Raw genomic sequence first — 72,089 nt, forward strand, 5'->3', positions numbered from 1 at the left:
AAATATAACTTTACATTTCTGTTTTAAAGTAATTTTAGTGCCTATTAGCTATAAAGTAACAGTTATATATAATTTAGAGTATGTAGTCACTCGAAACAACTTGACATTTTCACACAAACACAGAACCGTAATCATAGTCTTGGGATTTCATTGGAAGTATGCACCACTACAGGATATTAAAATAACTTATGGGGCACTGTAATTCTTGTTTTGTATTTGTCCAAGTAGTTGTGAAGCAGGCTATAAAGTAGTAAAATAAAAACCTAAGCTCCAACTCCAGCTAAGCTGCGTTCTTAAAGTTATAGTCGTCTTTTGAAATTAAGTGTGATTAACCTAGCTGACATTTCTTGGTGTCATCTTTGACTTTTTCTTTCTTAATGATATTTTCTGTTTTGGTGACATATTCTATTTATCGTAGCTTATTATCTGAGGCAGTATAATTGCTTCCCTAAGATAAAAACTCTGATTGCGTGTAGTTGCAATTCTGCTCTTTAATGGACAAAGGGTACATTACTTGTTGCTTTTAAGGGGGTGTGGACATGAAAGAAATTTTTGCTTTGGCTAAAACAAACAAAAGCTGAATTCTTAAGGGTGGTTTTGTCTACTGTTTTAATTTGAGTATAAAGAGTCACTAGTCGACCAGTGTGAGGCTGAAAATGTTTAGCAAATGGCAGTGCATATACAGGGTGTGCGTGGAAATGAAACTGAGTATTCAATCATATTCCGCTGGTTTAAAGGACAGATAATTTGGAAACAGGCTGGTTTCAAGTGTATCTTTGAGGGATCTATGAGAGGAGTATTTTGCGAATATTGTAAACCGGATGTAACGACAATATTTAACATATTTAAGAGAAAAAACCATTTACTGCCTCATTTAAAGAGCTGACACATAATTACGCTTGCCTCATTAAAGCAGGCCCAACGTTACCCTCTTTCTGGCAGCGCATATCACTGTATGCCCTTGAATAGAATGAAAAGGCATTTCTTTAAAATATTCCTTAATTGTACTCTTGCATTAATTTTGATTGGCCTTTTGCCCATTGGTGAGGTCTCCCAGTATCACGCGAAGCAGTAACACAATAAATGAAAATTCATCCATAATAACGAGCTCTATAGTTAAATATTATTCCTGAGAGAAAGGCCAAGGAAAAAATAATTTTTGTGTGGTTGAAGATGGGCACCATTTATAATCTACATATTGCAATTAAAACCACTCAAGGATTTGACTTCCGTTAATTTTAATTGAAGTGGTATGCGGGTAGGGATTAGGTGAGTGCGCAGATGTGCACAAAAATTAATATGAACCCGGAGAAATGTCTTTTCTCCATAAAAGGACTGACCAAATGTTCACAGATGGAATTTGAGAGGATCCTTATTGAATAAACCAGTAGGGCTCAGTTGGGTCATTTTGGTAGCAATTCCATATATTTTATGTTGGAAAAGACATACTCCTTTCTTTTTCTTTATAAATTATTCTCAGGCCTGATTAGTTAATGTCTTTAATTTGCATCAGTGCACCTAAATGAAAGTAAAAACAAATTACCCCAATAAATGTACTTTATAGATGATGGTTTAAGGAGGTCAACAATTCTCAGCTAACAGATATTAATTAGGAATATTAACCACTGACGTCTCTGGGGTCAGCTGAGATGTTGGGGACAAAAGTAAAATGGAAAAGAAGGGGACACAGTGTGAGGAGGTGCTTAGAACTTTTCAAATGGAAGAACTAATGAGGAATTTGGAACTGCGAGATAAGAAAGCTCTAGAAAAACACCTCCGTGTAGTTTCTTCTGGTATTTCTGAAGACAAGTACAGTGAGGCTCACAGCAGGTGTGCAATAAAACATTCTGAATAAGCAAAAAGATGAATTGATAGATTGCATTTTAAATTTTAACACAGATTTCTCAATACATTTAGATAAAGAATACAGGAAAATTCAAAAGCACACCACCTTAGATTTCAGTAATTTGTGATTTTACAGCACAGTATCTCATTCTCTGCAGAATTTCACACACTAGAGGCAAAAACTGAAAATGAAAATAAAACCCCACAGTAGCCAACACAAAATGATTTTAATTCTTAAAGTGGATCTGATAAAATGTCGAAGATAGGGAAAAACGTTATCAAAAGCAAGCCTAACAAAGATTCTTATTAATCACTTTCTCTAGGGAGACACATGTTACATCTCCCCTTCCTTATTTCTATGATTCATTCATAAAGCCAATAGAACACTGACCACAGAGGCAGGCCGTTTGTCTTGAGGAGCTTTCTGGGCCAGTACGTGGAATGATACCCATGTTTGGTGGAGAGTTTGAGGTCTGCCCTTTCCTTTTGCCATGGGACCACCCTGCCTTTGACACTGGAAGAGTCCATTCGGCCCTCCAGCAGGTAGCCTTAACTTAAAGAGATAATCTATGTTGTGCCAATAATTTTTTAAAACGTGATTTTTTTTTCTATGTTTTTAGACCACTTAAAACCCAACTGTTACCTCACTCAGGGTGACATTCATATTCAAGAAGAACAATACTGTCTCATAATAAAATTAAGCCCAAAACTTCTCTGGTTGCTGAGTTCCTCTTGCAGGCCTGGGGAAAGGGAAAAGGCTGTGGTTACATTTCAGTAACCTAAGACTCTGGGATAAGCTTTCTCACTTCCTGGCCAATGCTCTGGCTGTTGGGATAATTAATTTATCTGTTAAGGATTACATTTTCTCTTCCCAAAATATAGGCAGTTCTGGTAAATCTAGATATACTTGTCATAATTATAAAGAGTTTCAAATATCTCTTTTATGAATTTCACAATTCTCCCAAATTCTCAAGTTGAAATATTATTAACTTCGACATTGGGGTCTCAGTTGTTAGATTTGACATTGGCAAAGAGGATGAATTAAATTCCAAAGGGATCATGGAAGTCAGAAAAAATCCAAAAATGATGCATAATTTCTACCTATATATTTTACTAATTGGATGAATGTTTTAATTTGATTTTCCCCATGAAATTCTATTATATAAAAATGACCTGATGGAGACTCTTGACTTTTCTGCCATCTGCCAGGACTTATGCAGCCTTCATTTCAAAACTCTGGGAAACGAACAAACCAACTTCTTCCAAGCAAATCAGTAAATTCCAGTTCTGGATTAGGTAAATGTGGGAGATTTATAGGCAACTCAGGTCACTAGTATAGCGGGCTCAACCATCTCTTAAAAGCTGTAGTCCTTGGCACTTCCTTCTGAAGGGGATGCACCTGGCTGGTGACGTCACGTCTTTGTTCTTCATAACTCTAGATTTGTAACAATACCCCTTAATGTCAAGATTACAAATCAGATTGTGAATGAGAGTAATATTAGTGACAACTTTTCATCTGCTCTTATTTTTATAAACAATCATCTTTTGCACACTTCTGTCATTGTATAATTGATAATTTATGTGCAGCTGCCCTCCCCATCCAACATGACAGGTTCCTTTGTCACCAGATAGAACCCAGAAACATGTAATCAAGGGTCAGCTAAGCCCAGCCATAGTGCTAGGAAATTTACCCACATCATCTCTGGTCTTCACCTCAATTCTGCAAGGGAGGCAATATCATTTTTACTTTTTGATTAGAATATTGAAGAACAGAAGGAGTCTCGTTTATGTGAATAATTTGTTTCTTACTGTCTCTGGTCTAAAGATCCAGGCAAAACAATTATTCTGAAATTTAGTACCAGCTCCTAAGAGACTTGTGCATTTTCTTTTCTCAGGAAAGAGGAGAATCACGTAAGTACATGCTATTCTACTCTCCTCTTTTACTGTTGGAAATTCAGTTAAGTATATTGTTCAATGTCAATGTCACAGTTAAGATAAGCTAGGTTGTGCTGCAAAAACAAACAGCCCCCGAATCTCAGAGTTGTAAAGCAACAAAGGCATATTTTTTGCTTACGCTAAATGCCCATCTGAGGTTGGCCAGGACCTAAGCTGGCAAAGAAGCTCCTTTCTGGAACATTGTCAGCTCTTGTGGCACAGGGGAAAAGAGGGCGGGGTGAGGCACAGATTCACTCTTAAAGCTTTCATTGGGAGTAACACGTCACTTCTGCCAACATCCCATTGGTCAAAGCAAGTTATGTGACCACACCTAACTTAAAAGGATAACTCTTCTCCGCAGGGATGTGCACATTGAGTCAAGATGACAGTGTGTTGGGGGACGGAAAGCAGCCCACGGGTGTGAGCTGGGATCCCAGCTCCTCCACCTGCAAGCTGTGTGATGTGGGACAAATTTCTTCATGTCTCTGTGCTTCAGTTCCCTCACTTTTAAAATGGAAACCATCCTAGGATGTTCCTCCCAGCGTCCAGCCCAGAGTGCACACTCACTCAGTGGGAGCTTTGGGTCTTCACTGTGCAGGAAACCCAAGATGGAGGTGATGAATTCCCCTGCAAATGGGCTTCAGCAACCAGGGGGATGCTGAGCATTGACCTGACAGGCACGCAGGCCACACAAACTGTGGTTTTCTGAAAAGCTTCCAATTGGCTTACAATTCCGAGAATTTTGTTGAGGTTGAGAATATTTGGAAACTTGATGATAAAAATTTGCCACAAAAATAACATGTCATGTTTCTTTTCCCTGTGTATAAAAGTAAACCATGTTTATTGTAAAACTTTTGAAAGTCAAAGAGAGGATAATAATGCCACTTAGAAATCTATTCTGAATGGTTTGGGCATATCCCCCCAGCCTCTTTTTAGCGCAGGCTGTAGTCATTGCTTTACTATATTGAAATGATATTTGTTCTGTTTTGTAACCTGCCTTTTGTACTTGACAGTAGATTTGGACTATTTAACCATGTGAATGGATATTCTCAACATGAATCTAAAAGGCAGAATAGATTCTAGTCTATTAGAGCAAAGTAACAAAATTCATTTAACTAGCCCCAATTGGACATTTAGGTCATGTAAAAATTTTCGCCATTACAAATATCGTTGTGATGAACGTGAAGGTGCATAATTATTTGCAATTGCTTTTGCCTGTTCCCTTAGGAAGAATTCTTAGAAGTAGAATTCCCTGTTTAAAGGTTGTGCCCAATTTGAAACATTGTAGAAAATTGCATTTCTGAAAGATTACACATAAAATAATGCTCCTATCAGCAGTGCATGAAAGTGCCCATTTCCCCAGTTCCTCACCCACACTGGGTATTTTGTGTTCGTTAAGTTTTGTAGATTTGGTGTCATAGAAACGATGCTTTGTTGTTATTTTAATTTGCATTTCTTCGATTACTACGAGGTAAAATTTTTATTACCACATGTTGTTGGCTATTTGGCTTTCTTCTCTCGTGAATCATTTGTTTCTGGCCTTGGACTCTTTATCAATGGAGGTATTTATTTTTCTTGTATTAATTTTTTAAGAGTCTTTTATAGATTAGTGATATATTCTTATATACTTTGTGTTTGCTCTTATTATTTACTTTATCTCTTATATAACATGTGCATGTGTTTAAAGTGATTGCTGTCTCTATCTTTTCCTTTTGCTTCTGTGTTCCTACCTCTATCTTCTCCCAAGTTCAAATATTTATCTATATTTTCTTCTTCTTTTGTGTGTGTGTTTTTTTGTATTTTACCTTTAAAAGAATCCATTATGACTTAATTTTAATTTTTTCTGAGAAGGGGAATTTGACTTAATTTTTTCTAATTAACCACTTGAACTTGAGCCATTTATTGAATTAGACTTTAACCTTTGCTTTGAAATATGACCTTTAACATGCTAAATTTTTTGAAATGTTGTAGCAATTATTTATTTATTTATTTATTTTATTATACTTTAAGTTCTGGGATACACGTGCAGAATGTGCAGGTTTGTTACATAGGTATAAACATGTGCCATGGTGGTTTGCTGCATCCATCAACCCGTCATCTACATTATGTATTTCTCCTAATGCTATCCCTCCCCTAGCTCCCCACCTTCTGACATGCCCTGGTGTGTGATGTCCCCCTCCCTGTGTCCCTGTATTCTCAATCAACAACATGTTAAATTCTTATACACACTCCCAGTAAGATTTTTAGTTTCTCCCATTCTTTTTTTAATTCTCCCATTCTTCCTCTTAGGTAATCAGATACTCAGTATCAGTTAATAATTTTGTTTGCATCTGTATCTATCCATCTAGTCATTCATCCATTCACATATCTAGAATATAGATATTTTGATATTGATCTTGTTTTGTTTTATAAAAATTGGATCACAATGCAATTTGATATCTTTTAAAAGTCACTTGCCCATAGATCAAGTGACTCTTGCCAGTGCCTCGCTGTCTTCCCCATCTAGAAACACAAGTCCCTCTCATTTCATTTCAGACACTTTCTGATTGTTCTTCTTCACTTATTTCCAAGGTTAATTTTAGAATCATTTTTATGAGAAAAAATATCCCTTTTGGGGTACAAATGGAATTAACTGTATAAATTAGATTGGGAAGATTTGACATATTGTATTTCTGCTGTTATTGTTTCCTATTAATGGACATAATATGACTGCTGATCTTGTTTAACTATCCCTCTTTGGCTCTCAATAGATTTTGCAGTTAAATGTAAATATTTTTGTTAAAATCATTTTTTGATATTCTAACTTTTTCCTTTCTATTGTGAGTGCGATTTTTATTATATTTTCTATCTTTTTATTCTTCTATAGGAAAAAATATGAATTTTTAAAACTTATTTTTATCTCATGATCTCTAACCTATATAGTTGGTTGTAATAGTTCTTCAGTTCATTACTTTCTCTCCTATGACAATCCATGAATAATGATTCTTTTGTCTCATATTTTCCAATATATATTCCTGTTTTTTTCTGAACTAATTGAATTGAAAGACATCAGTGTTTCTGATTTTGTTGGAAATTTCTTTGGAAATCTTGTTGGAAATGTTTATTATGTACACTAATAATTTTATTATGTACATGTTTATTACACATAATAATGCACTTAATGATAAAATCCCAAAGAAATTTATATCCTTTTGTTTTTGCATATGCAGTGCATTTTAAGGCCATTTCTTGAAATAAATACATTATTTTTCTCTTTTGAGCTACAAATATAATTGATTATATTACCAGATTTTCTGGAATTAAACCATCCTTGCCTTCCTGGAATAACTTTTATTTGATCATCTCTAAAATGTGTTCATTATTCATCTTGTTTAGATTTTCAAAGGTATTATGATAGGTGTTTACATAGAATGGTCTCTTACTGTTCCTTACATAGCCTTGTTTGTAACTGTCTCCTTTCTCCTTCCAAAAGTCATGCATTGCTTTTTCTTTATTTTACTGGTACTTCATATTTTCAATTTTTGTTATTAAATTAGAACAAATAAAATAATCTAAAATTATCTGAATAAAGAGTTTATTTTTCCCTACTCCCTCTCCATTCTCCCATTCTTCTTTTTAGGCAATCAGATAATCAATGTTATTTAACACTTTGATTTGCATATCTATCTATCTACCTACTCATTCATCCATTCATATATCCAGAATATACACATTTTGATATTGATCTTGTTTTGTCTTATAAAAATGGGATCACAATGCAACTTGATATTTTTTAAGTAATGGTACATAGTGAATATCTCCCTGGGCTGATAAATAATATAAAACAACTGCTTAATATTCCATAATGTTTTATTATAGGATATTTAATTTAAGCTCTACTGATGGTTGATTCCAGTATATTCTTTTTCAAATAATGTTTTATAATTATACAGATAAATATGCATGCTGAAATTTTTATTGTATAGGGTAAATTTCCAGAAGAAAACATGCCTGGTTAAGAGAAAATATGAATTTAACCTTTTATAGATAATGCTAGTTTATTTCATTTAAAGTTTGTAATGATTCATTCTCCTAACTGCACTGCATGAGATTGTCCTTTTCCTAATGTTCTTGCTAACACTGAATGTTACCGATATTCATAATTTGTGCTAGTGTGTAAAATGAGTGAGATCTCTTCACTGCTTCAATTTACATGTCCTTGACCACATATTTATTGATAATTATTTGAATTTTCTTTTCTTTGAATTTTCAGTCTAGATGTCTGTCCATTTTTTTTTTTTTTACTTTTTACTCTTCTACCTATACATTTGCAGAAGTTCTCAGTGATTTAAGGATACAGATATTTGTCTATTATATGGGTAGTCAAGAAGGTTATCATTTGTCGTTCTACATTGTTTGTGGCATCAGACGGCACACAGTTATTTAAAATACTTAAAGGTGAGCTAACTCCCTTTTCCTGTATTCCTTTTGGGTTTTACTTGGGAAAGTTTCTCCAGCCTCACTGCTATTCAAATATTATCTTAAAATTTAGTATAACATTTGATACATGGGTTTATTATCAAATGAAAGTGGCCAAATTGGTCTAGTCACCTCATATCATTTTATTTGTTTGTTTTTGAGATGGAGTCTAGCTCTGTTGCTCAGGCTGGAGTGCAGTGGTGTGATCTCAGCTCACTGCAACATCTGCCTCCTGGGTTCAAGTGATTCTCCTGCCTCAGCCTTCCGAGTAGCTGGGATTTTTTTATTTTTTAGTAGAAATGGGGTTTTGCCATGTTGGCCAGGCTGTTCTTGAACTCCTGACCTCAAGTGATCTGCCTGCCTGGGCCTCCCAAAGTGCTGGGATTACAGGTGTGAGCCACGGCACCTGGCCTCCTCATATAATTTTTATTTGAGTTTTAGGTGGATTAAAGTTAAAAAATAAAAATGGTCTTGACAACAAACTAGATTTGGACTTATATTGATTTTTCTGTTTTAATTTATTGGTATCTGATGTATTTAGCATACTAGGTATTTGCTCTGATTTCCTCTTGTTTCTAAGTGAAAGGATTAGTTCATCAGTTTTTATGTTTTGTTAATAAATAAGTTGATAGAATAATGAATTGCCCTCAGAATTGCTTCACCACCAACAACAAAAAAGCAACATAAGGCATAGCATTGTTTAGATTTGTTGCTTTAGAAAAGGCTGAAGAAGAGTGATCTGTAAATGTTTTTGCTTGTCGTGCATTTAGTCAACTCTGCTATATTTTGTCCTTGTATGTCTGTTACTCTCTTTTCTTCTTAATGTGAGTTCTTTTTGTCCTTATGGTCACATTGCGCCTTTTGATGGAAAAATTATTAATTAAATTCAATCCAGCTGAAAAAAATATTATTACTTCACCAACAACATATAACTTGGCTGGTCCTATTTGTAAGACACAACTTTTTTTCGCTCTGACATGTTAAGATTCTGCTCCCAGTCTGGCACTGCATGTTCTAAAGGATGACTGGGAGGCCATCTGTCATTGCTCTCTTATGTAGATAAACTCTGTTTTATCCAGAGAAAGGCAGGATGTGCTTTCTTCCTCCTCCTTGTAATTTTTCATCACTTGCTGGAGGATATATAAATATGCCTCTCACCTATGGCTTTTACATGAAACACTGTGAACTTTCTCAATCAGCAAGCCCACATCATTGTTGCTGTTTTAGTTAGAGAGGGTAACGTTTGATAACTTCTGTTCTTTGGAGGGACAAGAGATCCCTTCTAGACCACCAGTTAATTTATCATGCTCTTTTCTTTCATCATTTTCATTTCTTTGTCCTTTTCCTCTCTGTTCAAAAGAGAATCCCAAATACATATGCCATAGTCATGGTCACATGTTCTGTGGTTCACTGTCTACAACATGGCTTTAAATCCTGCTGCACTTTTAATCTTTTGTATCCCTTTCTTTACTCATTGCTCTCTCTTTGTTCATTCTCTCCTTTCATATTCTTATTTTTTATTACTATTTTTTTTTTGACACCAAGCCTCGCTCTGTTGCCCAGGCTGGAGTGCAGTGGTGTGGTCTCGGCTCACTGCAACCTCCACCTCCCGGGTTCAAGCAATTCTCCTGCCTCAGCTTCCTGAGTAGCTGGGACTATAGGTGTGCGCCACCACACCTGGCCAGTTTTTGTATTTTTAGTAGAGATGGGGTTTCACTATGTTGGCAAGGCTGGTTTTGAACTCCTGACCTCAGGTGATCCACCTGCCTCGGCCTCTCAAAGTACTGGGATTACAGGCATGAGCCACATGTCCAGCCATATTCTTATTTTTTTAATCTTGTTGGTTTTAATTTCCTGTGCTTTTTCACTGGAGTTGAGTTTTGAGCTCTTGAGCATGCTGAATGAATTCCAGGGGCTCACTTCTCATTTATGTTGTGGTTACTAGCCATAAGGATGCTCTTTCTCTAAGTTGAGAACAAGATTCATGATGTCTTATTGTGTTGTGCTTTTAGAGTTGCCTCGTGTTGTATTTTTTATTTATATTTCTGATTGAAACAAAAAGATGAAACAAAAGAAGAAAGAGCTCCCCAGTCTCAATGCTTCAGCTGCCCAGAAAAATGGGTGGAGACAGGGACGTTTCTCCACTGGTGGAGGGAAGGTGGCTGCACTCAGGGTCCCACTGAGTCCTTAGGTACTAGGGGGCATCACTGAGCGTGCATCTGTCTATGTTCACATACACCATCTTCTCACCTAGTATGTTAAGTGAGCAAGGTGCACAGAAACACTTCATCCCAGCTGGCATTACACTAAGCATTTTTCCTGCATCTGCTCCTGAGTTTGTAAACAAGGATACCGTGTGCACCACGCATCCCACACCTTGTTCTGTTATTTTCTGGGAATTTCTGACTTTTAACTCATATGAAACAGCACCAGACCTTCTCTTGATGTGCTCTGGTTGGAGTGATAGCAGATTCTTCCAATGTGCTCTCGGCTTTCTGCAGCCAGAATCTTTCTTGTGAACCACAGCCTGAGTTTTTCACGAGGCAAAACCTGTATAAGGGGGTGTTGATTGTCGATTTTAAAAGTAGAGTTCCATTTGCCTCATTTTTTGAGATTTACCCAGTGTCTGCCATTAAGCTCTTAATTCATCTTAATTTTTAGAAGTACCGTGGTGCTTTCAATATTTTTAAAGTTGCTTTGTAAGTATCTTCGCAGATATACATCATTTATTTAACAAATAGTTTTGAAAATTCCTCATGTGCTAGTTTATGGGAATATAATCTTCTGAAAACAGGGTCAAAGATAGGTACAGGCTGTATCAGGTCTGCTAGCCAGGGGCTGTTTCAAACCAGAAGAAAAAAACAGTTGTGTATTTAAAACACCTAGAACACTACCCAATATACCAGATGCAAAATAGATTTTTCTTCTCTCCTACCCCACGCCTTTTGGCTCCACTTGAGGAAGGCAGGCTTGGTGTTTTGGTGTTTTTTTCTTTGCATGCTCAAATCAGAGAGGCAGGAGGAAATGCAGTGTCTGTAGGGCCGTGTCAGCACTGGTGATGTGTAGGTGTCCAGGGCACACATTAGAATTCCAGTAACTGGTTATTCCACTGACTGTAGAAAATACCTACGTACCCATACTAGATCAATCAATAAATCTGAAATATTCATGAAAAACAGCAATAATCTTATGAATTTTTTTAGGAGGTAGAAAGGAGAATAAACCAAACAATTCTGAATTTTAACATTAAAAAGTTTCAAGACAACAAAACCCAGAGTTAGTTTTGTATGAATAACAGATGAGTGTACCAATCGAGTGGGTAAGTGCCGGGAACAGAAAAACACTCAGGCCCATTGTCAGCTGAAATATGATAAGAGCATCCGTGTTTTTAAAGATATGGTGTTGTAGTTCTTAAAGGCAGCAGTTAGATAAAGAAAAGGATGGAAGCAAGACCCAGTTCCCTTTGGGATTCCCGATGACAACGTAACAGATGACTCCAGATGACAATGTAAGAGGGGGAATGGAAAGAAATTATATTAACAAACTGTTGTTGATGGTTATAATAAGATTTAAGCAACCAAATAACCGAACCTGAAAGACCAACATATTTTTCAAGATGATTTAGAAGGATCCTAACATTGAGGATGTCAAAGGCTGCAATTACATCTGAACTCATTTTGGGAATGGCTTCCTGGCATCAGCTGCACTGAGAGTGTTATCTCATGTTTTGATGAGGGCATTTTAGCACGCCACCGAAATTGGACTAAACTCCTCAAAATGCATTATTGTTATTTAGATGCATTTCTCCACATTGTGATCACCAATTTGAATTAGATTTGCAATTTAAAAAAATAATGGAGATTGCCAGTTGTAAAAAATTCAGTGTGCTTAAAAGGAACCACATTTAGACAGCTTGCCATTGTCCATAGGACAGAAGCATCTATGCCATTTCAAATAACAAAGTAAAGAAGACTATTTAGAAAACTTAAAAATATATTCATCTTAGATTTTAAGATTCAAAGACATTAGAAAACAAGAATGTCCAATCACATTACTTTCTGGCTATTATTTTTCCTTCACAAAATGGCTATATCTATATATCTATATTAATATATAGATCTATATTAAATTCCTAAATTTAGGAAAAGCATATATCTCTTATTCCCTTCAATGATAGCTTGAAAAATTCTTTCATTCTTAAGTTAGAAACATTGCCTTGCCTTTTGATTAATATTTATTCTCATCAGCTTTAAAAATGGCAGGAATTATAAATTCCAAATATAGCGGGCCGTGGTGGCTCAGGCCTGTTGTCCTGGCACATAAGGAGCCGAGGCTAGGTGTTTGAGGCCAGCCTGGGCAACACAGAAACCTCTCATTTATATAACTGAAAAATTCTGAATATATTTCTAGGGTTTATTAAACTGTTCTAATTTATGAAATTAAATTTCTTTGAAATTCAATCTCTAACCATGTAGTTGTTGAAAATCAATTGTTTAGCTCAGGGTTTCTCATCTTTGGCATAACTGGCATTTTGGACTAGATATTCCTTGTTACAGGGGCTGTCCTGTGCATTGTAGAATATTGAGCAGCTTCTCTGGTCTCTACATACTAGATGCAAGTAGCATCACTCCCATCCCCAAGTGCATCAAAAGTGTAACAAAAATGTCACCAGGTATTGCCAAATGCACCCAGGAAGAATGAAACCACCACTGGTTGAGAACCACTGGGTTGACTCACTAATGCTTTCCATGGATTTCACTCCTCATGGAGTCAGTCTCCAGGACTTTCTTTTCCCCACTTCCTGGGTGTAAACAGTGTCTGAGGTTTGTGTCCTACTGTGTGGGGAGCCTTTTCGGACACTCTTCACTGGGCAAAATATTTAACGATGCCGCTAATTTGATCTATAAGTCTGTACTGATATAGATGAATTAATAAATAAATGAGGGGAAGAAGCACAGCTCTTCTTCACAGTTGATTGACAAGTAGAAGAAACGCTGGTGATTTTGCAATCATCATAGTAATGACTGGATTAGTCATGAATCCTCAAATGGATGCTAAATTTAAGTGCAAATTTTAAGACTTTTACTTGGTATAATTTCCAGTCTATACAGAAGTTGCAAAGAACTGCCGAATTTACCCAGGATTTTTGATTGCTAACATTTTGCCCTATTCAACTTTGTCTTTCTGTCATATATATCTATAGACATACATATATGCAAACACACATGTGCATATACATATATACTAATACACATGCACCATATTCATACTCATGCATATATACAAGCATACATGAATACACACACACATATTTTTTCTGAATGCATTGAGAATAAGTGATAGATATCATGTTGCATTTATTCCAAAAACACTTTAAAAGTGTATTTCTAAAAACAAGAAAATTCTGTTACACAGTCTCAGTATAATTATGAGAAAGAATAACTTTAACATTGATGCATAGTCCATTTTTAAATTTCATCAAATGCACTAATAATGGTCTTTAGAGCCATACATATTTTCCCATAAGTGGGTTCTAGTATCTCAATTCTAGCCCGGATAGTTCCTGAACTGTTTCATAGACTTTTTAAAAATCTTCTTGACCTTGATATTTTTGAAAAGTATAGACTAGTTATTTTGTAGAATGTTCTTCGATCTGCGTTTGTGTGATATTTTCTGAATGCTTGGGTTCAGATTTTGCATTTTCGGCAGGAATATCACAGAAGTGACACGTGCCCTTCCCAGTGTTTTGTATCAGGAGAAACCATGAGGTCACTTTGTTCCAATATAGATGACAGTAAATTTGGCTACTTGGCTAGGGTGGGGTCTGCCAGATTTCTCCATTGTAAATCTACTGTTTCTCTGATAGTAATAAGTAATTTGTGGGAACATACTTTAAGACGGTGTCAGTATTCTATTTCTCATCCAAGTTTCATCCATTAGTTTTAGCATCCATTTGAGGATTCATGCCTAATTCAATCATTACTATGACGATTGCAAAATCACTAGCATTTCTTCTACTTGTCAATCAACTGTGAAGTGGAGCTGTCCTTCTTCCCCTCATTTATTTACTAATTCATCTATATCAGTACAGACTTATAGATCAATGAGTTTTAGTCTATTGCTATCATTGTAATTCTGTGGTTCTAATTGCCTGGGTTTGGCCAAGAAGAGCCACTCCAAACTGGCTCTGTGTTGTATTGACATGTCTCCATCATTTTCTAAACACTTTCTGACTTTCTAGCACAAAAGCTCTTCCAGGATCATCTTTTCTGGCTTGAGCCTTGGAATCACCATGTATCCAAAGACCCCTGGCTCTTTTTAGTGAGGATGGGTATTTGAAAACCCCAGTCTGGGTGCTCAGTGCTGTAAGTGATCAATAAAATATATTCAAGCACAAGGTTGGGGATGCACCAGATACAAATCATCAGAAAGAAAATACAGGATTCAATGGACCAGGGAGGGAGGTAATTTGGAAATTGAGTATCCCTCGAATTTACCGGATGAATTGCCCGATGCAAATTCATTCACCTTCAGAGCTTCATTTGCAAGTGTACACAATCTGGAGAAACTGGTTGTGCCCTGTTTCTCACAAGAGTTGACTTGGAAATAGTTTGACCAGGGAGCTGTAGCCTTTCCAGTGGTGTTTGGAAAGCCATCACACCAGAGCCACCTTCTGTGCTGCTGAAAGGAGGAGTCGGTGGAGGCTGCAGAAATGACAAAGTGCAGGGCAGCCTGAGCCTCCCTTGCCCAGCTCGGAGCCCCTTGAAATTGGCACGGTGATTGACTTCTTTGGGGGCTCAGCGCGCGGAGGGGAGAGGCCCAGCAGGAGCGCGCGACTCACTAATTGCATTACGATTGCATGAGATATTGCAAGGTTTACTATGAACTGTTGGCTTCAGAACACAGGCTGGTGAGCTCCGGGAGCAGTTGGCAGCAGGAGAGGAAAAAACGACAATCATTTGAAGAGTCAGCGCGGAGCTGCCGCCAGAGCGTGCGCTCTTGGCCTGGCACTCCAACTTCTGGCTGAGGCGCGCGCTCAGCGGAAGAATCGCGCCGGTTAAAATGTTGGCAGGTTCCAGGAGGTATCTTCTCCTTCTTTTGTCTGGTTTTGATTGCAATAGTTTGGGAAGCTGGCAAACAGTTTGGTTTTGTTCTGAGTATACTGGCCGGGAGCCTAAGCCATTTCTTTCTTTTTAAGCTATTTGAACTTGGACCAATCAGCTAGTTCATCAAGATAATTTATCAAGCCAGAACCACAATTAAAAATATTAAGCTTACAAAGCTGGCTTTTGATCTGATTATTAAACCACCTATTACAAATGGCCAAACTAGCACACAGAGGTCTCTTTTGAATGCTCTAGTTACGACACCTTCTTAGTTATTTCAGACTACGCGGGTGCTGACCCTTTTAGACAGCAGCCCTAGAGTTTCTAAATAAGAATTTAATTCAAGTTGACTAGGGAGTTTCCTAATGATCCCAAAACTTTTATCTAAGCTGGAGAACTATTTTGTATTACATCTCTAATAAATATACAGACAAACCCTTGTGCACACCACTGGGAGAAATTTTCTCTCCTAGAAGACACACAGCATCGTGCTGGCTGTTCCTAAACCCAGTTGAACACCTGCATGATCCTTGGCCACACGCCACCGAAAAATTCAGAATAGCTGATTTTTCAGACCCAAATGAACGTCCCATCTCATTTGAACATTCACCTCAGACCTTTAGAAATTATTGGAAAGCTAACCAATGTTCATAGTGACTATAAATTTAATATTGAATCTAAGTTAGTCTAATATTTTAAATGTTTATTATAAGATGCAAAGCCAAGATTGACTCCATCTGTGCAAAAATGTGAAGAAACTTGTATGGGTCCACGATGACATTCTCTGATGACTTTGTGGATGGAAAAGTATCTTAAGGTCTTGCCAATAAGCCAGCTGCACTCTTGTTGGGTTTATGTACATTCTGGGAAAGAAAATAAAAATTCTGATTATTGCAAAAATGAGAAATAACAATTAAGTTGCTAAAACCTCAGATAAACATCATTTTGTTGTAATTTATTCATTTATTTAAAATATCTGATCAGAAAAAAAATAATTAACATCTCACATCTCTACAGCAATGGCCCAGGGATAAAGAAGTATAAAAATAGCACTGTGCTGGGATCTAAAATGTGTGCCGTTAATACAAATGCGATATTCACATAAGAGTTCTTGATTACCTTAGGTTGATATTACCACTTTAGCTATGTTACAACTGGCTCCAACTGAGTTAAAGAATTTTCTAGATGATCAATGCAGTAAACAGTTTGCCTCCAAAGAGACAAAATGCCAACAAAATAATTGCCTCATGGCACTCTATGTCAATTATTTCATTTGTATTTAATTAAAAGCAGTCAAAACAGTTGGCTGAGGCATAAAAATTCCCTTAGCTCTATAGTTTTTAAATTGCCATAAGAGTGTTTTGTTGCCAGGTCTATAGTTGGCCTTTTGAAATAATCTGGAATCTATTTTACTAGCAAACCATTGGCTCTAATATTTCTGTTGTTATTTCTTTGGGGAGACAACTTCCTACGGTTATTCACTATGATTCATTAACATGGTGATATGGCCAGCAGGGGAGGCAAGTTCTTATGTAGCCAGTGGCTACAGGTGGCCTCTGCAGAGGAGCAGTTTCAGGTGGATGGCCAATGGCAGACCCAGGTGAGCGTGTTGGCATTGCTAAGAAGACAGTATGGCAAACTGAGGCAATTGAAAATTGAAGAAGCGTTAGATGAGAGCTGAAGAGTTTCCTGTACTGACCACAGGAAAGGCGGCCACAGGCAAGGTGTGCTAGCTGCTTGAATAATTTTCACCAGTGTGAAAAACTGAATGTTTTCCTTGTTTATTAAAACGGATCTATTACAGTACTGAAAAGCTGAGGTCATTTGCAACATGCTCTTTTCCTTTCCTTCATGTATTCCTCTTATATAAGAGATCACATTTTGTGTCAGCATGAGTAATGCTGTCTGCTGTGATGAACATCACCAAACTGTCAGTGGCTTCATATAATGTGAGTTTCTTCGAAAGAGTTCTAGCATTTTAGTCCTGGTAGTCTGTTAAACGGACATTTGAAATTAACCCCACCCCTCAACTGCAGAAGAACCCCCAAAACAATAGGGGGAAGGGCAGGCATTCAGAGGACTCACCCTGAAGGGGTTGGAATGATAAACCCAGCCATGTTTAGGTGTCCACCAGGGGCTGGGTGGACAATTCTTGCTGTCTTGTAAGTGTTGTGATCCTTTGCCATTTAAAAAAGTCCATACTAGAAGAGGAAACGATTTTAGAGCCTACAAATATTGCACCTATTTCTCAGGTGCAATATTAAGTAATCTGAAGTCATTTCAGGACATGTCTCTCTTTTTGTCCCTCTTTACTTTGCCTGTTAAGAGTAGCTGCTTGAAATAGGCAAAGCATGTGTGTCACACACATGCTGCCCACAGAGCTTGACCCTATAAGAGACCCTGCTCCAAACCTGTCCCTTCCTATGTGCCCCTGTCTAGCCTCTGCCCTACTCCTCACTCCAGAAGGTCCAGTCTCCCTGAGGAAAAGGAACTGGAATTAAAATTTTGGTTTTATTAGACATGTATGCATGTTTGACAGTATATTATGTAGTTTCATTTAATCTTGGGTTTACAAAAATGGTATCATTCCACATGCAGCCTTCTAGGGCCAACTTTTTTTCACTCACGATTGTATTTCAAGATTCGTCTGTGTTGTAAGCAGTTGTGGTCCAGTCACGTAATTTCTGTGCACGTTCCATTCTGTGAATATGTATCTGTTTATAGGCCCCGTTTTCCCAGCCATGGACCGGAAGGCAGTCTGAGAGATAATTTCCAGTTTGTCCAACATGAGGGGTTCTGCTGTGGACATCCCTTCACGAGTCTCCTGTGTAGTGTGGGAGATTTTCCCTTGGCCCACATGTAGGCATGTGATGACTGGATCATGAGGTCTTTTATCCATCATCCCCTCACGCCTCCTCTGATTTTCCTTTGCACCCAGTTTCTTCTCTTTTCTCCTGCCTCTGGTCTTCTGCTCCCCAGAGGCACTCATAGGAGGGGCTCAGGTCCTCCTTGGAGTCCTCCCTGGGGCATGGCTTCTTCCCTGTCTCAGGCTAGGAAGACAGTGCTGACACCGGCCAGATCATGGGCACTTAGTTCACAAGTAGATGTGCTCGGGTCTGTTTTGTCTTCCAGGCTTACCCCAGACCCTCATGGGCTCCAGAGGCAGGGTGGAAAGGAGGGCTCTCTGCCTTCTGCCTCATGTTCGTGAGCAAGACTTTCAAGGCAGGAAATTAGCTGGAAATGAGAGTAGCAGACAGAGAGCACAGTTGTGTCACATTGGACACTCAGTGGAGCAGCCTGGGGAGAAGGGAGAGTTCTGATGGTAACAGGCTTCATGTGTCATCATTGCAGAACTGATGGCTTTCACAACCTTTCTTGTACAATTGAGAGAACTCTCAGTTCCACCAATGATGTGGGCATGCTCATAGTAGTAATAATAGTAGTAGCAGTGGTAGCAACAGCAAACTCTGATGGAGCCCTTACTAAAGGCCATTACTGTGCTGCTTGCACTTATACAGGTATGCCTTGTCAATTGCACATCACTTTGTTGAACTTCACAACTTCACAGACACCGTTTTTTTTTTTTAACAAATTGAAACTTGGTGGCAACCCTGAGTTCATCAAGTCTGTCGGTGCCAGTTTTCTAACATGTGCTCACTTTGTGTCTCTGTGTCGTATTTTGGTAATTCTTATAATATTTCAAACTTGTTATTATTATGATGTCTGTTATGGTGATCTGTGATCAGGGACCTTTGAGGTTACTATTGTAAATGTTTGGGGACATTGTGAACCATGCCTAAATAAGATTGCAAACTGTATTAGTCTCTTCTCACACTGCTAATAAAGACATACCTGAGAGTGGGTAACTTATAAAGAAAAAGAGGTTTAATGGACTCATGGCTTGACGTGGCTGGGGAGGCCTCACAGTCATGGCAGGGAGGTGGAAGGCACATATTAAGTGGCAGCAGCAGCAAGCAGGACAAATGCCAGCAGGGGAAATGCCAGACACTTATAAAACCATCAGATCTCACAAGAACTCACTCACTATCATGAGAACAGTATGAGGGAAACCACCCCCATGATTCAATCATCTCCACCTGGCCCCGCCCTTGACACCTGGGGATTATTACAAGTCAAGGTGAGATTTGGGTGGGGACACAGAGCCAAACCAAACCATATCATAAACATACTCATAACTGTGTTGTGTTCAGACTGTTCCACCAGTCAGCCACTCCCCATCCTTCTTCCTCTCCTTGTGCCTCCCTTTTTCCTGAGACAAAACAATATTGAAATTTGGCCAATTAATAACCCTGCAATGGTCTCTAAGTGTTCAAGTGAAAGGAAGAGTCACATATCTCTCACTTTAAATCAAAAGCTAGAAATGATTAAGCTGAGTAAGGAAGGGAAGGCATGTCCACTGCCAAGATAGGCTGAAAGCTGGGCCTCTTGTACCAAACAGCCAAGTTGTGAATGCAAAGGAAAAGTTCTTGAAGGAAATTAAAAATGATACTCTAGTGAATAAAAAACATGATAAGAAAGCAAAAAGAACCTTATTGTTAACATGGAAAATGTTTTAGTGGTCTGGATGGAAGATCAAACCAGCCACAACATTCCCATTGCCAAGGCTGAATCCAGAGGAAAGCACTAACTCTCTTCAATTCTATACTGGCTGAGAGAAGTGAGGAAGCTTCAGAAGAAAAGTTTGAAGCTAGCAGAGGTTGGTTCATGAGATTTAAGGAAAGAAGTCACCTCCATAGCATAAAAGAGCAAGGTGAAACAGCAAGTGCTGTTGGAGAAGCTGCAGCAAGTTATCCAGAAGATCCAGCTAAGAGCACTGATGAAGGTGGCTATACTGAACGAGAGATTTTCAAGGTAGATGAAACAGCTTATACTGGAAGAAGATGCCATGCAGGTCTTGTATAGATAGAGAGGAAACCTCAGAGCTCAGCTTCAAAGCTTCAAAGTCCATACTGATTCTCTTGTTATGAGCTAAGGTGGCTGGTGACTTGAAATTGAAGCCAAATCTCATTTGTCATTCTAAAAATCCTAGGGCCCTTAAGAACTATGCTACTTCTACTCTGCCTGTGCTCTATAATTGGAAGAGCAATGCCTGGATGACAGAACATCTCTTTGTAGCATGGTTTACTGAATATTTTAAGTCCATTATTGAGACCTACTGCTCAGAGAAAGATTCCTTTCAAAATATTACTGCTCATTGACAATGCACCGATCACCCAAGATCTCTGATGGAGATGTACGAGGAGATGAATGTTGTTTTCATGCCTGCTAACACAACATCCATTCCACAGTCCATAAATCAAGGAGTAATTTTAACTTTCAAATCTTATTATGTCAGAAATACATTTCATAAAGCTATAGCTTCCATAGCCTGGACATCATGATTGTCCTGATACAGCTGGGCAAAGTAAATTGAAAACCTTCTGCAAAGGATTCACTATTCTAGATGCCATTTAGGACATTCATGATTCATAGGAGGAGGTCAAAATATCAACATTAACAGGAGTTTGGAAGAAGTTGATTCCAACCCCTATGGATCACCATGAGGGGTTCAAGAATTCAGTGGAGGAAGTAGCTGCAGATGTGATGGAAACAGCAAGAGAAGTAGAATTAGAAATTAAAGCCTGCAGATGTGGCTGAATTGCTGCAATTTCATGATAAAACTGGAAGGGATGAGGAGTTGCCTCTTATGGATAGTTGAGCAAAGAAAGTGGTTTCTTAAGATAGAATGTATTTTTGGTGAAAATGCTGTGGACATTGTTGAAATGACAACAGAGGATTTACAATATTGCATAAACTTAGTCGATAAAGCAGTGGCAAGGTTTGAGAGGCTTGGCTCCAGTTTTGAAAGAAGTTCTACTGTGGGTAAAACGCTATCAAGCAGCACTGCATGCTTCAGAAAAATCTTTCAGGAAGGGAAGAGTCAATCAATGCGGCAAATTTCATTGTTGTCTATTTTAAGAAATTGCCACAGTCACCCCATTTTCAACAACCACCATCCTAATTAGTCAGCAGACATCAACATCAAGGCAAGACTCTAAACTAGCAAAAAGATTATGACTTGCTGACAGCTCATGATCTTTAACGTTTTTTAGCAATAAGTAGCAATAAGGTGTTAATGTTTTATTTTTTAGAGACAGGATCTTCCTTAGTCACCCAGGCTGGAGTGTAGCAGCATAATCATAGTTCACTATAGCCTAGAACTTCTGGGCTCAAGTGCTCCTCCTGCCTTAGCCTCCTGAGTAGCTGGGACTACAGGCATGAACCACTACTCCTGGCTAATTTTTTATTTTTATTTCTTTGGGTAGAGATAGGTCCTTACTATGTTTCCAAGGCTGATCTTGAACTCCAGGCCTCAAGTGATCCTCTTGCCTGGGCCTCCCAAAGTGCTGGGATTCCAGGCATGAACCACCATGCCCAACCTTAAAATATTTTTTAAATTCAGACATATACATTTTTTTAGACATCATGCTATTACACGCTTCATGGACCACAGTATAGCGTAAACGCAGCTTTATATGCACTGGGAAACCAAAAAATCCACGTGGCCCATCTTATTGCGATATCTGCTTTATGGCAGTGGTCTGGAACCAAACCCACAGCATCTCCTTGGTACACTTGTTGTGATGGTTAATACTAAGTGTCAACTTGATTGGATTGAAGGATGCAAAGTATTGTTCCTGGGTGTGTCTGTGAGGGTATTGCCAAAGGAGATTAACATTTTAGTCAGTGGGGTGGGAGAGGCAGACCCATCTTCAATCTGAGTGGGCACCATCCAATTAGCTGTCGGTGTGGCCAGAATAAAGCAGGCAGAAGAAAACGGAAGAACTTGACTGGCTGAGTCTTCCACCCTTCAACTTTCTCCGTGCTGGATGCTTCCTGCCCTCTAACATGGGACTCCAAGTTCTTCAGCTTTTAGACTCTTGAACTTACACCAGTGGTTTGCCAGGGCCTTCGGCCACAGACTGAAGGCTGCACTGTCAGCTTCCCTGCTGTTGAGGTTTTTGGGCTCAGACTGGCTTCCTTGCTCCTTAGCCTGCAGATGGCCTATTGTGGGACTTGTGATCATGTGAGTCAACTCTCCTGATAAACTCCCCTTCATATATACATCTATCCTATTAGGCCTTTCCCTTTAGAGGACCCTGACTAATACACCTGTGTATGAATTCTTTAACCTTGCAGCAGTCCTCTGAGGCAGGTACTACTAGTGTTCTCCCAGGGAAGTGGGCTACCGAGAGTGAGTGAGCCCGCCCTCACATAGCCTGTAAAGAGAGGGACCGGGATTCAGCCTCGGCTCCCTCCTTCATGGTGTATATCCCCTGTCATGACCCCAACTGCCCTTCCTGCATATGAATACAAGTGTATTCATATTCACAGAGCCCAAAGGAATGCAAAAAACATGAGACATTGTCCATGTCTTCAAGGGACTTAGAGCTAACAGCCTAAAGCCCTACCTTCTGGTGGTAAATGAGACATGCAGAAAACAGGATTCATTCCTACAAAGGAAGAGGTGATGTTCCCCTCCTTGGCTGGCTGCTCAGTGTCAGGGAGGTGGTGGTGCTCCCTTCTCTGAAGGAGGGAGTGGGGTTTGAGCGAGTCCTGGACCCTTTCTGCTGTGGCTGGTCTCGCCCAGAGCCCCAGTGTGTCTCATGGAGGGGCACCCCTCTTCCCCAGCACCCCCGTTCTGGGCAGAGTGCCTCAGATGACTTGAACTATGTTTTCTTTGACCCCGCCAGCTTAGCTTGCAGGTCCCAAATGTGTTTTAGGATCAAAGCAATTGCATGGGTTTGAAGCCATTTGAAAGTTTTCTGAATGATGTAAATTGTTCTTCCATCCACTTTAGGAAGGACATAGGTGTTTCCCTCTGCCTCAGAAATGTTTCTGAGACATTTTTCCTCCAAGGGAACTAACTAAAACCCCAGGAATGCATGGAAACAAAGGAAAAAAAAAGACTCAGGAAACAAGATGGTGTATGAAAATTTTTTAGAACTACTCAAAGTCAGTAATAAAACTTTAGAGTGCTGTAGACTTGGCTGCATCTTGAGGGCACCGTTAATGGCAAACCTGGCACTTGACATAGAGGACATTTCAAGCAACTTAGCTGAAGTCACCTGCATTTTTTTTTTTTTTTTTTTTTTTCGAGACGGAGTCTCGCTCTTTTACCCAGGCTGGAGTGCAGTGGCGCGATCTCGGCTCATTGCAGGCTCCGCCCCCCAGGGTTCACGCCATTCTCCTGCCTCAGCCTCCCGCGTAGCTGGACTACAGGCGCCCGCCACCTTGCCTGGCTAATTTTTTGGTAGAGACGGGGTTTCACCGTGTTAGCCAGTATGGTCTCGATCTCCTGACCTCGTGATCCGCCCGCCTCGGCCTCCCAAAGTGCTGGGATTACAGGCGTCAGCCACCGCGTCCCAGCCTGTCACCTGCATTATCTACCCCATACCCATCCCATATTTATTTGGAGTGCTTTTTGCTTTTTGTTACCCTTTCTGCAATGCTTCTTGCATAGAGGTTTCAACACAATTTTCCAAAAAAATTCATTAAGCAAATAAAATTAAAATTAAAAAGAAGCTAGCATTTCCAGTTCCTGAATGCACACAGTGGTGAACAATGGTTTATTCACAAGATGTGCGTGATTACAGCTTTGAAAGTGGTCCTAGGAAGACCCTCTTTCTTTTGTTCCCTCCAAACTAGGCTCCATGGCACAGGCAGAAACAAACTGTCTTTCCCTTTCAGCTTCTTATAAAGGTATCATGTGCAAGTTTTTCTTGTTACAAGTCAACTTAAGTAGGCATCTGTATTTTTAGATATTTGTGTAAGAGCGATCATAATTTTTACCCTACTCCAAACACCACTAATACCTCCCGATTGTAGAAATATTAAGTTCTGCTATCATTTCCAGTTTGTTCAGCTGGAGACATTTAATTTTAATTTTTTTCCAATGTCTTGAACTTCCAACAGTTTGGCTATCCATTTAAAAGTATCCATTAGCACAGCAGAGGGGACGCTGTTTTATTAACAGCAGGCCACAGCTGAGATTGTGCCCGGGCTGCCTGTCCAGGCCATGCCTAAATGATGATTCCGTGCCATCTTCCTGTGAGTTCACACCGAATTATGTATCTCTGCTCATGAAGCTTTTAGCAAGTGCATGTCTATGGCCTCCTGATTTTTAATGCAGCGAGTTCAAACTATCACAATCTTTGCAAAGTCATTTGTAATATACTTATAGGAAACCATCATTCCATAGTGTTCTGAATTTCCTGCTTAGGATGCAATGGCAAAAGTCATTAAACATTAGCAGTAATAGTATTTTCACTGTAATAAAGTGTTAATTACTTCCACATGTTAATAGAGTTGGGGGAGGGAGTTTTTGCTATTGTTACTCTGCCTAAAATAATTTCCATGTGATAATTTTCCAGGATATCAAAAACTGAATAATTATGCACTAATTAAGAAAGTAGGGCCTGCTCTAGGAGTTAAGACTGCATTAATTTTAATGTTTTTACAGTCCTTTAATTGGAGAAAGGGCTGTAAATTGGGAGCTGACGCGCTGTTCCTCCTTAAGTAGGCCTGCCTTTGCAATCTGCCTCCTATATGCGGCAACCCAAGGTCAACACAAGTTTGCAAAATCCCTCTGCTCTTCATACGAAATGTATTGGTGGTGAAGCGTGCATCGATCACTCTGACAAGCATTTAACTCTCCAAGAGCACATGCTCTCACTTCTTAAATTATTAATTGCATTAAATACATTTTCATATTGTGGACGGTTTGCTACAAACTGTTTCCTGGTAGGGAGGTGCTGTCCCCCCACAGTGGGGACGACTCACCTTCTGTTGCTACAAAGGACTCAGTGGTAGGTTGGCGGGGCTTGTAGAGGAGCACGTCTGTCAACCCAGGGTTGGCCAAAGGAAGCAACCTCGCTGGTAGTGGTGTTCTTTTCTTTATGGCTTGCGAAGTTGTTTTGTTATCACGTCTGTGTCCTCCTCCTCGGTTGGCCCTGCTACCTTGAGGCCAGTGCTCAGATGAGGAAGAGTGTGTCTTTCCTTATGGACCGTCTATGGGGATCTTCACTCAATGTCCCATCAGTAGCAGCTCCTGCCTTGTTAATATTGAGTCAGGAAAGTGGCAAAGAGAGCTGGGCATTCATAGGGGACCCGGTTTGTGAATAAAAGTCGGATTCAGGGCATCATAATGATCTTTTAGGAGTTCTAATGTGATGTCTCACACAGGCACTTATTTTTTTGAGTAGGTACATCGTGCTAGACACTGCAGCAGGGAAAAATCCACATCACAAATTGGGCAGATTAAGTACTGGTGTCAGCCTGCCATTGCAGAAATAAGCTGTGGGAGTCTGCCTGCCCAGGGCACATGCGACCTTGACTGTGAAAGCAGCCTTACCCGCCAAGTTAGAGTCAGAGTTGGGCTGGTACAGGACAGCCTGACAGAATCAACAGCAAGGTAGCTCGGGGTCCTGAAGGTGAATGGGGATCAGGACTTGGGCTAGGAGTAGTAGGTTGGAGGGAGGGTTCTAGATTCACTGACTGTGATCCTCAGACAAGTCACAGGGCACCGCAGGTGTGGCCTGCCTATTCCAAGTCCTGTTGTCTGCCTTCTTAAGGGGCTACTCTTTGCCTGTCTGAAAGCATCTTTGTTTTCAGGCTGTCATTTGGCTGATGAAGTCCAAGAAGGTGATAATGACAGATCCAGGTTTACGCTTCTCTCTTACCACTAACTTGGAAAATTAGCATATTGGAGTGCACTCCCTCAGTTTGTCCACTATGGATTTGTGTTGGGGGCATCATTGAAATCCTGGAATGCAGAGTCTCCACAAAGACCTGAATGATTTCGGGGTGAAGGTCGTGCTGAGCAGAAGCATTTGATCTGGAAGTTTGTTGGGTTTAGGGTGGATGAGAGTTTGCAATGGTGTCATGGATGCCATTGTTCAGCTTGGAGCCAGGGGGTCTTTCTCCTGGGAAAGGATGAAGCAGGTCCTCTGGGGAAGAGGGAAACAGCATATCAGAGTGGCTGTAATCTGGTGGGGCTGGGCCCAAGTACTGTGTGGGGGCCCAAGTCACTGACATTATTCCTGAATATTCTTCTTAATGTGGAATTTTGATTTTGGCCATGGGGTCATCTAATCAACTCATGGAAAGTTTCTTTCTTTTTTTTTTCCCTGAAAGTAGAATGTACATTTCTCACTTAGAGTGGCTTTTAAGGGATGCAGTACAACTGCCAAATGTGGACAAGATGACATTGTCTCTCTGAAAGTCTGGGTCCCACAGTGGAAGCCTAGTTGGTCTGTGGATACTGGGAAGGCTGCTTAGGGCCCTCATTCACAGGGGTGGGAACGGTTCCTCTGAGTGTGATGCCAAATGGAATCTTTTGCTCCAAGGAGCCACAACCCAAATTTACATCAAAACTTCCAGCAATATCAGTTTGGTCCTCCCATGGGGTGTCTTCACCAACTTTGACACAGGGCTTTGGGATCAAACATTCCAAATGGCATTCATTCATTCATTCATTCATTCATTCATTCATTCACCATATTCATCAAATAGGTACAGAGTGCTTGCTGTGCACCAGGGACTGGGTGTAGGTGCTGGGAGTACCAAAGTGAACAAAGTAAAGGAGTATGAGGTCACAGGAGGGAAGCAAGGCAGATGTCCAGTACAAAGCAGCAAGACCGGAAGTCTCCAGGAGGGACACACAGTATGGGCAAGGGGGAGCAAGGAGGAAATGAAGTCAGGAGTTAATGGAAGGGCCTGATTGTCCAGGGCCTGTGGGCATCGATCAGAAAATTGATAATAAGTTGTGTTGAGATGAGACGGTAGAGGGCAGGGGTTAACAGATCCAGGAGACTCCTTAACTAGTCCAGATGAGAGTATGGTGTCTTGAATGGGGTGGGTGGGGTGGAGGCATCAGAAGGGGTCAGATTCTGGGTCTGTTGTGGGAATCAGGCCAACTGAGTGTTTTGGTGGATCAGACATCAAATGTGAGAGTAAAGAGGAGAAAGAGGCCACCCCATGGTTGGCAGCTGGAAGGGTATATTGGCCACTTGCTGAGATGAAGAAAGTGCTGCAGGGTCTAGCTGGGGAAGGGGAATGGGCAGCTGTGTTTTAGACATGCTAGGTTTTAATTCTCATTGGATAATGAGTGGAGATGTCGGCCAAGCTGCTGGCTATTGAGCCTGAAGCTTGAACTCTCAGGGGTCAAGTGTCTCTTAATGTTCTCCACAAAAAAATTTGCTTCTGTCTTACACTTACTGCCTTTTTTGAGGACTCTTACACTTCTGTGGTCAGCTGAGCGTCTTGTCTTGGAATGCTTGAAGATAAGTATCTGAGTGGAAAATAAACACTCCCTTTATAATTGGCAATTTAGGTTCAGATTAAGGAAACTTTCCCCAAAATAGGGAAATTGATTAAGCAGACAACCAGACTTATCTTCCAGATGGGTGGATGACACAAGTCTTCCTTACACACACAGTTAATATTGCCCTGCGAACACCTGGTTAATGATCCTGTGCAGCTCCTGAGTGCTCACATCACCAGTTGTCTATAATGGTTCTTACCTGCCATGCTTATTTGGGTGCTTATAAACTGCCTTTTGACAGTACATTCCTAGAAGGTAGGGATCAGGTGACATGAACTACTATTGTCTCCTTTCCAGTGTCTGTCAGAGTGCCCTATGAACAGTGGTTAATAAATGGTTGGTTGGTTGGTTGGGTAGACGAATGAATAAATGACTGTAGTGACTAAAATATAGAGTGATACTCTTTGGCTCTGCATCCCCACCCAAATCTCATCTCGAGTTGTAATCCCCATGTATCAAGGGAGGGACCTGGTGGGAGGTGATTGGATCATGGGGGTAGTTTCCCCCATGCTGTTCTCAAGATAGTTAGTTCTCAAGAGATCTGATGATTTGTAAGTGTTTGGCAGTTCCTCCTTCACTCACTCTCTTTCCTGCCGCCTTGTGAATAAGGTACTTGCTTCCCCTTCACCATCTGCCATGATTGTAAGTTTCCTGAGTTTCCCCAGCAGAACTATGAGTCAAACTTTTTTCTTTGTAAATTACCCAGTCTCGGGCAGTTCTTTACAGCAGTGTGAAAAGGGACTAATACATAAAGGAAGAGTCTGTCCTCATGGAAGAAGAAGAAAAATAGGTGTGTGCTTTTAATTTTGCTTAGTAAAAACTCCATTCATAATTCAGGGCTTTTTTGGTTTTACAGTCAATGGAAAGAAAATAGGAAGTAAATGTATTAAAGAGAAGATGTGGTTTGGGGTTTGGCAGTCTGGGTTCTAATGTGACAGTCGGCCTGAAAGATCTATTAATGGTTTAAATGCCTGTATTTAGAGTATGAAGAGAAAGAGAGACAGAAAATGAGAGAGAGAGGTTAACATTGCAAAATTATATAATAAAGAGCAGAAGGATGATGATAAAGAAGTACCAGGTGACATAACCCCATCTTTAGCTGGATTCACCAGTGAGAGTGTTAATTTTTTAAAATGCACCTCTGGTGCACAGAATTGTTTTAGTACTGGCCCTTGGTTTATTAATCTCTGTCATCATTTGACCATGCATAGCCCTATTTTTCATATTCATGTATTAATAATGTAATGAACACCCATAAACTCACAAGTGACTGGAGACCTAGACTCTAGATGAATGACAACGACAGTCTCTGTGTGCGTCTACTGTCCTGAGTGTGGCCACTCTGGTTTACCGTATTGTTAGGGCACATTTACTGACAGTGCCCCTTGGACTCCCCAGAGGGTCCCATTTTGGACGATGCACTTTATAGTCACGCATTCATCCTCACCTTTGCTTTCTCTCCCCTGATGCACCTCTACTTTGAATTACATGTTTATCCTTTCCTTGCTTTTCTACAATTTTTTTTCAAAAACAAGTTTTCGACTGCATCCTGGTTTGTTAAGTTTTTCCAAGGCAGTAGAGAAAGGGAATTCAAAGAATAAAAAGCATTAGAAAATGTTTCTGTGCTCCCGTAATAAGTGGGAGTGTTGCTGGAAGCGAAAAATTTCCAGGTCACGGTCCCCCTGATGTGCCATTTAGTGATAACTGATCATAGCTCCAAAAGAAGAGCTATCAAAACCATCCCAAGATGGTGATGTGTTGGAGCTCACTGCACGAGCTGTGCCGGCTCCCTCTTCCTGTCACCCCCCAGTGGCTCGAATTGCTCAGCACCGAGAGTCAGTGCTACCTCCAGGAAAGATGAGTCAGGCTTCGGGTGGTGGCATACGTGGTAAGGCAGCTGGAGGCCCAGAAATGAAGATTAAATAACAATCAAGGAGAAAGCAATTAGAAATAGGAGTCATGCGGGTCACTGGCGAGTCTTCCTCAAATCTGGAGTCAGGAGGTGTTAACCAAGAGTTTCGCGTGCCCCGCGTTAAATACGTGTTAGTTTCTGTTGCTGTGTACCAGGGATTCTCATTTTGGAGAATGATGACCGAACACGTATTTGATTTTGGTTTCCACAGGAATCCAGAAAGGCAGAGAGTGGAGCTAGAGTGGCTTCTGAGTGGATAGGAATACTCATGACCTTGGCAGAACGGAGAGAGCCCCGTCCACATTGGGGCTGCCCTGTGCCTCCCCTGTTGGGGAGAGAGGGAGTGGCTGCTGGCAGGAACTCTCTGTCTCTCTTGCTAGACCGTGGCTCAGCCTCAGGGCTTCTGCATTTTGTCTGTGTGGAGTCACCCACATCGGAGCCAACGGAGTGTCTGATTTAGCCAGAGGAGGATTCTTTCTGAAATTTGAAAGGTTCAGCATAAGTTTCTGAGAGCTGCATTTTCTGGGATTCTTGGATCATCCTTGGGAAGCGTCTTTTGTTGTATATAACATGCCAGGATGGAGAGAAGCATCAATGTCAATGCACTGTTGCAATGTCCTAGCGAATCTTTACTGAGTGCTACTAAATGCCAGGCTTGAGATCTAAAACCTGGCAAGATCCAATCTGCCCCTGGGATGGAGGTGGAGACGGCCTGCTAGACAAAAAGGAAATGGCTAGCCATGCTACTGCTGTGCTGTCACCAGGATGCAACGGGCACATTGTTTTGTCTGGGGAGAGAAAAAGGGAGTCCCAGGAGGAACTCGTTTGGTAGATTGGGGATGCCTGGGTATTACCTGAGTGGGAGGGTTTGCTTCATGGCCCCGGGGACTGAACACTGCTCCACACTGGGTATGAATTTAAAGTCTCACTTTCCTCACCCTTTAAATTAAACGCAGTGTGGTACATGAGGTCAAGGATGTTTTTAGATCTAGCATTCTGTGTGTTTTTAAAGTCACTAGCTTGTTGTCTCCCAAGCTCATGACCTCCAAATTTCCCGAACAATTTAAAGAAGTACATGTGTGCATAGAAGACACTTTGGTGGAGGGTTGCCACTTGCATTTGTCTGGAAAACAGATGGGATAATGGGATTGCTGGAAAGTAAGGACTGCCCCTTCTTTGAGAGAAAGCAGTAGCCTGCTGTGGATTTGGGGATGTCTTCAGACACCATCTCTGGTTCCAGAAATGGTCAGTGACTTTGATTCACTGCACAAAGCAGTCACCCTGGCTGGGAGCCAGTCAGGGTCCTGAGGCTGCAGTGCACTTGAAGATGTCAGCGGGGCCCAGCATGAAGATGCCTTGGACCCATGCCCACCCTGGTTAGTGGGAACCAGCCGGGAGCACCTGAGGACCCCGTTGGCAGGGCTCGTGAATGCCTCTTTAAGAAAAGGCAAGCTGCCAACCGCAATGAAATACGCAATTGTCCATCTGTTGCTCAAATTAAAATTTTTTTCCTTTATATTGCCAAAAATTTCTCTAAGTGCTGTCCAGTGCTCTAACCTCAACTTTGAGTGGGTCAGGAGAGTAGGGGATTCAAGAGGTTATTATTTGGGGGGAGCAGCTGAATTTAGGGGCAAGGACTCTCACTGGTATGAAGGAGACAAAGGTAGAGGGTTCTAGATAATTTCAAGAAAAATACCATCATCTTTTAAAAACAATTTGGGAACTTTATAAATCACCAACTGTTTCTTGTCAAAAATCAACCAGATTCTTCAGAGGTCATTTTCCTCCTTTATTCCAGATAAGTTCCTGTTTCTAGGCTCCTACAGGGGCTAGGGCTGGGGTCTGCCTCAGTGATTCACTTTTCTTAATAGGATAATATGTGTGTATAAAACATAATTATATTTATGTCTAAGAACTTTCTTTTATATACAAAAATTTACTCTTTCTCACACCTTAAACAAGGTTCACATAAAACTCCGAGACTCAAATCTTATTTTGTCTGATGTTTCTACCCACCTCCCTCCTTTTTTTAATAGTAGATCTTACCCTTTGAGTCAATTATTTTCTTCTTTCTTTTCTTTGGATGAGTATTCATGAGTATGGAATAATCTTGAACATTGCAGAAGGAAGTCAGATATGTCAGGCAGAGATGCGCATCTCTGGTAACTGAAGATAACCAGAAAAACTAGGTGGTTAAGAACCAAGCAGGAGGAGCCTGTAGGCAGCCCTCCTGGCCTTCTGGCTCCATGCTGCTAGGCACGGCACCCAAGGAGTTTGCCACAGTCATTTGCGGGGAGAGTTTCCAAGAGGTCTCCAAGGATGGGATGAAGTGGAGACCCAGAAGTAGGGGCCGGGAGAAAGAATTTGTTTTCCCTCCCACCTTGCTTCCCCATTGTGTTGATGGCAGGTGCAAGCTAGAGGGTGATGCCACAGGCTCCTGGCAAGCGCCTGGAAATGAGTGCAGGACAGGGTGAAGTAGGTCCCAAAGGAAGCCAGGACAACAAGGACTCTGAGAACAGAGAGGAGAACAAAGTCCAGTAAAGACTGGCAATGGTGTGTCTCACTGTGTTTCCCCTATCTGTTCCAGAAAGTCTTAATCCATAAAACCATTGTTCTTTGTTGTTGTTTTTTATTGCCTCTCTTTGCTTTGAGAGGATATCTACGTTCAAATACCTCCTATGAAAATACCCTCCCTCAATGTTGGGGCTTCCCATTGGGTAGCCTCTTTCTCCCTCTCCTTCACACTCAAGATTTTGAAAATGCTTGTTTTTATTCAGTCTTTACTTCTTCACTTGGCTTTTCATCCCACCACCCACTATAATTTATTGGATTTAACTTATACTTTAAAGTTTACTTATATCTAAAGTAAATACTTTTAAAATACTTTTAAAGTAAAAGTATTTGACTTATACTTTAAAGTTTACTTATATCTAACTAAAACTAACATTCTAAGGGACACTTTTGAAGTATTTTCTCTGATCTCTGTTATGTGAATACACTAAAAGTCGTTGAATTGTAAACTTTAAATGGTAAGGAAATTAAAAGGGGTGTGAATTATATTGAATAACACCATTGTAACATGCTTAACATTCACTTTATTTTTTCAAAATAAAAGAGCTATAACATTTTCAACATAAATGTTGCACATACTTATTTAAAAAAATGAAAATTCTGAAACAATGAAAAAAGAACAAGATAATTCCAACTACATAAAATAGTGATAGTTATCTTTATTATATATTCCTTTCTTTCAGAACTCTCTGCATGTGGACACATACAAGTTATAAGAAGACACACATATATAATACATGAACATATACTTTTACATATGTACATACATTTACTTTGCATTTTCTGAATAGTATGTTGTAACATACGTTATATTGTATGTGCACGTGTATATATGTATGTGTGTATACATATATATGCAGAGAGAGGGAGAGAGAGAATATGTATATTTTTTCTTATAAGCTGGAGTTGGAATTTGCTAGTCTTACAAACAAATTGGGAAGTATTTGCTCTTTTTCTACTCTTTGAGGGAGCTTGTATAAAATTGATATTATTTTCTTCCTAAATGTTTGAAAGAATTCAACAGTAAAGTCATCTGGGTCTTGTATTTTTTTGTGTGGGAAATTTTTAATGGAGAATTCAGTTTTGGTTATTGACACAGGACTATTCCGATTTTATGTTTCTTCTGCGGTCAGTTTGGTAGGTTATATTTTGAAAGTAATTTGTCCAGTCTATATTTTCAAATTCACTGGCAGAAAGGTAGTCATAGTACCATTTTATTAGCTTTTAATGTCTGTAGAACTTGTGGTGATGACCCCTTCTGTATTCCTGATACTGCATAATTTTAATTTTTAAAATTCGTTGATCTTCTAAGGTATTAGAGATATTGTACTTTTTTTCTTCAAAAATGCCAGATAAATTTTACTTATTATATGTTTCCTTTACATTGCATTGATTACTGCTCTCATCTTTATTATTTCCTTTCTTCTGCTTTCCTTGGACTTAATTAGCTGTGTTTTTGTTTTGTTTTGTTTTGTTTTTATTTTTAGAAAAGGTCTTTCTCTGATGCCCAGGTTGGAGTGCAGTGCTGTGATCATAGCTCACTGAAGCCTCAACCTCCTGGGCTCGAGTGATCCATTCACCTCAGCCTCCCAAATGCTTGGACCACAGGTGTGTGTCACCATGACCAGCTAATATTTTAAAACAATTTTATGTGGAGACAGGGTCTCCCTATGTTGCCTAGGCTGGTCTTGGACACCTGGGCTTAAGCGATCCTCCCGCCTTGGCCTCCCAAAGTGCTGGGATCACAGGTATAAGCCACAGTGCTTGGCATAATTTTCTATTTTTTATTTTTATTTCTTCAGAGGGATGTTTAGTGTTCAATTTGCAGTCTTTCTTCTTTCTTTTAATGTATATATTTAAAGTGACAAATTTTCCTCTAAGCATTACTTTAGCTACATCTCATATATTTTTGTTTGTTATTTTTAGTTTAATATAATTTCACATTTATATTTACTTAGGTGGTTATTTTTTAGTATATGGCCTTATTTCAAGCAGTTGGAGAATTTTTAGTTATCTTTTTATTATTATTTTCTAACTTATATACACTATGGACAGAGATCATGCTCTGAATTATTTTAATCATTTGAAATCTATTGAGACTTGCTGAACAACTGGCATTAGGCATATTCTGGTATGTGCTACATGTGCACTTGAAAAGAATGCTTGTTCTAACATAAGTGTGTATAGTGTTCTGTCTTTGCCAATTAGGTCAAGTTTGTTAGTCATACTGTTAAAATCTACATTATTACTGTTTTTTTCTCCCTTTAATTACTTAGAAGGTGTGCTAAATCGCCAACTGTAATTGTAGATTTCACTATTTTCCCTTTTAGTTCTGTTGTTTCATAGATTTTGAAGCTATATTATTAGGTACATGCACATTTATAATTGCTATTTTTTGCAGGTGAATGGACTCTTTAAAATTATGATACATTCCCTTTTACCTTTGGCAATAATACCATTTTGAAATCTAATTTTTCTTATTTTAATATACACACAACAGTTTTCTTTTAGCTAGAGTGTGTATAATATGTGCTTTCCCATGCTTTTGCTTTAAGCTTTCTGTGTTCTAACATTTAGGATATGTTTCTCCAAGTAGCATGAGATTGGATTCTTCTGATTTCCACAGTCTAACAGCTTTTTCCTTTTCGTTTAATTAGAAGACTTCATCCACTGACATTTTGTGTAGTTGCTTATATATTCAGGTATAAATCTACCATCTTAACATTTTTAAGATGTGTCTTCTTAAAACTTTCTATTTTATTATTAGCATACTTAGAAAGAACTTCCTCACTCTAAAAATATTCCTTGATTGTTTTCAATTAACTTTCCTCTTCTTGAAACCCATTTCTCTTGTGCCATTTTAATCACTGAGATATCTGAATGTAACCATTCTTCTCTCATTCAACCAAATCTTCAGTCTTCTTTGGATATTTTTCTTTCTATAGCTGACTCTAAATATTTGTCATTTCTCAGGATCCCCCCTTGGCACTCTTTTCTTTCACTCTCCAAATCTGCCCTGGGAAATCTTATATGTTCTCATGACTTCTGGTCTCCTATGACTACCATTGAATATGCTATAAGCTTCAGACATGTAATTTCCGACTGCCTTGAGGATTTCTCTATCAGTATATCCTTTAGGCACACAAAAGTCTTTGTGACCAAAACTTAACTTATAAATTACCTTTCCACTTCTACCAGACCTGGCCTTCTTCCTTTGAGACCTCTATTTTTGGCAAATTACATCACTCTTAATACAGTTACCTGAGCCAGAAATCTGGAAGTCATCTCAAGCTTCTGGCTCTTCCTCACTCCACATAGTTTCTTGGCCAAACTGCAGACTTGCTGATATGGTTTGGCTGTGTCTCCACCCAAATCTCATTTTGAACTATAGCTGCCATAATCCCCAAGTGCCACAAGAGAGACTCGGTGGGAGGTAACTGAATCATGCTGTTTTCCCATGCTGTTTTCATGATAGTGAATAAGTCTCATGAGATCTGATGGTTTTATAAAGAGCAGTTCCCCTGCGCATGCTTGCTTTCCTGCCTCCATGTAAGATGTACCTTTGCTCCTCCTTCACCTTCTGCCATGATTGTGAGGCCTCCCTAGCCATGTGGAACTGTAAGTCCATGAAACCTCTTTTTCTTCATAAATTACTCGGTCTTGGTTATGTCTTTATTAGCAGTGGGAGAGCAGACTAACACACTAGCCTTTTAACTGAGGCCTCTATTTCACTCCCTCAAGTCATGTTCTCCTGTGGATAATGTTAGATTTCTGCTTAGTCAATGCTTTTCATTACCTAAAGGTAGAGTTTAACCTATGGCTTATGAGGCCTTTGCTGATATGGCCTCTGCCCCTCTCTTATGACCCCCTACATGGTCCTCACACTGCATCCTATCGGTATTGCTCACAGAGGCCTGCACTTTTGCATGTGGCACCTACTCACGCACCACGAAATTCCATCTGGAATGCTCATCTTCCTGTCTAAGAGTTCCCACTTCTTTTTTTCTTCAAGTATCAACTCAAGCTTTGCCTCTTCCAGGAAGCCTCTTTGGATCTCAACAGACCTATTTAGCTGTCTGCGTTGTCTTGTGCTCTCTAAACACTTCATCTGTTCCTCTGTTATGGCACAGACGTAGTGCTTCAAAAAAATTGCCTGTCTTCCCCACTAGATCCCAAGTCCTAGGCTGTATTTCCTCAATGTTCTCATGTTCTCAATATGCAGGCACATATTGGGTACTTGATACTTGTTTGACTATTGAAAGAATAACAAGTATGTTAAAAATGTTATTACTGGAGCTATATAACTCTCATTTTTTGTTGACAAATAGGTTCAGATATATTTTTGGTAACACATTGAAAACAGATATTTCTGTGCTTTCATTTAACTTTCATTATTTCAACAAACATTTTTTATGTACCCGTTATGTACCATGGCTTTTTTCACTGACTAGCAGTGTATCCTGGTGTTTTTTGAGTTGTATGTTATAATCATGTTACGACTAATCATCTCTATCTCATAGGTGAGGAATATAAAACAAAGCATCGGTAAACTAGTTAACCAAACTCTTCAACCAGGAAGCAGCAGATTTAAAAATAGATCACAAGCCATTTCGGCTTTCTCTTATAATGTTTCTCTTTTGAATGACTCTGTTCGAAGTCTCAATACTGAAATTGATTAATTAAAATAATAGTGAATGACAGTACAGGGCTGCACATTTCTTTCCGCTTGATTTTCTGTCAATAATGGAGTCTGGCTTTGACAGTAATCATGGTGGCTCTTTAATGAGTGTCTGTCACTGTAATAGATATTTACATCTGCATCTATTGCCTCCTTTATTGTTTCCAGCCTTTGGGGAATAGGTATTTCTATCCCCATTTTGGCAGTGAGGATACTGGAACTCCTGAGACCAGTCAGGTGAGTTGCCCAAGGCTGCCAAGATTGGGAGTGGCAGTGGCAGAGTAAGAGGTCACCTCTAGATCTGCTTTGCCCTAAAGCTATGGGATTTCCTTGGGTGATGCTGCTCCTAGTCAGCCATTCCATCCCCGAGGACACAGACATGTGCCTATCCTCTATACAGCAGAGTCCAGCACACTTCCATATGTTAAGTCTGTGCTTGTACAAATGGGGGGCAGTGGATGGTGGCAATGTCTGCCTGATGGTATTCGAGCAAGGAGCGGGAACACAGGTCCCACTGCTTGTTCTGGCGGATAATCTCCCTGGGGCTGTGGACATCAATATTTACTCTGCCGGATCTCCGGCTGGCTTGGAATCTGTCAGTAATGAGGTATTAGAGTTTCGACTCCAAGGTTTACCTGGATGAATGGCGTTACCCTTCAATGGTTAAAGTAATTTCCCTCCAACAGAGAGGGCTTTTTTCTCTAATGGGTAGTAGCTCTTTCCCCTAAAGCAACTCAACTGTGGAGTGAATCAGGGCTCACTCAACTCTCCCAAGTGGGAAAACATACACCAGGGGCCACTGGGGTAGATCCTGAAACTTCTCCACCACCTCAATGTGGAGAGCACAGGTTCGTTGTCATCAAGTGGCCACAGAAATCCTGGTGGTCTCCCGTGTCCCACCTCCCATCAGATTTTGGGATGGCTGAAGAGTAGGACCTACATTCTAGGGCACTTAGTCTTTCCAAGGGAAGCAGTGTCACGGGGCTGCACGATGATGGAGTTACTAAGCTGGACCAGAAGAAGCCAGGATTATTGTTATGGAAAATGGAATGCTTCTCCCCATCTACTGAGGAGGAATTGCTATGCATGGACACTCTCTCAATCTTTAAGTACCTTCAAGGCCATTGCCCTCTTTGCTAAGCCTGCTTACAAGGAAAAATTACCCTTGTTCTCTTTTTGGAAAAGTATCTTTTCCAAGGTGGATTATTATTTGTCCAGTTGCACCCGGAGCACTAATCCTTTAATGTAAAGAATGATTAGGATGAGTAGTGAGGATAAAATGAGATTAAGAAACAAGGCTCATGACTTAATTCTTAACAGTAAAACTATGAACAGAATCAATAAAACCACACGTATAATAATGAAGCTAGAAATATTGACACTGCTGCCAGGGCCTAGTTTTACATTAAATAGGAACTGTTCCCATTAATGCAACAGAGAAAACAACTTTATAGAAATATCATAAGCGGCCCTTTGAATTTAACTGTATTTTTCAGACCCAGAACTGTTAAGTTTCTTAGTTTATGGGAGTGGGGAAAGAAGGTTTGTGTGTAGCAGTGAAGCAATGGAAGGCCTTATTTCAGGACTGAGATTTCAGAGCTGCACACGTTGCTTTGCAGTACCTATTTCAATAACTCTGCCTTTCCAAGGAGCTTTCTGACGCCAGAAAAGGCCAGGTGTGACTGTAATGTCTTGGAGGAAGTCAAAATTTCAGTGGAAATTCAGTGGAATTTAGTGGAAAGAGCTCACTCGTCTTAGAAACCTGAGCCAAGTCCTGGCCTGAGCTCAATGCTCTGTGACCCTGGCAGCAGGCCTGTGATCTCCCAAACTCCAGGGCTTATTTCGTAAAGCGGAATGGCGCCTGCAACAGAGGGTTGTTACGGGCCTCAGGTGAGAGATGTGAGTAAGAAACAAAATACCGTGCCTGTCACATAGTCATAAATATCAGAGTAACCACTATTATCTCAAACGATAACCACATTCCCTTGAGGTATTTCCTAAGGTCCACAGTTACAAAGACTGACAACAGCCAGGCTGGGGAAGAGCTTAGCTGGGAGTGGGCAGCTGGTGTTCTAGACCTTGCTTTCTTCCTCTAATTGTCCATGTAATCTTAGGCTTAACTCCCTAAATCTCATTTTCCTCATTGGTAAATTGGAGGGGTTTGGACTAGATAATCACTTTTATTGCTTTAATACAGTTCAATGTTTTTTTAAAAATTCACACTTCACGTAATAATAGCAGTGCTTGGCATGTTTAGTGGAAATGAATAAAAGGGCTTTAAAAAAATAGGCACTGCTAGGATAGTTTGCAATAATTGAGGCTATAATAGGTAGAAATGAGTCACACAGAGGATTTTTGGTTATTTTTCACTTAACCAGTGAGAAACATCCTTTTCTAGAATTTCTGCTGGAGGTTAGGCAAATAAATTTTAGCTCTTGCCAATTCTATGTGACAACAGGTCCAGTCTTCCTGTTGAGAAGCAAGTTGCTCACTTTCATGCTTCTGAAGCATGTTCACCACCAGTGACCAGAGGAACAAGTGCAGTTCTTTGTTTGTAATTCCTTCTGTTAACTGGGCGATCAAAACGTCTGCGGTGGGCAGGCAGAGCAGAAGAGGCGGACGAAATGCTTGGAAGAATTTCTGTCAGGACTGAATGTGTTAAAGGCATAACTAGAAATCCAGAAAAGAAGTTCAAGTGATGAAGGAAAATGAGCAAGTGTACAAATTCACCAATGACTATGCCAGAGGAAATTAAAGCAACTGGAAGTGAGCAGGTAGATAATATTTTATAAATATGATAATGCAAGGAGAGGGGTTGGCCAGGGCATTGCTATGGGTTGAGTCGTGTCTGTTCTACAACACCATATGTTGGAGTCCTAACTCCCAGGGCCTCAGAATGTGACTTTACTTGGAAATCAGGTCTTTATTAGAGGTAATAAGTTAAAACGAGGTGATCAGGGTGGCCCCTAATCCAGTAGGACTAGTGCCCTATAAAACAGGGAAATTTGAACACAGAGACAGACATGCACAGAGGGAAGATGCTGTGAAGATACAGGGAGAAGATGTCACATCACTGGGGTGTTGCATCTACAGGGCAACATAGGCCACATCACTGGAGTATTGTGTCTACAGGCCAAGCATTGCCGGCAAACACCAGAAACTAGGACGAGGGAAGGAAGGATTCTCCTCTAGACCCATCAGAGAAGCCTGATCCTGCCAACACCTGGAGTTTGGATGTCTAACCTCCAAAACACTGAGACAATGTACGTGTGTTGTTCTGTGCCCCCAGTCTGTGGTACTTTGTCACGGCAGCCCAGGGAAATGGATACAGGTGTGATGATACTGGCAGATTCCTATACTACCCTCTAGAGGAGGAAGTGATTTTCCTTTCTGGGGAGCAGCGTGTCAACATGAATCAAGAATCTTCAAAGTGGGCCGGGTGCGGTGGCTCACGCCTATAATCCCAACACTTTGGGAGGCCGAGGTGGGCAGATCATGAGGTCAGGAGATCAAGACCATCCTGGCTAACATGGTGAAACCCCGTCTCTACTAAAAATAAAAGAAATTAGCAGGGCGTTATGGCGGGCACCTGTAGTCCCAGCTACTCGGGAGGCTGAGGCAGGAGAATGGCATGAACCTGGGAGGTGGAGCTTGCAGTGAGCCGAGATCGCGCCACTGCACTCCAGCCTGAGTGACAGAGTGAGACTCTGTCTTAAAAAAAAAAAAAAAAAAAAGAGCAAAGAATCTTCAAAGTTTCAAAGTGATGATTGAAAGGAAATATTCTGAGAAATAGTCAGGGATGTCTGTGGAAGCACAGCCGTGAGGTACATGTAATAGCAAGAAGAAAATGAAAAGAGACCAAAGCATGAGCGGGCATTGGCCAGGGGAAGGGAAGGGAGAGGGGAGTGGCAAGAGGAGCTTCCAAGACAGAAGGAACGGCTCCAGTGATGGCTCCGAGGCTAGGAGAAGCTGGTTACTAGAAGAAGCTTCCAGAAGCTCTCTTGCCAGGGTACAAGGGAGTAGAAGGTGGCATTTGGGAATGGGCTAGGGAAGAAAGAAGGTGATAGAAAGATAGATAGAAGATAGAAAGATAGAAGGCAGACCCAGGGTCTACCTTCAGAAGTTGGGATTTTATTTGAAAGTCACTGTGATTCCTTGGAATGGATTTGTGCGAGGAAGTGATAACACTGTATTCACTGCTAGGTTTGAAGTCCTTGCATTTGCTCTCTGGAGAATGGACAGGAGGGAGTCAAGCCTCAGGTAGGGCAAGTGGGCAGGAGGCCACTGTAGTAGCTACATAGAGTGGACAGTGGCCGAGACGCGAGTAAGGCAGGGACCGTAGAGGGAACTGGGCCTGCTCACAATGGGGGTTGGTGGTAGGCCCTTCAGATCTGGTGGATGAACTGGATCTGAGCACAAGGAAGCAATCAAGGAAGACACCTGGGTTTTCAGTTCGAGAAACCGGCTGGATTCTGTTCTTACGAGTGGAAAAAAGGGATTGGAACTACAGAGTTTGGGGGAACGGCAGGGGATTCCAAAGGTCCATTGTGCACACGTAAACATGAAGTTGAGATATCCAGGTAGAGATCATAAGTAAAAGGAAAGCACAGACTGGAAATAAAATATGGGGCCGCTAGCACACAGGTAATATTTGAAATCATGGAAATGGGTGCCATGGGCTGGGAACTAGAGAGAAAGAAGATAAAATGGAGACGAGTGATGTCACAGTGCTTCCCATGAAAGCTATTTTGAGAATCTGATTGATCCGGACTCAAAATATGCCAGCTCTCAGAGAATCGGAACTATAGAGTAAAAATAACTGCACGGAATGCCCCCCCCATAATGGAGGTGGCACAGGATGCCACGTTTTGGAAAAGACTCCCAGAAGCTGGCTCTATGCAGAGGACACTGACTGCTTTTTGAAGGATAGGGAAACCTTTCCGTGTAAGTTGCTGTTATGGGAATCAGATGTTTGTCCTTTGGAGCAGAGGCAATTTGAAGGAGGGGGCATCAGTCATTCTCAGATACCTGTAGTTAGTTCTGGTCTCTGATTCTCTAGGCCATGGAGGAAAGCCTCAGAAGGTACTGTTTTAAACTTCAGTATGAAGAATAATTTTTCCCTCTTCTTTCTTCACTAGCCAACTAACATCTATTAGACACTACACCCCAGCCTCTCACTAGGTGTTCCCTGCACTTCATCTCTCTTAATCCAATTATTAGCGTTATCACTGGAATGGATTCCTTCACAAACCAGTAAGTACTTCATTATCAGAATTAGGCGCCACGGATTTCTTTTCTGCAGGATATGATTTTTTTCATGTAAAAATAAGGATCATGAAGTCAAATACATTTGAAAAATGAGGATCTAAATACCTTGAAAGATAGTTCTTTACTACAGAACGTCTCAGAACCTTTCATATATCAATGAGCTCTAAGAAGAAAAGCTAGTATGCCTCAGATTTTTTTTTTCACCAAACATTTCATGGAATTGTCATTCTAAGGGAAACACAGCACACACTGCTGTTTCGCATTATTATAGCTTCATTAACGTCAGCCATAATTTCATTTCTGGAATGCGTTTTTACCTCCGTTTTCAGAGGAATTATTTTGAACTGCAAGAGAAACATCATCGAGGGTCCAACAGACAGAATGTTAAGACTTCAATAGTAAGAGGTTGTTTTACAGCTATGCATGATTCAATAATTTTCAAATATTAGATGATTCAATGTATGCCAAAGCCTTAAAATTAGAAATCCAATTGCAGATGTATGGATTAGAATCTACGCCTGAGCATGGTCTAGGAGCTACACAGATGTGGAATGTATGTCTCTGCTACTCAGGGGTGGTAGAAGTACAAATTGTTCAGGAAACGCTGACCGCATGTAACTCACCTTTCATTGCAATGGGATTTTTTGTTGCTTGCTAAGAAAGCAGAAGGCCCATTTCCTGAAGATCTGAGCAAATGATGTATATCTTTCCCTCCTCCTGTTGAAACAAACAGTATGACGTCTAGTTGGTGATCAAAAGTACCCGCTGTTGGAGAAAATAGTGGGAAAGTTAACAAAGACAGGTTACACAACGGCTAACAGTCACATTGCTCAACTTTTTTTCCTGCTCCAATTTCTCTTTTGCCATTGCATTAATTAGAAATTTAGGTAAATGATACAAGTGCCCCAATTTTTTATATCTGCCAGGAGAACAATTAGGCCATTAGAAGTAACAAATGGTCTGGGCTCATGCTGCCTGTTGAAAATTTTCAAGCTACATTATTTCTGACAAGAAAAAAACAAATAATAGTTGTTTTGGCCAATTTTTACCATAAGCAATGTCAGCTTTCACAGATGCAGCCGGCCCGGGCTTTCTCTCTGTTGTCATGCCTCATTAAAGTATGCTGACTCTCGCGGGTTCCCATTCCTTTAGGTAAACAGTTATTTACATGAACTGCGACATTTTTCTTTGGTGACAATTTCTAATTGTTCAGGCAACCAAGGGTGATATATTAAACACTTGGAAAAAGGCTTCACCTGTGAAACAAATTACTTTAAATTAACTATCCTTTCAAAAGAAAGGCAAAATTTCAAGATGGACAAATTAGACCCTTCTCAGGCACATATGGTAAGTGTTTCAAACACGTCCCTGCTGGCCCCCACTCCAGAGAACAATTCTTCATGATGGAGTGGAAGACTTCCTGGCTCATCTGGGGGTCCTTTCCATGCCAGCATTTGCCTGCACTGTGCTCAGAAGGGATCTTGCGGGGCTGAACGCCCGTGCAGTTCCCCTAGCATTTGTGGCTTCACTAACTCTGTAGCCTTTGCTTCAGAAGTTTAACTCTTTCGAGGCATATGTTGATACAGGGCTCTCTCTGCAGAGTCTCCAATCCTTTGTTGCCCTTCATACATGATTTCTGGCAACTTAAGAGGTCATAGAGTATCTGTGTAAGTCTCTCCATCGGCCACACCCATGTGTCTTCTCTGCTGGGTCAAGTGTCCATACTGGGACAAGACAGGATAAAGTAAAATTAATCACCAACACCTAATTCTGGATTGTTTGTTCAGCTTAGGGTACTGGACCAGGTGCATTGAGAGTAGCATATTAAAATTCAAGGTCAGATCCCTAGTGTACTGGATTGAACGGTGTCCCCCCTAAATTCCTGTCCTTCCAGGAACCTTAGAATGTGACCTGATTTAGAAATAGATTCTTTGCAGAGGTAATTAGTCAAAATGAAGTCATAACGGAGTAGGATGGGCCCCTAATCCAATATGACTAGTGTCCTTACAAGAAGAGGAGAGACACAAAGACACATTCAAAGACAAAGGCAGAGACTGGGGAGATGTGTCTGCAAGCCAAGCAACACTAAGGACTGCTGTGCACACCAGAAGCCAGGAGAGAGGCATGAACTTACTTTCCCTCTGAGCCTCCAGAAGGAACCACCTCTGCCAACGCCTTCACCTGAAACTCCCGGCCTCCAGAACTGTAAGGGAGGAAGCTTCTGTTGTTTGTTTTAGACGCCCCCAGGTTGGGTGAGTTTGTTACGGCAGCCACAAGAAACCAAGACACTCACTTGAAACAAATTTAACTGGGAAGGGAATAATATTCTCAACACCCAACAGTGTGGAGGGGGTGCAGAGGGAAAATGCTCCGGGATCCCAGAAGGCAGATGCCAGGGAGGTTAAGGAGAGGCCAGGCAGGGGCAGGAAGAAGCAGGGCACCAGGACGCTGGGCAGGACCATGGGACGTGGCTTTAGATGGGAGAATGGGATGAGCTGGGACGGGGTTGCCGTGAGATGAAGCTGAGCAGGAGATGGCAGCTAGACTCCGTGTGTATCTAGCTTCCCATGGCTTTCAGTCCCTTCAAATCCACATACCAGGTGTCCCTCTTTAAGAGTTTTCTGTTCAATGTCATTTGAATGAATTTTTAAAAGAAGCACAAGCATTTCAACATGCAAAATCAGAGTATACTTTTAATATAGTTGGGGAAATTTAATGAGGACTTATTTGCTGCTACTCTTTACGGTGAACACAAGCAGACTGAGTGATACTTAAAATGGGCATGACTTCAATGCCTGTTTCCGCTTCCTGTTGACATTGAGTGTACAAAACCCCAAGCTGACATCCACTTGCCTCTTAACGTGTCATGGATGAAACTACGAGGAGACCTGACCTGAGCATGGAGCTGCTGGTTTCTGCTGCTGCCCCTTGTGATTAAAGTGTAGACCGTGCTGGATCTTCACTTACTCAGGCTCCAGTTGAAAAGTATTCTCTATACTTTGGTGGTCTCCCATTTCACTGCTCAAGCAAAGCAGTGAGGACTCTTCCTCTGTCTAGGGGAGACTATGTCTTTGCCCACTTTATATCATAGTGACAACTTGAACTAGCAAATAAGGACATGGTAATGCTGAACTGGCAGGCTGTTCTTTATTTCAGGGAGTTAGTTAGCATCATCTGAAACAGCAACCAGAAAAAGGAAGCTGGAGGAATAGGCGATGAAGAATCAAACTTCACTCTCCTCTCTGCAGTCCGAGTGCCCATCACAGACCTTGGGCAAATACTCTCTCCTACAAAGAATGACACCTTGCCTGGGGAGGGTGGGCTGGACCAGGTCAGCCTAGGGACAAACCTCTCTTTACAGTGGGGTTTGCTTTGTGCACCACAGGAAGAGATACGGGTTCCTCAAGCCAAACTCTTACACACAAACAGCTGTGAGATGCTGCCCAACTTGCTCTCCTGTTTTGAGAAGATCAGAGTGCACTGGGACACTCTGATGATGGAAAGGCAGGAGGGGTTGGCTTATGGTCTGAACATTTCTCCAAGAATTTCAGAAACAAGATCTGCTGAAACAGCCACTGCAATGCTTGGATTGTGACTGTAGATTTGAGTTTTTTTTCTGGTGGGTTTATAACTAAGGTAATAAATATTTATCCTTCTGGGTTGCTGGAATCAAGTTGCATGGGTAAACTTACCCCAGGCTCACCTGAAACTACTGCCCATGGCTCTGAACTGAGGCTGTTTTCCTTCTAAGGTTACTTCATTTAGGGGCCAGCCCTGAACAGAACATCTGGTTTTGTTTCTTTCCAGAACTTTGCTCTCTTTTTCTAGATATGAGTGTATTTTCTGGAAAAAGCTACGAGTCATTTCTTATATTTGGGTTGGTATACATTTTTATTCAATATATAGTTATCACTCTAGAGGCCTAATAAATATTTTTCACCTAAATATTTTAGACCAAAATATTTTCCATAGCTTGTTTAATGACATATGAAGTTTAACATATTACTTTTTATTCAAATAATAAATGTATGTTCATCTTTGTGAATATCAATAACTGATTTGTGCTGTCTCTAATAGAGGACCATTTTGGGGAAGTTGATGCTCACCATTTACTAAGAAATGAGGATGGGGCATTTTTGATCATCCGTATTCTGCATGTCTGAATTATTTTTAGAGTTAAATAGAATTCATTGAAATTAGTGTTTTCCTTCTTCCATAAGAACTTTGGCTGATTTGTCTAAGAAATAAAGAGGAGTGGATAAAGCACAGGTCAGAATTTGGAAAAGATCCTAGAAGGAGTAAATCTTAAATCTAAATTCGCACATGCGAAGGGGACAGGGCGGATCGATTTTTATACCTGAGCTTTTCTGCCTTTTGGAAGGTTGCCCGATGAAGCTCTAATAGGAATTTCTAGGAAGAAACTGATTAAGGGGAGGGGCAGTGGGGAAAGCACCAATCACATGCAGGTGTCTGGACCTGCAACGGAGTTACAACCCAGCAATCTGTCAACAAACAACGGCGGATGGCTCAGTGAGGCGACAGAACCCACACTGTCCCTCCGAGCTATTCCAATCTCTTAAGAAAAACGGGCACGACTTTGCTTGGACTTTCTCATGTCAGTGACAGATAGCTGAGTCCACAGCAGACTCACATCCTGACAGGCTTTGTTAGCGCGTTTGCTCCTGAGAGTTCATGCCCGTCTCCGTCCTCCAGCCCAGTGGGCTCCACTGCCAGGAGCCCATGGGGGATAAGAAGCCGAGCACAATCCACAGGTGGGATTTGCTCCCAGGCATTAATTATCCTGTACTTCCTTTAAATCTATTCATTCATAAGTAGTTTTTGAGTGCTTACTCGAAAGCACCAGGGTTCACCACAGTTCCAGGGTACCCGAAGGTGACAAATGCTATGGGTTGAATTGTGTTGCCACCCGCCCCCCACCCAAAATGTTCAAGTTCTAAGCCCCAATACCTCAGAATGCAACCTTATTTGGAAATAAACCTGTTGCAGATGTGATTTGTTAAGGTGAGATCCTAATGAAGAAGGGTGAGCCCCTAATCCAACACAGTTGGTGTCCTTGAATGAATGCGGTGTGACGCCAGAGGCAGCTATTGGAATGATGTTTCCACAACTTAACACCTGGGGCTTACAGAATCCAGAAGAGGCAAAGAGGGATCTTCCCCTGGAGGCTTTGGCGGGACCCTGGTCCTGCTGATACCTTAATTTCAGACTTCCGGCCACCAGAACTGTGAGATAATAAACTTATATGGATTTAAGCCACTCAGTTTGTGATACTTTATTATGACAGCCCTAAAAACTTATATGACAGACAAAATGTTCAAGATATTTTTATATATGTATGTATATATGCCAGGGGCAATTGATCAGCAAAGCACAAGACAGACAATAATGACAGAAAAATCAAACATAAAGGTAGCATGATATAGCTGGCAGAAGACCTAATACATCTATTATCCTAATAAATAGAAATGGAATAAATTACTGATTAAAAGGCAAAGATTTAAGTCTACATAAAAGGAGACAATCCAACCATATATAAGACTACATGGTGGCTAAAAATATACAAGGCTACTGCTTACCAGAATGAATTAATATGGCAATAAAATGAAAAGTCGTTAAATGGAATAAGGGTATTTATTTTGTATTGGCATCCATTATGACTGATGACGAATTTTGTAAGAGATTGGTAACGTGAAACTAGTTTAGTCTCAAAGTTGGCTGAGGCCCCAGGATGTGGGACTGCGGGTTCCTGCTTTCCAAAAGTGAGGGGTCAGCCCACCTGTGCAGGAAATGCAAACAGGGTGGTCAAAACCCAGTTTTCTGGCTCTTGGGGAATGAAAGGTCCATGTTGGCGAGAGGGGATGGGGATTAGAAGGTTATTTCTCTGGAGAGAATTGTTGGTTGCTGTGGGTTTCTCCCTAACCTTTGTGCCAGGGAGGGCTTCTTCTCATGCCCTAGGGGAGAGGCTCCTGGGAACTTGCTGGGTGGCCCCTGCAGCTTAGGGCCTGAAGGCTGGCTGCAGCCTTGGAACTCCAAAGGGTGAAAGGCTGTGGCTGCACGCACCCTGCCAGGCAGTTAATGAAAGGAGGGCTGCGGTTAGGAGTGACTGCAGCCACTGGGCATCAGGCTAACCGGCTGTTTTCCCATGGCTCAGGCTTTAGGTCGAGGTCCTGGCTGAGAGGTACTTAAAGGTGATTGACCCCCGGTGTTAGAGAGACAGAGAGAGAAAGAGAGAGAGAGAGAAGGGAAGGAGGAAGATAAGGAGGAGAAAGGAGAAATTGAGACCTGAAGCCTGGAGGTGCCAGGGCTGTAATCCCTTCCCCTCTCTCTCCTCCCTCATTTGATCCCTGGAGGGGGCAGATGGCAGCAGGCCTGGGTGTTGGGGGGACAGGGGAGGAGCTGGCAGAGCAGAAAGAAGGAGGCAGGGGCACTGACTCCAGGCTCTGTCTGTGGTAGGTGTGAGCTGTGGGAAGGATCAGCTTTCATTTTATGTGAAGCTAGGAGGGTGAAAATATTGCACTGGACAGATGAGGCTCTGAACTGAGACTATTTTTGTGACCAGAAGTGACCAGGGGATTTGCTCTTACGTAAGAATGGCAGAAACGTCATAGGACTTGCCCTAGATTGAGTCTGGAGAACAGGGAAGAAGCGACCTTGGAGTGACTGGTGTCGGTGGAGACAGAAGGAAGTTGTTTCTCCATGTTTCCTGGGTGACCTTCTGCTTCAATCTAATGAATATAAACTCTAATAGCACAGAGCATTAGATGTTAATAGTGACTACAGATCAAGGAAATATTGGTAGATATTTGTGAATGACAAAAGTACCATTTTAGTGGGGGAGTTTGACATACTTCTTGTTAGTATCAAGTGAAAAATATTATCCGATGTAAGAAATTTCAATAATATAATTAGTGTATGGAGTATTCATAGTATAATTAATATATAATAAAGTTTATACTTCCCAAAAATAGACACTGTTTTTAAATGTCCATAGAACATTTAGAAATTGATCACATATTCTAAAAGAAAACATCCATATATTCCCCCAAAAGGAATATATGGACACAGTCTCTCATGACAATGCAGAAAAATAATAGCAGTTTGTAAAACAATACCAACAAAACAACTACTTGGAAATTAAAAATCTTTTCCCATGAATGGAAAAGATAGGTCAGTAAAAATGGGAACAAGAAACAAACCTCAATTACAGTTATTGAAATAAATAATATGAGCATGGGGCCTAAGAAGCCTCATGGGATGTGGCCACAGCTGTATCAATATGCAAATGTGTGGCTGTTAATGTTTTTAATATTATCAACAATAGAAAACACCATTCCACTCAAGGAGACATAAAATCGCATAAATTGACCTGAGAATAGTAAGAGAAAGGAGGTGATAAGAATAGAATTACCTATTAGAATGTTATAGAAACGTTAAACAATATGTTTGGTGAATAAAATTGACTGCTGGTTTTTTGAAAAGACAAAAAAAAAGAGCATATCTTCCCATTAATAAGAGCAAAATAAAATGCAAAAATCACTTTCCCATTCACAGTGTTGGCTGCAGGAACATATATAACTAGATGCAGAGATGATGATCAATGTAAGACAGAAAAACCTGAATGGACTCTTTCACCATCTGAAACTAAAGCCCTAACACAATAAAGCAATTTCCCCTCTACCACTCAAAACTGTAACAGTCACCACTGGTTTCAAATGGGATTTTCACTTCTTTCTACCTTCCAAGCTACAATTAATTCCTGGGCAGAGAAAAGGAGGAAATCTTTTCAATTCAATTTGTTAAAATGAGAAGATATTTGATGTCAAAGCTAGATAAAGATATTTTTAAAACCCACCATAAATCAGTTTAACCTATGAAAATAGATATGAACATCTTAAATTAATTTTGAGCACAATGAAAGGAAGAGGGTATTCAAAATGATGACTAACATTCACATATGTGGAGCACATATCTCATGGAATATTCTGGAAGGTCCCATGGCCTGGGCAAGTCAAGGGAGTTGCTCATTATCATATAATCAGGAAGTAGTAGAACTGAGATTTGAACTCAGACTTTTCTGACTTGAGATTCCAAACTTGAGAATGATGTCCTGTGGCTATTTAACAGTACTCCGAATATGCAACAAGGAATCATCCGAAGATACCTGGTAGCACCTATTAACTTTTTTAGGGCACTAGAAAAAGCACACATGAACATCTTGTTTAATGCAGAAGAGTTATTTGGTGAAATTTAACATTTGTTCTTGATAATAATAACTAGGGAAAAAAAGCATGTTTCTTTAACATGAAAACAATATTGATATAAGACCATCCCTCCACTTTCCAGATTTCTCTAGGATCATGTCCTCCGCAGTTAGCAACAACACAAGATGAAACGCTATGAAAGCTATTTTAAAAGGCTACTTGTAAGTTTTAGAGAATTTCTTTAAAAATATGAGAAAAGTGACACATAAAGGCTAGAATGGAGGAGATAAAATTAGCATTGTTTGTAGTTGATGTGACTCTATTTAGGAAACTTAAGGGAATCAATTAAAAACATTAAGATTAGCTAATTTTTAATAATATTAACTAAGACTAAATATTTTAACTAATATTAAACTACTGTGCAGAAAGCAATGGATTTTGATGTTACATAAACAACTGAAAACATATAATAACAAAAATACCTTATTTATACTAGCAACCGAAAAATAAGATATGTCTGAATAAACTTACAAAATGTCCTAGAAAAGTATTAAAATATCTACAACTTTGCCAAGGGACAGAAAAAAAGACTTAAATGAATATAAAGAAAAATATTCCTGTATGAGAAGATTTAGTAGTGCAGATGTCAACTTTCGCCTAATTCATCTACAAATTCAATGAATATCCATTCTAGTCCCAGTGGGATTTGGGGTGGAACTTAACAAAATGTTTTTAAAGTTCATCTGGAAAAATAAATGGCTGAGAAGAGCCAAGGAAATTTTGAAAAATAAGAATAATGAGAGAGGACTTGACCTACTAGATATTAAAATACTGGCGTGATTAAGACAACGTGCTTTCAGTGCGGGGAAAAATGAATCAATAGAACAGAAAAGAAATCTCAGAAAGAGGCATAAATAATGCAGTCTACAATAAAGATGGCATTTTAGAGGAGTAAGAAAAAGATTATTTGGCCAACAGTTTAGGGTAACTAGTTAAGCATTTGAAAAAAAAAATTAGATCTCTGCCTTACAATGAAACCAAAAATAGGTACCAGAAAGATGAATATTTTAAGCTTAAGAGTAGATCTACATTAGTACTAGAAAACATCTATGTAAAAGTTTATCTACTCTTACTGTGACAAAAGCTTTTTAAAGTGTGATATCACATGTAGAAACTCAGAAAAGCACATAGATTTGAATTTCCAAAAATGTACTTCCAATTTAAAAAATTATAATGCAAATAATAAATTATGATGAAAATTTTGCAACTTATATTACAATTCCAGTGTTAAAATCTTCAATTTATAAAGAATTCTTTTAGTCACTAAGACAAATATAAGCTGCAAACCCTCATCATTAGGAATTTGTCCTGGTACTCACAAAGGCCTCTTTCCTTCTTTCTCTCTCTCTGCACTCACGTGCACATGCACACACACAAGTATTTTCGTTCTGGTACTGTGGTATTGTTAAAGTAACAAAACCCAAAAAAAGACAGTGTGTCCAGCATGGGGAATGGTTAAATAAGTTATGGTACATCTATATGATAGATACTATGCAATTGGGAAAATAATACAGTTTGTGGTTATATGAAAAAATCTCTGTCTCTGTGTTACTATGAAAGCAAGGTAAAGAGCTCTCTCTCTCTCTCTCTCTCTCTCTCCATGAGTGTGTGTGTGTGTGTGTGTGTGTGTGTAATGTGGTTTATATGGTAGAAAACAACAGTATTTTCAGTGACTAATTTTCAGTAGAGGAACTGGAGTTGGTTTTGAGATTAGAAAGAAGGCATGCTGTTGAATTTTCTGATATTTACATGTTTTTTTTTTTTTACAGTCAACAGAGATCATTGGGGTGAGATTATGAAGAAGTTTAGCATTCTTTATTATGCTTCTCTGCAGTTAAAATAACAACAAACTAATAAATATTAAATAAAAAATTAAAGTATGGAAAGAAAAAATATGCCAAAGATTTAAAAGAGTAATTAAAGAGGAGAAATATAAATGGCCAATAAGCATAAAATCTCTAAACTTGCCCAGTAATAAAATGCAAATAAAATATTGTTTTACTTATAAAATAGCTTATATAAAATTTTAGTTATAAAAACATTTTAATGATAATATCTGATGCTAGGAGAGTATTGGAAAATGGACGGTTGAAGGTAAAGCATGTTCGTGCCGTCTGTCGGTTAAAGATTTCATGATATGTTAAATTCCACTTTAAGGTTTATCCTATGGAATTAATTATAGATGTTTAGAAAGACTTGGCTTCAGAGATTTTTGATGCAGCATCTTTGACGATGGAAGAAATGCAAACAGTGGTATATTCATGGTACGTTCATACCACGATATTCTAGGCAACCACTCAAGATTGTTATGAGAAAAAGTTAGAAAAATTATTTGTTATAAAATATTTAGTGTAAAGTGCAGGAAATATAACAGTATGAATGGCTTGATCCAAATATTAATTTTGTAAGTGTGAATTCTCATGGAAAAAGGTAGAAAGGAAATGTGCCAAAATGTTAAAATGGATGTTTCTTGACCATGGAATTGTGAGTACTTTTTATTTTTCTTTTTTTGCTTATTCTTAAATTCCTGCAATCCTGATCCCAGGATAGCTTCCAGAGAATGGGGCATTTCATTCATTCTTTAATATATTGCATATCTACTGTGTCCTGTGCATGATGCAGCTCCTTCAGCCTAGGAATTGACAGTCTAGTGAAGAGAGACACACCTGGAAGACAGCAGGGAGCAGGAAGGCAGTTCTAAGTTCTGCAGACCTGGGAAGAACAGCTGACTTGATTTGAGGCAGATAGGCATGACAGGGAGCAAGATCTGAGCTCAGTTTACCCCTAGACATGCTTAGAAAGGCTGTTTCAGGCATCTCCCAAGTTCCTGGCTAAATCTTTCAAATGTTCTCCAATTCTATAGCATGCAAACACTAAAAGGGTATGAATTTCATCTGCAGTTTCTGTTCTAGCACACACAGGCTCAGGAGTCCTTTCTGGAAGAATGAGTCAGCTTGCCATGGCACATCACCTGATCCTAACCCCAGCTTCAGGAGCAAGAGGCACCTGTCTTAGGGTGAGCAGCCAACGGGGAGGTCCATGCTTCTGCACTTGTAATATAGGCCTCCTGGGTTAGGCTGTGAAAAAGAGCAGAGGCTAGGTGGGAGAGGACCCCATGCGATGATAATAATGAGATACAGCCCTTCTCCATACCACCAGTAGTAATTTTATTGTTTCCAGATTTCTTTGAAAGGCAGCTAAGGTCTGGCCAGTTCTATAGAAAATATTTTGGACAGACAGGAGGCTAAACCCAGCTCTTTCAACACTGTGCTGTGCACACGGCAGATGAGCAGTGAATAGCCTTTGGATATTGACTGAAGTGTCGTAACACCTTGGCCTTGGCATTGCCCGCTGTGCCCTACCCTTGCCTGGTCAGGCACCTCCCGCTTTGACATGATGACATCACACCCTCCACAGGGAGCCAGAACCCTCACAGCCCTGTATTCTCTGCCTTGAAGGTTTTCCCAACTCCTTCGTAAAGTCTCACTTCCCCTTTAAAACCTACCTTAAAATGTCCATTGCCTTCAGCATCAATTGCTTTCCCCCATTCTTCTTGGGAGAGGTGGCCGCTCTTTTACCCCACTCTATTGTCAGTTTTCTGTTTCCATGACAGCTCACTGACCATGAGGCTTGATTGTTCCTGGGGCAGACACTCAGTAGTTGCTCTGAGAATCAATTGGCTTCCTCTCTTGTCTTGAGCTAGTTTAGGCTTTGCACTTCTCTATGCCCCTCTGAAGAATTCACCCTCTATATTTAAGCAGAATGGCTTCGCAAGGTAGTGTGTCCTGAACTAATATACTCCTTCTCCAAAGACGCACACATAGTACATGCATTCACACGTGCACATGGATGCGTATGTGTGTGTTTTAATCATTGCAAAACTCCAGAGTTCTTAGACAAACATTCCTGGAAAATGAAGTTTGTTATGAGACCTCAGGGAGACAGGTGCTGAGAAGCAACAGCCCTGCAGCATTTTCTCCTCAGCCTTCTGCAGTTGAGGGGCCCTTTGGAGCCAAACAGAAAGGGCCATCTCAAGGCTTGGCTAAGTGCAGCCTGGCTCCCCGGTAGGAAAGCAGGCGTGCTTGGCTATCTTCACCCGAAAACCTAGGATCGTAACAACACAGCCGCACAGTGTATGTCTTAGCAAGGCACTTGGTGAACAGAGCTCCTATGCCTTGGGGCTGGTCAGCTTCACCATCTTAGCCTTCTCCTGCTGAATAATGGAAATTTGTTTTAGTTTTTATTTTGTTGTTAATTTCATGCCTGATGCTAAATCTGTACTGAGTACTTAATCTTGTTAGGAAACATCTACAAAATATTTATTACTGGGAAACTGATTTCATAGGTAATTGCATCCTACTTTTTCAAAAAACTTTTATTTTATGCCTTTTTGTGAAATAATTAAAAACATCATTTTAGTTTTGATCTTTTGGGGATTAAAACTATATTTAATCATGCAATGCTTTTATTTTTTTTCTTGTGTTATAGCAAATGTGCAGTGGTTTTTATCTCCTCTTTGTACTTGCAATAACATATTATTTGACCATGAATCACTTTAATGGATTGAAACATAAGCATGTGAATTGAAAAATAGATACATTAGTCAAATCAATAAATAAATATGAAAATATATTTCTACGATGAAAAACCATCTTGGCTACTGTGTCCTCCAACTTGGACAGAGAGAGCTGAAATATATGGCTGTAAAATATAGCTTGCCATGTCAACTAGCCAGTGCCTGCAGCCTAAAAGGGGTTTTGAGCACTGAGTAAGTAGTATTTCATCAACAAAATCATAAAATAAAGACATTAAAATGAAGGGATGATGGAGTGCTGCAGGACGTTTGTAAAATCACCCTTCAGTCTGAGGCTGGAGTAGTTTAGTATTAGACATGGCATACTTTTCATATAAATTTGCTTACAAATAGCATGCCTTAACAAGCAGTATTACCAGGCTGCCCCTGTAGCAAATATATTTCTACTATTGTTGCTAAACAAACTCTGCGTGCACTCTACAGTATAGCTAGGGTAGAAATAAATAATTCATCTCTGGTCTAAAAAAGTGCAACTATTACCATCTTCACCCAGAGCATTCATCTTTGTTAATTAATGACTTAACATAGCTCCTTTTAGCTATTCAAAAGCCAGCTACCCAATTTTTATATACTTCTCTTCATGTGCTGTCTTTATTGGATGAAATCCCCTATTAGTCATAATCAATGTTCAATCTCTAATTTCATAAGATAATAAAATGGGCTGCATGGATTATTAGTAGTTACATTGTGTAACTTATCAGTTATTTGTCAGATGAATGTCGGAATATAATTAACATGCATTATTTTAACGAATACAACTGAGAAATAAAGATTTTAAGTGACTTGCCTTTCTCAGAAAGTAGGCACAAAATACAGTAAGGAAATCTGTATTTGCATTTATTTACATATCAGTGTAATTTTTTTCTGAAGCACGTAGCTTTAGTTTAATATCTTTCAATTGCAAATTGCTATAATTTGTTGTTTGTATTTTTACACACATTAATAAGATCAAGAAGCGTTCATTAAAATTTGTAGTTCCATCGGATGGAGAAACTTTTATAGAACAGATGTGAAATTAGGTAGGGGAATTCTAGATTTGGGGTTGGATGGATGTCTTAGAGTTCCTGTGATTTGCACCCCGTTTGCAGTCATCTTTCCATAAACCATCATTGAGTGAATGGCATAGCCACCACCTTGGAGGAGAGAGAGTGTTTTCTCAGCCTCCCTGAGACCCACCTCTGGAGCTTCCTGCCTGCTCTGTGTCCTGGGTCCTGGGTCAGCAGTGTGTGACAGGGCACAGTCATCCTGTTGAACCCACCCCATAGGTGAGAACATCTGGGATGGGCTGTTTAGACTCTCCTGCTCTCTTTAGTTCAAAGCAGTGCTATCAGGCTGCAATTGGTTCACCCCAACTGGGAAACAAGCAACACCTCCCACTGAGAGTTTTATTTATAATTGGTAGTTTATTTTTCCATTTTCCACAAGGATTGTGACATGACCCATCCCAGGAGGTGGACTTTGGATCCCAGGAGGTGGACTTTGGAAAGCAGAAGTTGGGGTTCACAACTCACATCATGCTCCAGCCGTGCAGCCTGGCATCCTTGTGCAGGAAGCCCCCCCTCCACCCTCCCTTGGGCCATCGGGGGCAATGTGAAGGCTGGATGCCCTCCCAGTGGGTGGTGAGTCTCAGGGGTTGTGAGACAGGAACCACGCAAGAACTCATGTTGACCTTGAGCTCTCATCCCTGCTGAGCTACACCATTGGGCCTCTGGAAACTGGGGTCTGGAACCCCTCAGAGAACCATGAGGTTGTTGCCTCACACACATTTCAGCAATGAGAGCCAATGGCAAAGCTCCTGTAACAAAGGGCAGGATGGCTCTTCCCTCCTTCCCATGCCCTGAAGCCAGCTCCTGTCCCAGCAGATGTCGGCACCCTCCAGTGCCTGACCCACCATCTGGCCACCACGGCAAGAAAGATATGTTTTGAGGGTCATCTTACTGCCCCAGATTGGCACCAGTTTCAGTGTACATTTTTAATGAAACATTTTATTCAGTGTAACTGATGTGACACCGAGACTCCCTTCCTTCCTTCTTTCTTTCCTTCCTTCCTTCCTTCCTTCCTTCCTTCCTTCTTTCCTTCCTTCCTTCCTTCCTTCTTCCCTCCCTCCCTCCCTCCTCCGTCCCTCACTCCCTCTCTCCTTCCCTCCCTCCTTCTCTCCCTCCCTCCCTTCTTCCCTCTTCTCTTCTTTCTTTCTCTTTCCCTTTCCCATATTCTCTGGTTCATTTCCTGTCTCGTTGTTTCTGGTTATGGAGTGGACCACCCACATGCAGGTTGCAGAGATGGGCGAATAAAAGTCAGAAACAATTCAAGGTAATTGTGGTGAAACCTTTGTAGAACATCTGCAAATGGATTGCATTTGTGAAATACACCAGCATATGATTTTGGAATCAATAGCTCAGACTTTTTTCTTTTCAATTGAATTTTATGGGGGTGGGGGCATAAAGAAACCCATCCAAATAAAAATTATTTTGGAATTACAGATACGTTAGCAGTATTTAAATACCAATGGGGAATAGTGTATGCACATAAACATTTAAAATAATGCCAGTAAAAATTATAGTGACTCATTGTATAGACCACCCTGCATTGCCGGTTTTGAGCACAGAGCTATTTCTGGATCAACATTGTGCTTTATTTAATATATCAACCTCAACATACTGTTGTCATTAAAGTTCCTAATAAATGCGATTTAATTTTTAATGTGGCAAATTGTGTATTGTACAGATGCTGTGTCCTTGTTTGGAGGAAATCTTAGGGTCGTTTCTTATACAAAGCACTTTCCACTCACAGCAGAGCCAGACTTACGGCTTCAGCTGTATTTCTTGTGTCTGTGTCCTCATTCCCTGAGTGTGAAAACTTTATTGCTCATTATCTACTGCGCTGTGATGAAGTGACAGATGATTTATTGGGAGCCAAAAACTGTGTTTCAACGGTGAACATTTTTATCCTGTTGTGATGCGGTTCTGCCAGCCCCCTCTAACTGCCGAGGCAACAAATAAAGAAGGCTCCATGCTGGAGGGGCTGGCGCTCCTCATAAAGGTCCACATTTCACATCACACTCTGTTCCTAATTTGATTCAATTCCCTTTTGTTGCTTAAAAATTCAATTTGTTTAATTGAGCTGTTTGACAGTAAAATCAGAATTCCATGCATTTTAACCATTCATATTAAATTTCCCTCTGTATAGTACTTTTATTAATGTGCTTTATAGGCGGAGGCTTAATTTAAATTTGGTGACCTCACAAGCTTATAAAAGGATCTGACCTCTTGTTTTTTCTCAAATCTAAATGAAAATGAATGAATGCAAACCAATGGTACAGTTGTGATTTCTTCACTCAGTTTAACGAGTCAAGGAAAGGAACCTGGGGTATGAGAGTATGAGGTGTGAAGGTGTGTATGTGCATGCTTTTTGAGTGTATTTTCATATTTTAATAGATGACATAACATGGGGGTAGCAGTGAAAGTCTAAATGACCTGCCTTTAACAGTTAAAAAAGCAAGTCTCTATCTTCCATTAAAATGGTAGGTGAGGTATTGTATCACAGAATATACAATGTCTGCTTTTTACAGGGTTACACATTTATTGACATTTAAATAGCTGAACATCTTTTCCTTTAGGACTAATAAGATACACAGAAAACAATGTAAGATTTTTGAGGTTTACTAAACTTTAATCAGTAAAATTTAATAGCAATATCCGAGTCATCATGTGTGTGTAGAATGCCGTGTGACTTTACAAACACTTTTAAGCAATGAATTATGTTACAAGAATGGGTTGGCTGTGTATCATTATGTCCAGGTAAATGCCAGAATGATGACATAATTGGTAGTTGGGAGTAAAATACAACCTCTGTAAAATGTTACTAAGGTAAATGTGGAAGGATTGTAATTCATTATACATAAACATGACTTCTAGTATTTGCCATCTTAGGAAATATAGACTAACTTGATCTTACCCGTCATTGTTTCTCTCTTGCCTTTGTTAGTTCATTCAGCAATGGAACCATGTCTCGGCTTCAAAATAGCTAATTCCTTTTTATTCAACCGTTTTCCAGGGTACTCTGGTGAATTTCACATCTCTTTTCATACACTGGAGACCAAGTATTCTGTAAATGCTAAATCCTAAAAACTGGCCTTAATAAGAATGATAGTGCACCAATTTCAGACAATGATAAATTTATGACTTTGGATTAAAGGTCAGATGGCTATTTCAGACATTAAAACAGCCCAATTTCATAATACCCAGCACCTTAAGGAAAGACATTTTTGCACACTGGTGCCTGTGAGTTCCTGCTAAAGACATATAGTAATAGGAAGTCAAGAAGCTCATTCCCTACCTGTGCAGTGCGTTTTCCTTTCGCCCTAGGCGACTGTTTAACTTTTAACCCTCTTGTTCACACAGCGTACATGCATAAAAGTACAATGTACCACATAAGGAAGCAGGTCACTTGCAACATTTGTTTTATGCTGTTTGCTATAAGACACATTACTCATGTTTTCAGACATTTTCGGCTGTCCCAAAGTAAGGAGTCGTTTTCTGCAAATGGCTACTTTGGCTCTAAATTTGTTCGGTTTCAGGTCATCTCGGCCCTTCCAACATCAACAGGGATCTGAGTAAGAGAAAGAGGCTGGCATAAAATGCCTTGGAAAGGCTTTTGTTTGGCCATTCTCTGGGGGTGTTTGATTTTTTAGTATTTAATCAGGCCTCTACCCTGTGAGCCAGCCACTCCCCAGTCATGTCCGGGACGAACTGCTTTATAACCATGAGGTGTCTGACTCCCTCCTAAGACTCTCGAGGTTCCTCCTCTGATGAATGATCTTGACCATCACTTTGTGTTTTCTCTTCTTCTCTTGGGCCCAGCACTGTGCTGGAGCAGTGGTGGCGGGGAGGACCTCCCATGCAGTACCTGCACAGCAGGGGGCAAACCCATGGACCACCCCCCGGTTAATTAACAGCAACGGAGAACCGAGAATAGATCATGAAATTGTCTGGAGTTACAGCTCTTTCTACTCATGGAGTCCATCATTCCAAGCTTGGGGTAACTGCTTCATGGACATTCAAAGCTATGGGGGAAAGAGAGGCAGATGAGAAACTCCGCAGAATCCAAACCCACTCCCGGCTCCTCCAGGTGAATGGGTGAGAGGCTTCAGGAGGAAGTTCCTCCCCAGGCCTTCTGTTCCTGCTGTGAGACCCACAGCAGCAATAGGAAAATAGTAATGTGTCTAACCTTGTTTACCCCTGCACACCCTGTGTGCATTCGAGGTATTCGTTTCCCCTTCTTAAATTTTTTCCAAAGGCCATCCCAATTCATGTTGTGGAAAAGGATGAGATTAAATGGGTGAGGTTTCCTCCATGAATATTCCTGAGTTGATAAAGGTGTATTTTTTCCATTCTATCCAGAATCTAGCCAGTGGGAAACTGAGAAACTCATAAAAAAAATACCTCATGTATTCTAGAAAGGCACTGTACTCTTTAATTGAAAGAAACACAACAAACAGGTCTTTTGGGATATGGGTGAATTATGCTATTTAAAGGGAAAGTGAAATTACCTTGACTGTAGTCTTTTTTTTTTTTTTTTTGGATAAAATTCAAGATAGACTAGCTCCTTCCTAAGTCTGCTTTGATCTAAATAATAAGCTTTTGAGGTGCTAATGCATAGGCAATGGGGATTAAAGAAATAAAGATGAAGATTATACAGATGGGTAAAGGAAATTTAAAAGGCATTTCCTAAACCTTCTTGTAGCTCTCCCCCTAAAACCTTCACAGTAGCAGAAATCAAAAGAGAATGTTAAAGAGTCAACAGTCGGGAGCCTCTTTTTTGTCTGGGAAGTAGATGATTAACCGTAGAAAAGAGAGTCACGCTGGTTTTTTTTACCCTCTTGCCCACCTCCTGGTGAATGAACAGGAGAAGTCGCAGATTGGAGCCTTCCACACACTGGACAACTGAAAGTTGACTCTACATTTTTAACATCTTCAACGTGATCATAAACCTATGGAGACTGCACAGAATTTGCGTTTGTTTCTGCAACTTTCTGAATCACCGTCTTTTTCTATAGTTTGTTTTTCATCATTCTCTTCCCCCTACCCCCTAGAAATAAGTTTAAGGTCACAGTTGTATTTTTATTTATTTATTTATTTATTTATTTATTTATTTATTTATTTATTTATTATTGAGACAGAGTCTCACTCTGTCACTCAGTCTGGATTGCAGTGGTGCGATCCCAGCTCACTGCAACCTCCGCCTCCTAGGTTCAAGCAATTCTCATGCCTCAGCCTCCTGAGTAGCTGGGATTACAGGCATGCACCACCACGCCAGGCTAATTTTTGTATTTTTTGGTAGAGACAAGTTTTCGTCATGTTGGCCAGGCCAGTCTCAAACTCCTGGCCTCAAGTGATCTGCCCACCTCAGCCTCCCAAAGTGCCGGGATTACAGGCGTGAGCCACCGTGCCCAGCCTGTGTTTTTAGTTTTGGTAACTGCCCATAATATGAGCTGCGTGCTCTTCACCTAGTAGAAGAGGGGTGGAGTGCCCTGACTTTTGCCTCAAAAAAACTCAAAATCTACATTAAGATATAGTGGTCCAAAGAAGATAAAAGTGTCAATTTGTAAAGCTAATGTTGAAATTTAGTATCATTTCTGAATTGTCAATTACCATTTATTTGGACAAGGCACAGTGCTTGGCGCCTAAATGATATTAGATGGCCGAATGACAGCCCTTAGATGGCCGAATGACAGCCCCTTTACACGTGGGTGCTGAACTGTGGCAGCTCAGGGGAAGCCAACGTCAGCAATTCCTGGGGTGGGGAGGGAAGGTGGAGGATGTGATGTGTGAGTCGCGCCTTGAATGAGAAACACTTAAATTGACAAAGCCTGAGGGGAAGGGACATTCCAGACTGAGAAGCTGGGTTAATAATAATCTCCTTTTGTAATTTGATGTCAATAATATGCAAATATTCTTTGTGCATCATAAAAAACTCAATTCGCGTTTTAAAATGAGGTCTCCTTCAGTTTGAGAATACACACTTTGCAGCTAGTGAGACCCAAGTTCAAGTCCCAGCTTTGCAATTTTCTATGTGTGTGCCTAGTAATCTTTCAAAGTTTTCCTTTTCTCAGCAATGGGACATAAAACAATATCTGCTTCACAGGGTTATAGTGAGGACTGAATGACATAATGTGGCTTATGTAGTTTACGGTCTGAACTAATGCAATTTAGCTTTGCATGTAACTGTGTCATATGTTAAAGCTGTTGCCTATGTTAGTGAGTGTGCCACCACCGATCCACCATGAGAAACCTGTGTTGCTGCTGGTGGTCTCAGCACGAGAAAACTGGCTCAGGCACAGAATAAAGCGAAAAGCTGGTGCCAAACCCTGGGGAGTAGATTCCCTCTGCTCCTTATTTTTCAAGATGGGTTATTTCATTGTTTTGTAAAAATGTTAAATATTTTTTATAAATAATTAAAACAATGACATGACTAGTATACATCTATACTCCGCCACCTCCTCTCCACCCAGTTTTATATCATGTTACTGTAACTGGCCAAACAATAGATCAAGTGTTAAAGGAAACAAACATATAAGAACACAAAAAATAGAATAAATATGAACCCTTCTTATAGAAACAACTGGGCACATCTAAGCCCAGCCAAAGTTACATTATATATAAATTATATTATAGTTTTATATAAATATTAATAGTATAATTAATAGTACAAGCTATATAGAATAGAACTATATTCTATATAAATTTGTTATAATTTATAATATACAATAATATATAAAAATTATAAATATATATAATACTATATAATATGTAGTTATATATAATTTATATATTATATAAAATTTATATATAATTTATATATTATATAAAAAATTTGTATATAATTTATATATTATATAAAATGTATATAATTTATATATTATATAAAATTTATATATAATATATAAATGACATGTAATTTATTATATAAAATTTATATATATTATATACATGACATTTATATATAATTTATATATAATATAATATAAATTATATATGACATATATAACAGATAACATAATTTCTATTATAAATGATAATAGAAATGATATATTTATATTAGATTATAAATATAATATAAATTATATTATTTTCCTGGTGTTTATTGCATTTGTACATTTATATATGCTTTTACATGTATTACTTGATTTATCAGCTTTAAAATTTATATCTTTGTTCTCCTTATGTAAAGATGAGAAAAATTGGGAACTTACGGTATTTCTAAATCCACTCTTCCTCATCACTACCCAACTGTTGAAGCTTTTTTTATGTAACGTAGAGTTAGACATACATGTACATATGTACAGTTAGAAAATACGTATACCTATACATGTTTGTATTTTTTTCTTTTATCAAAATTCTCAATGTTGTCACAGTTTATTGTTCCTGATAAGTGGGTTTGATGCTCATGAAGAGTCCTTGGCTGATGATTGTTCCATTTACTTTGGGCTAGGCTGAGATTTGCCCTCTAGTTGTTTCTATAAGAAGCACTTATAGGTATTATATTTATTGAGTTCTGGCACATTTCTTTCCTTTAATAGTTGGATTATTGTTTGGCCAGGTACAAAATTCTTGGGCTACCACCCTCTCTCCCTGGGGGTTTCAGGTGGCTGTTCCTTGTGTTCTTGCACTACCTGGCACTTAGAGCTGATTAATCCTCTACATTCCCAAAGGATTCTTCTGTTGGAGGATCAATAGCTTCACTAGCATGTGACTCAGTATTGATTGCTCATATCATTTTTCTTGATCCATAGCATATGCTTTCAATCTGTAGATTCAAGTTGACTTTTATTTCTGAAAAGTTTTCTTAAATTATATCTCGAAGGTTTGTTTTCCTTTTCTGTTTCAGTTTTTCAGTGCTCGGCTTCAGGGATACCATTTAGGTGTTTGTTGCCTATCTTATTTCTGTCTTATCTATGCATTATTTTTCCCTCTACTTTTTGACCCATGTTTCCTTATTTCCACTTTCTTTGCTCAGTTCCTCAGTCCTGTCCTCCATGTCTCTTCCTGTGTTGCCAGAAATGTACATTCCTGACTGCTTTGGTCAAGGTGGTCTTCATTTCTGTGATGGTTTTATTTTTTCATCCACTCCCATTTTTCCTCTTATTTCTTCTCCTACTGTTGGCAGTCAATGTATTTTTTAAACTCCTGTAGCTCTGCTTTGAGATTTTACATTAAATAAATAATTATCTCATTAAATTTTTAACAAATTAGTGGGCCATGTCTGGTACCAATTTTCATCTGCTCCACGGAAACTTCTTTCTAGTCAGTGTTCTTTATTTACCATTTGTTTTCCTGTTCATTTTCTTCCTTTCCAAATAGCAATTTAAATATATTCTGTGCTTATTTGCTTATCCATTTTTAAAAATTATTACTCATCTTGGAAGGAGGTGAATTATTCACGGGCCAGCCTTTTAAGGAAGTTTAATGCTGGTAAGGACCAGGGCAGCATCCTGGCAGACAGACTTCTTCATTATCAGCAGAATTCCGTAAGATGATAAATCTTTTTGGCAATTACCTCTTTCCAACCAAAGAAAGCAACAACTGCAAGCCTGCTTCTAACAGGATCTCCCTGACTCTGCCTCTCCAACCAACAGCTTCCTGCAAATATGGTCACTGACATGTCTCCTCATTCATCCACCTCTCATCTGCTTCTCCATGGTATTATACAGAATCTGGGGAGAATTCTATTACAAGCTGGCATGCTCGACTCTTTTGATTCCAAACTAGGGATCTCAGATTTTGTCTCCCATGGTGAATTGCCTACTCAGAAAAAAAATTGGGGCTTGAAAGTTTTCTCTGAGCTCTGTGGCCACAGCCAGTAGTGTTTTGTCCAGGGATTGTTCCATATTCCTTACTCAGCTCTTACTGCACTGGGGAGTCCTTCAGATGTGGGGATGCGGGGTTATAGAGGAGTTCTGGTTTTAAAAAAAATTGTTTGCAGTGTTTTGTTTTTCATTCTGTCATTTTAACAGTGATTCATTAGTGAGTATGGAAGCTATTTATCTTAACCCCATTTTAAACCTGGATGTAAACAGTGGCAACTTAATTCAGGTTCCCAGGTGATGGGTGAGGAATTAAAAAGCTACAATTGTGTTACCTGGCAAAGGTGTAAAGAACTGATACAGGTCCCAATGTTTGAGTTTTTATTCATTTAATTTAATATTTGTTTTGTGTAGTGAAACTGCTGAAAGTATGCTCCATTTCATAAAACAAATTCATTGATTTTTTTACTCCCTCAACAAACATCTGAACACAGCCCCTACCAAGCACTGCTTTAGGTGCTGGTGGTAAAGTAGTAAGCAAAAAAGACAAACCCTACTGTCTTACATTTAGTAAATGTATTAGTCAATGTTAGAACATTAGTCAATGTTCTCCAGAGAGACAGAACCAATAGGATGTGTGTGTGTGTGTGTACACACACAGAAAGAGGTTTATCATAAGGAATTGGTTCATACCATCACGGAGGCTGGCAAGTCCTTTGATCTGCAGAGTGAGCTGGCAAGCTGGAGACCCAGCAGAGCCAGCAGTTTAGTTCTAGTCTGAGTCTGAAATCCTGAGAACCAGGAGAGCCAACAGTGTGGTTCTAGTCTGAAGGCTGGTGGGCCTGAGACCCAGGAAGCCCTGACGTTTTAGTTAGAGTGCAAAGGCAGGAAAAAACTATTGTTCCACTTTGAAGACCATCTAGGCAGGAAGAGTTCTCTCTTACTTGCGGGAGAGTCAGCCTTTTTTATCTGTTCAGGCTTTCAACTGATTAGATGAGGCCCACCGCATTAGAGAGAGCAATCTACTTTATCCATTTACCAATTTAAACTTCAATTTGATCAAAAACACCCTCACAGAAACACCCAGAATAATGTTTGATCAAGAATCTGGGTACCCCATAGCCCGATGAAGTTGACAAAATTAATCATCAGAGGTGTACCCCTGTCAACTTGACACATATACATGTGTCCTCAAACCATACTTAATCTCTAAATAAAGTCAATGACAAGGTCGTAATTCTGCCTCATATGATACAACTATCCTGTGTACAGCTGAAAACACACTAACCTCTTCTCCTGAAAAGGAGGTAAAATCCTTGAGTGATGTTTACCTTTCTTCTGATATCTTCTAACTTAAATATTGTGAGGTAATTTCAACAATATTTAAATATTATGATATAAAGCCAATGCATTTTATGTTACTTGATAAGGGGATACGAGAGGGGAGAAAAAAAGACACACACACACATATTCTTAAGAAAATAAAGAAGAAATGTTCATGGTAATTACAGTCCTTATTTCTGTAACTGGTCATGTGATTTGTAGCTGGTGTTTGTAACCACCTTCTTCCAGTGCCCATTCTGAATTTCCTCTGTCCTCAGTAAGCACCTCAGCTGGTTATGAATCTTTTCCTGGTGGGGTGCCCCAAACCTTAATTCCTGAAGAGTCTGGGCTATGAGTCCTGCCCACATTCAGTTGCTATAGTTTTCCATTGACTTTAATCATAAGGCATGATCATACTAAGAGACACCTTGAATGATCTCCAGTATTCCAGACATACTCTTCCTTTTCTCCATTGTGGAATAGCAGTCTAACTTCCCCTTTGTAGTCTGGAGCAATCACCCAGCCAGCACAGTAAATCCCTTCTTTGCCTGTTGATTTAGAGTTATGAGGAGCCCAAAGTGTCCAGGTAGCAGTCTTAACTTCCAGTTTAATGGAATCATTATGTCCCCTGGTGGAACCACTCCTTCCACGAGAATTAAAACCTCTAGGCCTTCAGAACACAAGTCCATCAGCACAGGAAGAAAAAAATTTTGCCAGTGGTTTACTAGGGGTAATAATGAATGGTGCCACTCCCATTTCCACCTGTGAGTTTTGAAAATGGGAGAAACAGCCTCATATATTGGGCACTGATTCAGAGAATATACAGCCTCCCAGAGAACCTTGCCTCATCACTGCAAGGTATTGTCACCTAGCTGATGGTGCAAATGTGACTTCAAAAGACCACTATACTGTTCTATCAAACTGGTTGCCTCAGGATGGTGGGAAACAGGGTAAGACCAGTGACTTCCATGAACATTGGCCCATGGCTGCACTTCATTACCTGTGAAGTGAGTTCCTTATTGGAAGTAAAGCGTGTGGAATACCATGATGTGTGTAATAGAGCCTTGAAGTCCATGGATAGTTTTGACAGAAGCATTGTGCAAAAGGAAGACAAATCTGTATCTAGATTAAGGACTCAGTAATAACAAAATGCTGTCTCTTTCATAAGGGAAGCAGTCCAGTGTAATCAACCTGCCACCAGGTAACTGGCTCACCACTCTGGGGAATGATGCCATATCAGGGGCTCAGTGTTGGTCTCTGCTGTTGCCAGATTGGGCACTCAGTGGTGGTCCTAGCCAGGTCAGCCTTAGTGAATGGGGAGTCCATGTTGCTGAGCCCATGCATAGCTTCCATCCCTGCCGCCATGAACACTTTTCTCATGAGCCCATTCAGTGATAACGAGGTGGCTGAAGAAAGAGGCTGACTCATCTCCATAGAATGGGTCATCTTATCTTTTTCATTATTAAAATCTTGATTCCCCCAGCAAAAATGTACAGATATTTGTGTCCCAAGTGATGGGTGGTGACCTGCATGCTCAGCTTTATGTCTTGCTGGGTGCATATCATTGAGAAAGAATGAGATTCACTTATGTTTGCCTTCATTGAGTAGATGGGGGTGTCTGATATGATGTCATAGGTGGGAGCTTAAGAAAAATAACTTCCTAAATGAGTGCCTTTTAGCAAGGGCTGGGCAAACTGGCAAGAACTCATGGGCTAGTACCAGTGGGTTCTCCCCTGTGGGAGCAGGGGTAACTAGGGAGGGGCAGTTTGGTGAGAGCTTCTCCCAAGTTCACACCAGAAAGGAAGGAAGCGTGAGGAGAGGATGCAGCTCACTGCCTTGTTCCACCTGCTTCTCCTGCCACTTTCATGCTCAGACTCCAAAGGTTCCCTATTGTCCTGACAATCAAATTCACATTCTTCATGACAGTGTCTGAGGCCCTTGCCAAGTTTCCCTGGCTTATGCCTTCAGCTTTGTCCCAGGCTCTCACTTTGTCTCCCCATTCCCCCACAGGGACATTCCAGGCTCAGGGGACCTACTGTTGCCTCATGGCTCAGCACCCCCTTTCTGACCTGTACTATTTTGCACATGCTATTCCTTCTGCTTGGAATACCCTTCTTGCCTGCCTGTGGATATCAGAATTATTTTCATGTTCAAAAAAAAATTATTATCTCTAAAATCTTTTCAGGCTATTGAACTCATATTTAGTCACTTACTCCTCAGAGTTTTCAACAGTAGTTTCTCTATACTCTTATATATTGTTTTCTGTCATTTGACCTTTCTTCTAGTTGGCCTGGTAGGCTATAAACACTGGGATGGGGGAGAGTGTACAACCCTTGAAACTCAGCTGACCTAAGTGTGAATTCAGATGCCATCACACCCTGGCCATGTCACTTGAATGTCATTTAATATCTTTGAGCCTGCTAAGTTATTCCTCATTTATCAAAGAACTTAAATACTAATATCTATAGATAGTGCAACATCTACCTTCCACAGTAGACTGGAAGCTCAATAAGGGGCAGGATGCAGGTCTTTCCTATTCATTCCTATATTCCCAGCATCTAGTACAGTGCCTGACATATAATATATGATAACATATAATGGGTGAATATAATTGGTGAGATTGTTGTAAACAGTGAAACAGGTAATTGACACAAGGTACTTGGCACACAGCAGGCTTTTGCTGTATGGTTGCTCTTATTACTCAATTCAACATGGCTATTGCTCCACCTTGTGAGAGGTTTTGGAGGCTAGAGAATTAGTTTTATTACTGTGTTCTCAGCTAGACCTTTTAACATGTGGTAAGTGCCTCAAGCCATTGAATATAATTTCACAAACATTGCAGTGAAAACAAACCTCAGGCAGACAACAAAACAGATGAGCATTCCTCCTTTCTGGATCTTATGGTTATCTATGTCCAAATTGTAATATTGTAAACCCAGTAGCCATTTCACATACATGCTTTATCATAAAGATAGACTAATAGCTTACAGTTATTGAGAATTTAGTATGTGATAGGCCCTGTTGTTATTTTATGTTACTTTTAACATAGTATTATTTTTAAATGGGGAGGAACTCACTATTACTATACTCAATAATAGAAAAGAAAGTGAAGCCCAGAGAGATCATGTAATTATCTCAAGATCACCCAGTTGGGAAGAGTGGAGCTGAGATGAAAACCAGGTAGTGTGATGGTGGGATGTGAACAGAGGGGATTTAGACCCTTTGCAAGCAGCAGAACCTGTGACAAGTTGGACGAACATTGAGATAAGTGTGAAGGCAGTATCTTTCCCATGAGGTTTTGCAAATAGGAGCCTTAGATCTGAAAGATTTAAAGGACGGTGGGGGGTGGTGGTGGGGGATACACTAGGAAAGACCTGGGCTTTGGAGTCTGCTGTTCTTGGCTTTATTTATTATTTGACGTGTGACCTTGGGCAAGTCACTTTTCCTAGCTTCACTTGTCATATCTTAATAATGGACCCAGTATTATCTACCTAATTGAGTCATAGTAGCAAGTTTTGATCATGACAAAGATGACAGTTTCTCACCAAGGCAGAAGTCAGCAAAAGTTAGTTTCATTCTTTCCAAGCGGTCGTTCCCTGATGGAACCTCTCATCCCCGGGAGGTCATCTGTGCAGGATGCACTGGGCTCCATCCCTCCTCCTTTGCAGCGCTCACTCTCACTTTCCAAAGGCTTTACAAGATTCTAGAAATAGAGGAGAATTGCCCATGTGCTTTGTCTTAGGGCAGCTTTGCCCTATCCACTCTTGAGGAAGACACAATGTGATATCCGGCCTACTTAAGCATCATAGGCAGTCAGGATGGGCCCAGTTCTCCAACCCTCCAGCCCTCCTGTCCTTGCTGGTTGGGACCATTTTACCCCATTGAGAGGGTTCAGCTCTTTCTGGCCTGGGAATCTGCCTCTACTCAGGGAAAATTCAGCATTACCTTCTTGATAAAATGGTTGCTGCTTCTTTTAGCCCCTCTAGGAAAATGGTGCTAAGAAGTAGTTTGCATATATGAGTCAACCAAAGCACTGGTTAAATGCACTCTATTGGATTCTTCATCCATGCAATTAGGAATCAGTAGGTCTCAGGTGAAGGCACAGGTGTCTGGGTTTTTAATGAGCAGATGCAGATGGTCTGAGCATCAGCCTTTGAGAAATATCACTCTGGATATTGGTGGAGTGGCCAACTGGTCCCTGTTTGCCCAGGACTTTCCCAGCTTAGCACTGAATATTCTGTAGGATGGCACATGTCCCAGGGAACCCTTCTGCACCTTGCAAACTGGGACAAATGATCACCTTAAACATACAGAAGTTCAGGCTCTGAGGGACTTCTAGGGACCTACCTGAGCTTGGGGACAGGACTCTGAGTCCTAGTCTCTGCTTGCCTGGATTTTCTAAAATTGTTTCTAATCAAATTCCCTAATGTCGTGCTCAACCAGCCCACGGCTGGGGACACACAATGGCTGATTGCTGGCTCCCTGCTGCTGCCTGCTGACTGAGATACAGCTGCGGGCAGCTCTGTGCTCTCCAGGTACCCCCTCTGCCTGCCAGCTGCACAGAGCCTCATGTCTCCCTAGCACCTGCCCTACCACAGAGCATGCCACGATCCCCATGCTGCTCCTCTAGGCTCCCCAGTCTCGGCCACCTTGTGCATTGTGCGGTTGTGTGGGAAGGCATGGCAGCATGGCCCGTCCTGCAGAGAACAGGAGCTAAGCTTCCATGCAGGCCCTGGTTTTCCAAGTTGAGCTATTGCTGAGCCTGTAGTATCTCCTCCGTTCATTTGGAGTCACTGCCCTGCAAGTATCTAATTCATTACTCATTAAAGCAGTTTGAAATAAGGCACAGTGTGTACTAAAAGGTGCTATGTAAAACCAAATTAAATATATTTTAGTAGAAGTGTGCTCAGCCAGTTGTTCCCAAGAAAACCTGATAATTAGGACTCTAACTCGGTATGATGGTGTAATCTAGCCCAGAAAAGATGCTTATTTTAGCCATGCCATTCATTCAGGCATTAACGAAAATGTTTCAATTACACAGAAATATTATAGGAGTGTCTAAGTTGGCTCTAAAAATCCAACCTGGACTGAAGGTTGGCATTCAGCATCCAAGCTGAATGCTTCAAAGAAAAATTTTCCACAGACTTTGTTTTTCCTTCCGTATTCTTTCTTCTTCCTCTCTTCACCCTTTTTCTCTCTAATGAAGTCACTTTTGCTTTATCGAATTTCCATCAAAAATTATTGTTGATTATGTTTTTGGGCTCCCTGAATTCAAAACTAGCTTTCTTTTGTAGAGTCCTTGCCTTAGTCAGCTTGGGCTTCTGTAATGAAATACCATAGGGTTGTGGCTTATACAATAGACATTTATCGTCTTACAGTTCTGGGGGCTGGAAGTCCAAGCTCAGGGTGCCAGTAGGGTTGGGAAGAGCTCTGTTCCTGGCTTGCAGATGGCTGCCTTCTTGCTATGTCCTCACCTGGCAGAGAGACAGAGGGAGAGGGGGAGAGAGATGGAGGTAGAGAGAGAGAGAGAGGGAGAGAGCAAGAGAACAAGCTCTCATGTCTCTCATAAGGACAATAATCTTGTCATGAGGACCCCACCGTTATGGCCACATCTAACCCCAATCACCTCCCACAGGTCCAATCTCCAAATAGCATCACAGGGGAGAGTTGAGGCTTCAATATATGAATTTGTGGGGGACACAAACATTCCATCCATAACAGTCATATTTTAAAAACTGTTTCCCCTTGGTGTGTTCTAATTCACTTGGGGTTAGTGATAGCATTTCCAAACTCAATTATTTGTCACAAAGATACAGAAAAATCAAGGGCAAAAAGTATTCATTCTGTTGATGAAAAGAGTAAAACTCTGTAAAATATCTGAAGAGGTTTATTTTGAGCCAAATATGAGTGACCATGGCCCTTGACACAGC

This window comes from Hylobates moloch, unplaced genomic scaffold (genome assembly GCF_009828535.3).
Source record: "Hylobates moloch isolate HMO894 unplaced genomic scaffold, HMol_V3 SCAFFOLD_3, whole genome shotgun sequence".
In the NCBI taxonomy this organism is placed as follows: Eukaryota; Metazoa; Chordata; class Mammalia; order Primates; family Hylobatidae; genus Hylobates; species Hylobates moloch.